At 40.5% G+C, this 71,877-nt stretch overlaps 7 protein-coding genes across 7 annotated transcripts; 3 read left to right on the top strand and 4 right to left on the bottom strand.

The window, feature by feature from the left end:
* Positions 1–2,126: 2,126 nt before the first annotated feature.
* Positions 2,127–3,146, bottom strand: LOC115228539 (protein Wnt-1-like). Its single transcript, XM_029799109.1, has one exon. The coding sequence runs from the start codon at positions 3,144–3,146 to the stop codon at positions 2,127–2,129; it is 1,020 nt and encodes a 339-aa protein (XP_029654969.1).
* Positions 3,147–5,740: 2,594 nt separating this feature from the next.
* On the top strand, positions 5,741–11,921 carry LOC115228538. Its single transcript, XM_029799108.1, has 3 exons — positions 5,741–6,025; positions 6,462–6,554; positions 11,670–11,921. The coding sequence occupies exons 1-3, from the start codon at positions 5,741–5,743 to the stop codon at positions 11,919–11,921; spliced, it is 630 nt and encodes a 209-aa protein (XP_029654968.1).
* A 16,517-nt stretch (positions 11,922–28,438) lies between these two features.
* Positions 28,439–29,536, bottom strand: LOC115228537 (thyroid hormone receptor beta-A-like). Its single transcript, XM_029799107.2, has 2 exons — positions 29,474–29,536; positions 28,439–29,136 (listed from the first exon to the last, which is right to left on the bottom strand). The coding sequence occupies exon 2, from the start codon at positions 29,045–29,047 to the stop codon at positions 28,439–28,441; it is 609 nt and encodes a 202-aa protein (XP_029654967.1). The 5' UTR covers positions 29,048–29,136; positions 29,474–29,536.
* Positions 29,537–41,314: 11,778 nt separating this feature from the next.
* LOC115228551 (ATP synthase subunit beta, mitochondrial-like) lies at positions 41,315–42,790 on the top strand. Its single transcript, XM_029799122.1, has one exon. The coding sequence runs from the start codon at positions 41,506–41,508 to the stop codon at positions 42,748–42,750; it is 1,245 nt and encodes a 414-aa protein (XP_029654982.1). The 5' UTR covers positions 41,315–41,505; the 3' UTR covers positions 42,751–42,790.
* A 7,670-nt stretch (positions 42,791–50,460) lies between these two features.
* Positions 50,461–55,420, top strand: LOC118761221 (outer dense fiber protein 3-like). The gene is made up of 3 exons (XM_036498960.1): positions 50,461–50,526; positions 55,161–55,314; positions 55,347–55,420. The coding sequence occupies exons 1-3, from the start codon at positions 50,461–50,463 to the stop codon at positions 55,418–55,420; spliced, it is 294 nt and encodes a 97-aa protein (XP_036354853.1).
* Positions 55,421–62,038: 6,618 nt separating this feature from the next.
* Positions 62,039–63,067, bottom strand: LOC115228535 (uncharacterized protein PB18E9.04c-like). The gene has a single exon (XM_029799104.1). It carries the CDS (start codon positions 63,065–63,067, stop codon positions 62,039–62,041), a length of 1,029 nt encoding a protein of 342 aa, XP_029654964.1.
* A 2,824-nt stretch (positions 63,068–65,891) lies between these two features.
* On the bottom strand, positions 65,892–66,619 carry LOC115228534 (cilia- and flagella-associated protein 77-like). Its single transcript, XM_029799103.2, has 2 exons — positions 66,521–66,619; positions 65,892–66,377 (listed from the first exon to the last, which is right to left on the bottom strand). Exons 1-2 carry the CDS (start codon positions 66,617–66,619, stop codon positions 66,000–66,002), a joined length of 477 nt encoding a protein of 158 aa, XP_029654963.1. The 3' UTR covers positions 65,892–65,999.
* Between the last annotated feature and the right edge of the window lie 5,258 nt (positions 66,620–71,877).

The following is a 71,877-nucleotide window of genomic DNA, read 5'->3' as shown; positions in this document are numbered from 1 at the left end:
AAAAAATCTTTCAATGTCAAAATAGTTCACTTCTTAGAGCGAGTTCTTTAGACTGACGTCCCTCGGAGAGAAGAATGGTTTCCCGACTTTCTGCCTGAGCCAGAAGGAATGCCTGTAATGGAAAAACGTGATTTTAGGCCAATCTGTCTCTCAGGAAAACCACAAAGAGCAACACGAGTTATTTTGTGCAGAATAAAGTGAAAAAACAACGGTTAGGCAATTTTATAAGGTCTAGCCACTTATTCAAATTGGTACAGAACGGATATTCCTTATTCGACAAATTTGAATCAGAGAGACTCGAAAAGGTCGATCCTCTCTTTTCAAAACAGGAAAGAGAACTCGAAATGATCAAAGAAATGAAGAAAAGAGAATGGAATGAGCCAGACTCGAGTGACACTGATTCGGAAGTCGAGATCCTTTACTCAGAGACGCCCAACAAACAACGTTCGGACTCAACAAAAACCAAATCCTCAAAGAAAATTTCCAAACTCGACCTTCCTGGCCATGTGGAGTACAAAAATGTATTCCACACCTATTTAGGGCTAAAAAGAGGAATGTCGAAAGACCTAAAAGTTCTTTGTTCAATCCGAGTCGTTTTGGACTCAGTTCTGCAAAAAACAGATTCGCAAATGAGTCAATCTCCTCAGATTTAGTTCTGCAGGTCCTCACTGTTCAACCAGTTGTGCTCATTGCTGTGGATTCTGGCCAGTATTTTGAATTTCCCCACCCCTCTGCCCTTCAAAATATCCCAGTCGTGGAATTTGAGGTAAGGGGGGTCCCTTAGGTCTAGAAATATCATTCCCGACCGACTGGCCAAAAGGAACTCCCTTCAGGTAGCCCATCTGATCTAATAGTCAGAGAAGCAATTTTTCCAGAGCACTCAGACCACGCTCAAACTCGACGTTGGGTCTCAAAATCTCGGACTTTGCAGACTCTACTGGCAAATCTGAGAGCACAGATGAGAGTCTGGAAGGTTAGAGGAGTGGGGACTACAAAAGAGAGTCAGTCCTCGTTCCAAATCGACATGGACTTTGAGAGACTGAGGGTTCGTCCATTCGAGTATTCAATCGACGAGGACTTGGACGACCGGGAGAACGTCCCTCAGACCCCCAAGAAGTCTGTGATTTACCCAAAGTGAGGACAGCCGACCAAACTGTTTAGGAGGGATTGGCCGGACGGGAGGTGCATGTTGAGTAAGAGAATTCTGATTTCGGTTGATTGGTCGAATAAACGTAGAAAAAAGTCGAGAAAATATTCAAGTCGGACTACCAGGAGTCCAAAATGGTGAGTCAGGACTCGAACAAGTCCAAAATGTAGTATTATTGCTCAGTGGTTGACTAGACGTGAAAAAGTCCGCAAAAAATACCAAAAACTAAATTTAGACCACATGAAGAAATTGACCGAGAAACAAAATGAATTTCAAATCTGTCAAAAGGATAACAACCTCGATTTTGAGTGTGCCTTCGATGACATGAACAAGTCTGGCCACCTCACATTCCGCAGGTCTCGCAAGAGGATTGCCAGTGCCCGTCTGAGTGCAATGTCCAACCTAAAAATGACCAATTTTAATGACTACATTGACTTGTTTCGTAATGAATGCTTTCGCCACGAAGAGCAGTATCAAAGAGTACAACTGAAAAGCCATAAATGTGAAAAATGGTGGGCCTGCAGGTTGCTCTATCGTTAGGTATTTCACATTGGTGGAGAAAGTAGACCGGGACTTGAGGGAGAAGTGGAGGTTCAATGAAGTGTTGGGCAAGTTGATGATTCTGTCGTTGGAGGTTTCATTTATAAGTAACCTAAGAACATTGGAAAGCTTGAGATGAATAAAAGCAGGTTTTTCAAGATTCTGGAAGGACTGAGTGACTATGAAGTGAGAAGTCCGGATATTTTCGCAAGCATTTGTTTTGTTCGTCAACATATTTTTTTTATTGAACAAGGAAAATTTAATGTTGGAATATTTATTATTATTTTGTAGCAATGGCTTGGAGATAATTTTCAAATCAAATAAATAATTTTATTAATATTTGCCTTCTGTTGGTTACATTTAGAATGTCCCAATGTGTGTATATATAATCAAGTAAATTAACATTTAAGAATAAATCAAACGATTAGTCAAATATTATTCACAGACAGTAATAAGCAACCTTAGTAGTTGTGCACGTGTCACATTCCACTCGACAGCACCACACGAATCGGCAATTGCAGTTCTCTGCCTTGGTTATTTCCTGTCTCTCAAATCCTCTTCCACAGCATAATTTGTGGCAGTACGGCAGATCCAGTCGAGATTCGTTTTTTGGGTTGCACTCACGGCCGACGACTCCCTCAATTCCGTAGTCTTCGAATCGCTCGCAGTAGTTGGGGGAACCCTCCACATAGACGAGTGTGTCCTCCCTCATCACGTCCGTGGGGAAATGTGTCCTCAGACCTCCCCCCACCTCCACCACCTGCACTGCCGAGTCGTACAATTCCTGGATTCGATTTCCCACTACTTGAAAGGCGGGCAATTTCTGCCAACACGTTTTGGCTTCACATTTCCCGCCTTTTCCAAGACAGTCACAGTGGACAGTGGTAGTCTCCTTGACGACTTTAATTCCAATGCCACAATTTCTACGTCGAACCAGGTCGTACTCTGATTTTTTCCCGCCCTGTGTAAAAAGGCGGGAAAATTCCTCTCCATATTCGACATTGTCACCACACCCCTTCCACGCCCATTCCCCGTGCATGTACTCAGAGGGGGGCCCAATGGAGCACCCGCAGTCCCTCGGCAGCCTCCCTTCTTTGCAGTCCTCTGCCAGTGTGTAATGCAAGGCAGCGGTCGACAAGGCGTTGAGGAAGGCGGTCTCCTTATTTGCTAAGGAGGAATTACAATGCTCGTTACGGTAGTTGAGGATGTAGGAGAAGAGGGATTGATTGCCTCGAGTTTGCGGGTTGCACTGCCAGCGATCGTTCTTGAATATTCTCTGGCATTCGGTTAGAGCCAGTTTAGAGGCTTTGATTAGTATTTGAATGTGTGAGGGATTTTTTCGGCATATCTCTGATTGGTATTCTTCAAGTCCGAATGTAGGACTGCAGTAACTCTGGATTTGTCGTGCTACAGAAAGGAGATCATTAGTTTGGATAATTTCCCGTGGTATGCGAGACATTTGTAGCCTATAAATGAGAGGAAAGCCTACCAATGTTTGCGAGAAGTAGTAAGGCAGAGTAGGAAGACATAGAGCGGCATTGCACGAGGGGAACGGCACAAGACATTTATATACGATTAATCTCGTATGAATAATAGTCTTTCTTTGATCTGCAGACAGTCAACTTTAACGACTTGATAAGACGTATTTATATTGCTTATAATTCGGCTTATCACACCAATTGATATATCGATATTGCACATTAATGATTCCTTCTCAGTCACTCACAGGTGGTGTAGGTTGAGGGTCGATGGGCTTATGACGGATTAGTGAGTATTATTAAGTGTTTAGTCAGCCTTGTTTGTTTTTGAATAGTGTTGTTTTTAAAGGATATTATAATGTTTTTAAAATTTATTAAATAAATTCCAATTAATTTCTTGTGGTCCTGAATGGAGGACGAGACTGCCCCAATATCACTGACAGACCACCCAGACCCCACAGAGCCCACAAATAATCGACGTATCAAACAAAGTTACATTGCCAGCCACCAAAGACTATGGTCCAGATAGTCTCCTCTCCGTCCTAAAGCCGGTGACACTGTGCATGGCCATAGTCATCTGCGTAGTCAAGACCATCCCCGTCTACTCCAGAACTGAGACACAGCTGTACTACACATTCCATATTTAAGCATCTACACTCCCCTCTCGGAGACAGACTCCTCCGACAACATAATTGTGAGCAATGTATTCCTCAATGCTCTCATATTCATTGCCTTTGTCGTGGCCATGACCGTCCTCCTGGTCTTTCTTTATGTCAAGAAGTACTACAAGGTACTCTCCCCTCCCAATTAGATCATCAATGGCTGGCTTCTCTTCTCCTCCTGTATGATTCTCTTTTTCTTCACATACGACTTTCTATGGTTGGTCACTGCTTATATATAGGAATGTTTGCAAGCATTTTAGAATTCCTGTGGACATAATATCGGCTGTTGTGTTGACGTGGAATATTGGTGTGTTCGGAGTACTCCACGTACACATCAACAACTCCTCCCCCCGAGTAGTCCAGCAAGTATATCTCATCTATTTCTCTGTCCTCTGCGCTCTCATTTTCATTCGGTACCTCCCGGAGTGGTCTACCTGGACTGTCTTGGGGATTCTGGCCATTTGGGGTTGACTGAGTACTCTCATTTAGACCTTGTGGCCGTCCTTTGTCCGCGTGGTCCCCTCAGAGTGCTCGTGGAGACCGCACAAGAACGGAATGAACAAATCATGCCCTCGCTGATTTACTGTATTCACTTTGGAGGGGAGTTTGGTAGCCACGATGGCTTCCCCAGAGGGGGAGGAGGTCAGGGAGGAGGATGAGGGGCCTAAACTGGGACTGGGGGATTTCATTTTTTACTCAATTCTGGTTGGGAGGGCCACCTCGTCGGGAGATGGGATAAGTGTTGTTTTTTGTTTGGTGGCCATTCTTGTGGTATTGCTTGGGTGAGGACTGTAGGGTCTGATTTTTACTCTCGCCTTGCTGGTTGTGGCCAACCGGGCATTGCCTGCTCTCCCCATCTCCATTGCATTCGCGGTTGTCGTGTTTTTCACTGTTCACTACACCACGTCCCCCTTTGTCCACAGATTGGTCCTTAATTCCCTGTTTATTTAATTTTGTTGACTAATTTATGACAGTATTTCTAGTTAGTAGATTGGGAGTTGTTGGAGTCAGGGTTATTCTATTCGCTTTACTGCATACAACATTTATTGGTCTGCTCTGGTCATTCTATTCGCAGTTGAGGGGATTTGAATACTTATGCATATGGAGGCCATTAATATTATTTTGGTAATTTTTTAAAGGTGAGGCCAAATTTAGTAATTCTATCATCAATCAGAGATAAACTAACTTCGAGAACCATCTTAGTTGTCATTAAGATGTCAGGAAATTTATTTAAGGCACTGATAACATCCATTATTCTTGATCATTAACTCTGCCACATTTTTGGTAAGTCTAAAATTCCTTCTTTATTAACCATAAATTTGATGCGACAAATTATTATAAAAGAGTAGGACTGTTGGTGTTTCGTAGCTTCAAATGTGGAGAATGTCACTTTGTCCTAAATTCATTGCCTAAACATGATATTATTTGCACTATGAGATGCCATCAGTCACGAATGCAGTACAACTAGATACAGTGAAACCTCTCGAATCCGCTGCTTCTCGAATCCGCTTGTTTTAATCAAAAATTTGAAATTTCCTATGAATGATTCTTGAATCCGCTTGTTTCTCGAATCCGCTCCTCAAGTATTATGAAAAATAATTTGTTTATCTAATTGTAAGTTAAATTAATTAACATTTTAAAATTCTCATTACACGTTAATTGTATTTTTGTGATGCGTCGCTGTGTTAGACTTTCTATCAACGAAAAATTTCTATACTACGTTATATTTCTGACAACCCATTCGTTTCTGCACCTCAAATTTCCAGGATTTTTCTTCACGGTTAAAAAAGAAAATTTCTCTGAGAACTATAAACGACCTTAAATCAAAATCGGACCTTTTGAATAGGACTGACATCAAAAAATTAAACATAACGAGAATTCCAAAACTCAAATTTAATGAAATTGATGTAGCGATGATAACATGGATTAACTTAATGGAATCTAGTGGAGCAATTCTATCAGATTCGATGTTAATTGCAAAAGCTCTTAAGTTTGGAAAAAATTTTCCAGAATTTAAAGCAAGTCGTGGGTGGCTAGAAAAGTTTAAATTACGAAATGCTATCAAGTTAAGAAAATATCACGGAGACAGTGGATCAGTAAATCATGATGAAAAATCTATTACTGATTTTAATGAAACAATGCGTTTAAAAATTGAACAATATGGATTGGACAATGTTTATAATGCAGATGAAACTGGTGTTTTTTACAAGGCGATTCCTTCCAAAAGTGTGTGCACCAAATCACGGCCTGGAATAAAGTTGTCGAAGGATCGATTTTCGTTATTATTATGCGCAAATTGTTCTGGTTCCGATAAAAGAAGGCCTGTGATGATAGGAAGATTCAAAAGTCCAAGGTGTTTTAAAAATTTCAACATTGGAAAATATGTTACCTACACCCATTTCACAATGGATAAAATGTGAAACAATCACAATCAACAGTGAATCTAAGAACTACGAAAATAATCATGAAGAAATTTCAAATTGACGATCCAATATCTTATAGTGAATTTGTTGATTACGGATATACTGAAAATGAAGAGCTAATCGAATTTTTAGACAAATCTGAACAAGCTGGTACATTACAGTCAAAAAAAAGTTCAATCAGTTAGTGATTTTATTTAATAATTATACTTAGGAAACAATTATTGAAGAGGAATCAAATGAGAAAAAAGTTGATCTCTCAGAAGCCTTCAGAGCTCTAGAGATTATTAAAACTTATGCTTCTCAGGTAAATGCAGATATAGATGATCATGAAAATATTATGCGAATTGGGGAAATGTTAAGAAAATCAATTAAAAAAAATAAAATTTCTGATTTTTTTGAATATAAATAATTTTATGTATTCAGTCATTTGTATATAAAAAGAAATACTTAATCTATATTGTAAGTTCATATTTCAACTATAAAATATTATTTAAATTGCTTCTCGAATCCGCCGATTTTGGGACCGACCAAAAAATCGGCGGATTCGAGAGGTTTTACTGTAGTTTTATTTATTTCGTACTGTTCTGAGCCCGAGAGTTGTGTTTATTTTTGGAATAACCGCAGTCAACTCCGAATAGACACATCGATAAATTTTTGTTGACCAAACCACAATGAGTCAGATTGATTTTATTCTTTTTTTTTATTTACAAAAACAACTAACACCGAAAATCGTTAAGTTCCAGCGGCGAGGACGCAGTGTGCGTTGCCCCGAACAATGGCCAGGCCGATGCGCTGGCGGAGCCAGAGGCCCTCTCTCGAGTCCTTGAGCCTCCTCCCGATGGACTTCCCGACCTCTTTGAGGAACGAGTCAGTCTCCTTTCCTGCAACTCCAGCGGTCTCCAGGGCGATTGCCGTAACGCGGTAGCGGTCTGCGAGCGAAGAATATTTGTGTATTTTGATCTTTTCGGCGTGGTTTGCAGCCGAACAAGGGTTTGCCGCAGAAGAATGGATCCTCGATTTCGAAAAGGTATCCACAACTGTGACATCCCATTTTATTCTTTAAAACCAAATTTTGATTGTGAATTATAGTGCCGTTGGACTATTGTTTGACTAATTGGACATGCATTGCATTTCCCATTATCGACATTTGTATACATTTAAAAGAATTTAATGCAGCAGTATCTTACACCAATCCCAAGCTTATTTGAAAAGTTTGATCTTATAGTTTTCTTTTACTTTGTACTTGCCAGGAAATTGTCTTTTTGATTTTTTAAAGCACAGAGTGTATTTTCATTGGACAACGCTGCGATTATATTTCTTATGAAATTATTTTTGTGGATAATCTTTTATTGTGTGTAGGTTGAATGAATATAAATAAAATCACATTAGATTCTCTATATTTTGATAAATAAATTTAAAACAACTAACGTGTGCATGTTGGAAGGTTGTGTTCAAACCAGGTTTTTTACAAAACAAGAAAAGTAAGAATTTCCTCCTATAAAAAAGATGGTCCGTGGGCGAGGTGCCTCTATCCATCGACAAATCCTGGAAGCCAGTCGACTTTGATAAAATATTGAGCCGACTGCTGTCCTCAGAACAATCCATCTCCTTCGAATACCTCAACAACGGACACCGAATCACTGGCCCTGTGGGGGAATTCATCCAAACTAACAAAATATCAACAGTTCTCATCCACTAGTCACACCAAGGAACAAATACTGTCCATCGAATACGTCAAAACACTCTCCAAACCAGAACTATCAAAACAACTAACAAATAAAGACTGGATATATCGAATAGACAGTCATAACAACACGTACTCAACTAATGTCACCCTCAGTGTCCTCGCCTCCTCCTTCGATGGGAGTGTGGCAGTCCACCAAGGAGGGGTATCCCACCCCATATCTCTCAGACTGTCCACCCAACCCATCAACTGTGGCAGTTGGCTGAGTTGTGGGGACCAAATGGATTGCATTTGTGGACTGTACGACGGAAGGATGGCCATTTGTGAGTTCACCCCTCAGAATGGACAGTTTGTGGTACGACAGTCCATCCAAGCACATGACCAGGCAGTCCTGAGTATAAAAGTGACCTCAGACTCCTCCAAGGTAAGGGAGGACACTCTCAATGCAGTTTGCTAGTCTTGGATTGGACAATCTGCTCAAATTGTGGGACAAGGACGACCCCTCTGAGCCAGTCCTGTCCTGGAAAGTCCACTCTCAGCCACCCACGTGCGTCGATTGGGTGGGTCAGGATTACGTCATCACCTCCTCATTTGACAGAACACTCAAAATGTGGAGTCCCCACACCACGGAGGAAATCCTCAGTTTGGTATTTGTTTATAATGAAGTGGCAGTCGTTAAGCCAGCCTGTGTTGAGGGTGGCCTGGGGGGAGTTGTCGAGGACAGTCCTGTCGGGGTCGGCTGATAGGCACGTGCGGTTGCATGACCCTCGGTCTGGGAATAGGACGGACTGTGCTTTTAGTTCGCACACGAGTTGGGTGGTGGGGGTCAGTTGGAGTGGGTTGTGCGAGTATTCCTTCGTGAGTGGGTCGTATGATGGGTTGGTCAAGATGTGGGATACCAGAATGTAGGGCATTTTATTATTGTAGGCCTGGTTCGCCTGTGTTTGACTTGGGGGGTCATTCTGATAAGGTTTTTGATGTGCAGTGGACGAGGGAGAATTGTGTTGTTAGTTGTGGTGCTGATAAGTTGATTAATTTTTATTCTTTTTAATTTTATTCATTTTTAGTCATTTCCCCACTAGAAGTTTAATTTATTTTTAGTTATCATTTTATTAGAAATAATAAGTAATTCTGATGAAATAAATCAGTAAAGTATATATTTGGAAATAATATTTTTGACATATCCTAATGACCTTAACGTTGCAAAAAACAGTGGTCTTGATAGGCTGTATATACTGGGCAATCCACCTCGTTCTCTTTATAGTGGCCAGACAAGCCCCCAAGTACGCACAGGTAAGACTCCCATCCATAAATGTCAGACAATCTTCTTGGTCATCCTGTGGTCCAGTGGAACTATATTTGCCTGTCTTAACAACATGGCCGTATTCACCACCATCTGGGTACTCCTGTCCCTGACTGCCCTTGTGGCCATCTTGGTCGATTACAGGAAGGAAATTCCCCCCAAATACGTCAAGTACACCCCACATGGTTATTTAACTTAGTGCCATTTCCGTGAGTATAAACGTGTTTTTTCAGATATTCGAGTTGTTGACAATATTCGGATTATTTGTGAGCATCACGTGTTTGCTGTGGACTCTTGTCACCATTATGAGCAAAAGAGGAAAGATTGTGGTAATGCCTAACTCTCTGTTCACGGGGGTCTACTTCAGTCTTCTAATCAAACAGTTCGCAACTGTCATTTTCCCGTACTTTTCCAAATGTTTTAAAGTACATTTTTAATGAGAGTGTTCTAGTCCTCAACTGAACTGCCCACCGTCCAATGTGACCCCACTCTCTGCAGTATTTGTGGAGCCCCCAATGACTTTCCCTTTGACAAAGAAGGCCAAAGTTTGAAAAAAGTCCTCAGTTGTGGACACGAGTATATTTATTTTGTGATTATTCAGATTCCACAACCACTGCATCTTCACTTGGTGTGTCGTGGGTGGCCACCACACGTGTCCTCAGTGCGAGGAGGCTGTGGCTGTCAGTAAAATGTACTCAAAGAGGTCTGTTATGGCATTATATGTTAGATCGAATAGGATTCATTTGGAATATATATCACTTTTGGATCTCATTAAATCAGTTTTGGAGTTATTTCCCATCATCTGGATTGTGTTCTTCTTTGGCATTTCTTTGCTTTATTCCAACTTAGTTTAATTATGGGAATTTTGTTTTGTTAATAAGAGACTTTTACTGGTTACTAAGTCGGCCATTTTAAATCATTTCCTTCCTCTCATCGGGAAGTGTTTTTTCAAATACTCAGTGAGCAGGTTGAGTGTCACTCTCGGAAAGTTCCAGAAAGCACAGGAAACTTGCAGAGATTTCTAGAAAGTGTCGGAAAGTATTAAAAAGTAGGGGATAATTACCCCATTAAAAGCAGTGAGGTTGTGAATGTTTGTGTGGTATGGGCAGTTGATTGCATATAAAATCAGTTGTTCTGGAAACATCAATGCGTGTCTAATCGTGCAACCGTTAGCAATAAAAACATTAATCTACGATTTTAAATGTGTTTATGAACGTCGATAGAGTATCACCACACGTGCAAAAAATCAACAGCCGACGAACCAAGGATGTAAGGATCCCCGAGAACTACGGACAGGGATGTCTCCTTCGTGGTAAACCCACTTTCTACATCCAGACATCGGCAATATCCCCACTAAGGAGAATTTGTGTATCAAAAAATTGGAGTCGTGCTGTTTCCTTTTCGACTTTAATGACAATTTAAGTTTATTGAGGGAAAAGGAAATAAAACGGGCTCTTTTGTGCGAAATTATTGACTTTTGCGCCACAAATTGTCGACACCAGTTCGGGGACAATTTCTTCTCCTCTTCCTACCACATGGTGACTGTCAACATCTTCCGTGAACTACCTCCATGTGACTACCACCGTGGAGTGGACATTGAAGGATTGGAGTCATTCGTGGAAGTCTCCTGGCCCCACCTCGAAGTACTCTTTCCTTACAGGGCAGTTGGTCTACCAATTTCTCCTCAACTTGTTGGACTTGAAGAGCCTGTCACCCAGTGGAGACCGAAAGAGGATCAACAAGCAGTTCGTAAGGAGGGTACCCCTAAGATTGACTGCCTTAGCTTATCTACCTTTTTGACTCACAGGATTTGAGAGAACGGAACTGGCTTGAAAAAATACTGAAAAAAATATATCAGAAACTGCTTTGGGTCAGAATGTTTGTGCACAAACAAATACAAGATGTGCTTTCGGGGTGGGCTGTTCGGGGTCAAATTTAGGTTTATTTACGCGGGAGAAAGATTTAACGGAGTGGGGGAATTGTTGTCCTCATATTTGAGGTTTTACCTCATCAACATGATAGTTTTCTCGAAGGATTCAGTGTGCCATTCAAACAGCAGAATATTGACTTTGTGATCAACTTTATTCTCCCTCTGTACAGAACTCGTTCCATGCCTCTATTTCATCGACAGGTCGGGGCCCAGTGCACGTCTTTAGTTGTCAAATTGCATTCAAACTTTCGTGGGAAGAGACAAAAGATTTGGCCAAAATATTCTAGAATATTTAATCAGATATTTTCCGCGAAATGATTCTCGGAAGGGGGTTTGTGGGGGTTTTTTAGTTTAGTTGTATTTTGTGTGTGAAATGAGGGGGATTCTTTTACATGCAGACCCCCCTCAGCTGGCCGATCAGTCTATAAAAAGGTTTCTCGTTTTTTGGGCTCATTGCTTCGAAAATCAATTTTCTCCAGTTCCGTGATTTGTAATACTTTAGATTGCTGAGACTACTCTTTTGAGTGTCCAAGAGAACTGGATGGTCAAAATTATCTCAGAACACTACTCTGATGCCTACAAGGCATTCATCCCCGCCCTCTACAAGACCTCAATGTCTCACTGGTCGCAGAACATAAAAGTGATTACTCTGGCGACCATCAGGCAGCTCAGTGAAATGAACGGTCCTTTATTTCAGCAGAGTGTTCCCAGGTTGTCTACTGTTTTCAGAGCTTTCAGAGAAGTACAGGAATGATTAATTGGTCGAATATTGACTATATTTTTGAACATTTAATTTTACGATTAAAAATAATTAATTAGCCACCACCCGGATATGCCTTAATTTGTAAGTCGACCATAAATTAATTAAATTATTACACATAATCAACTTGCGGACTGGTATGCCTCAAAACACCCAGCTGAACAAAAACCTTAACACAAAAATTGACAAAAAAGTTTGTGGCCAACTCTTCTACTTAGCGAAGAATGGAAATCACATAATTAAGCGATTTGTATTAAATAATCTTTATGAACATAATAAAAAAATTTTATGACATGGGGACATAAAGTTATAATCCCACACGTGTGATAATTTTCTGAACCATTCTAGTCCAGCACCATTTTTCTGGACAGAGTCCGTAAAGAATCCGGGTCACCACATATTGTACAGGGGTCTTGACTGTCCATGATATTTATCACCATGAAGTATTTGTGCATTGCAAGATTAGCGTGATTAGTGAGTCTTGGGATGTTCCCAAACAATTTCCAATAATCTGCCACAATTGCTGCAGTTGGCGTTTTAGTGTTTATAGAGTGACTGATTATTGCTTTTAAAAGGCCATTAAAGTCCATTTAAAAGGGGCAGCTGCTTGCTGTGAAAGGAGTCTATATTCTTCAGTATATTGACGTCTAGTATTCGAAATAGATAGAAAAAGTACGCAGAAAAACTTTATACATCTGAATACAAAAATTGGTGGGCACCTTATCGTGAAACATTCTCTTCTTTCCAAACCCCGAAAATATAATCCAGATTTTATATGAGCTGTAAATGAATTACCTTGCAAAAAAGCTCCTGGGTCGGACAACCTTTTAAGCAAATGTTATTCCTTTATCTGCAATTACAATCCTTTGTAAGAAAATTTGGAAAACTGACATTTGGCCTTCAGAATGGAAGAAGTCAATATTTGTCTTGTTTCCAAAAAAGTGACAGCAAATTATTTTCAAATTATTGCACAATTGCTCTCATGTTCAGAAAGAATTCTATCTATTTATCAAACTGATTATAGACGTAGTCGTGGTACGAGAGACCACATCTCCATCTCCGATTGATTATGGAAAAATCGTGTAAATTTCAGAAGTGTCTTTATATGTGTTTTATTGACTATCGCAAGACTTTTTTTCCTGTGTCTTTCTCTATGGTTGTGAATTGTGGAGATTGTCCAAATCAGACAGCAGTAAAGTAGATTTACTAGAATTATGATGCTGACGTAAACTCTTGAAACTGAATTGGCACGAAAAAGTATTAAATGACAAAGTAAAAATTAAACAATCATTGTCCCATGTGGTGAAAATGTGGAAACAACAATTATTCCTTGTTTTTTCTTTTTCCAGTAAACGCAGAAAAAACAAGGAAGATCAAAATTAAGCAGGTCATCACGACTCGTTAAAATAGCCGGACATCATTTTTTGAGATTTTCAAGCTGGTTAAAAACTGGGAATCTTCAAATAATTTAATCAATAGAAAGGCTATGGCTTAATTTAACACTTTAACACTTTTTATTGACCAAAGGACCAGGGTAACCTATATTTAATATTGAAAGTTTTAGATTTATTTTACGTTTGACGATATTTGATTGTGTCTTGTTTGTTGAATAGAATAGTAAATTGAAAAATTAATTAATTTGACAAAATAAAGACACTTTCACAATACCTTTAGTTTTTAAAGACAACAGTTAAGTGAAACCTTGTGAGTTTTAAACAGAGCAGCTGTGGGACTGAACCATTTGTTATCCACACATCTGTTTGCCATGTGTGCCGTTTCAAGTAAGCATCGCCTAACAGCTGTATAAGCAATAACTATTTGTTCACCCCACCACGCACTCTCCTCACGATGGTACAACGTCCTTACCAAAGAGAACTCAGTTTGCAGCAATCAGAGGAAGACTGTTTCAGGATCCTGAAGGGTGTGGTCCCCGAGTTGTCACAATCCTTGGAGGTGGATCATCTTGAGATTATCCTGGCCACCATTCGATACATTCAAAGTCTATTAAACTTAGTCTACTCGTCATAATTTCTCTTTTGCTTAATTCAAAATAATAAATATTATTTATTATACATGTCTTAATTGTATATATTACTTATATGTAAAATAATATTAATTGTTGTATTTAAAAATGGTTAGCATATTTTTAAATACATTGTTTATTATGTGTGGTTGATCGTATATTCCATTTGTGAATGACTGACTCAGAAAGTGAAATTATCTCCATTTCCTCCACTACAAATTCCGATACAAATAACCTTTTTCCGTAAAACAGAGATTTAACTAACCAACTAATAGGAGCATCATCTTCGAAGACGAATATGACGTAATATAATATTACATAACAAACCAGTCCGAATCTCCGATCCTTAAAATGGATGCAGAGACCATGACTGAGTCGGGTCGAGGCCAATCGTATTGTATTGGTAATGAGGACAGCAGATTCTGGAAGAGAATTGTGGGACTGTCGAGACTGACCTGCCTGTTGTCACATTTACTGGCATTTGTCGTTGGTTCTCTCAGGTTTGTCCCTTCTGGTATTGTAGCACAATTTGTGTACGAATGCTTGCCGATTGATTGACTTATATTTTCGTAATAAACACGTTATGTTCCCCTGGAATGTAATTGATTAGTCCCAATCAAATTTGTGTGTCATATGTCTGTAGAGTGTCATGTTACATAGCCTCCTTTTCCACCTGGATATAGCCTGTATTCGAGAACTGGTCATTTCATACTCCTCCTGGGGTTAAAATGCGGCCAACAAAACAAAAAACGACTTTTTAGGTATAGAACAGCAGGGTCATATTACTTGGAAATTCGATTTGAGTGAATTAGGTGAATTACTCAAACTGCGGGAGTACACGTGGGTCACATCACTGGTATTTATTACTCTGAAATGGGTCAAATACCCGCATATTAGTCAACCATGTGTTTTCAGGCTGTCATTTGATAGATCATGCCCTGAGGGGTTGTGGAAATTAGTGAATAAATTAGGATGATAAAATGAGTGTTCACAAAACCGCACATAATTAATAAACCTGGAGAAATATTCAGTCAGTTGAGAATATTAAATTTAATTAACTGCCTATTTGTGGATTACTACGAATAAGTACCATTCAGGGTAAATTCGCAGTAATGAGGTCGGTCACTCTATATTATATGATGAGGAATATGATTTAATAAAACTATAATGAAATATCAAATATAATCAGAAATGGGCCAAAGCAATGCGTTTTATGTGTGTTTCATTTTGGTCTGTGTTTTTGGTTTTTCTTCCTGGATTGGGATCAATTCAGTCTGGCAGGAACTGCCTATTTTGACAGCGGAACTCCCGGAAGCCTGGAACTTGCCCTCATACATTTCTGTGGTGACGCAGCTCGGAAACATTTCACTAATCGTGTTCTACCTAATCAGGAAGTACTGCATTCTCACACAGGTTTGTCCTCACTAATATGGCAGAAACAACAAGTGTGGACACTCCTTGTCAGCCAACTTGTGGGGTGCCTAATGGTGGCCTTATTCTGGCGACAAACACACGGGTCTGGTCCTAATGAAATCAGTCTTGTCCTTTATTGCTTTACATTTTTGATTGCATTTTCTGATACGTCGACCAGCATTGTTTATATTCCCTTCGTAGGCTCATTGGCTCCACTTTTGATCTACGCGTACTTCTTTGGTAGGTCCTCACTGACTTACCAGGCATGGGAGTCTCCGGAATTGTCCTCCCCGTCCTCTCCCTCGCACAGGGGATTGGGAATGTCAACTGTGCCCACAACGCTTCAGGCCAACTTGTTCCTCATTTCTCTTTGGAAGTGTATTTTTCAATTATTTGCGTTTTTATTGGACTTTCTATGACCGCCTTCTATTTGATAACCCAGACGAGGCTGAGGATGTCCGTCCGTGCTACTTGGACTGAGCCTTCCTCTGAGCAGACGGGGACGATAAGTGGGAAACGAGCCAAACTAGCCTGTTATGGACTGGCAGCTGTGATTGGGTGTGTGAGAAACGGAGTTCTCCCTTCTATCCAGACATATTCGAGTCTCCCTTATGGGAGGGAGACATATCACCTTGTGGTCAATTTGACTGCCATTTTCAATTCCCTGGCATCCCTCGTGTCCCTCAGAAAAAACTCTCCTTCGCTCACTGTGGCTGTCTCCAATGCCTTGGTGGGTTTGACTACGAGTTGTCTTGTTCTTTATAATACCACGGGGTATTCGAGTCGGTGGTTACTGGGCTGCAAGTCGGGGATGGCTCTGATTGTAACATTTATTGAGTCATTTAGGTGGTATTGTGGATTGTCTTGTCCTTCTGTCTGACGAATGCCAATATTATTCTCACAGCATGGATGAGGACTTACGGGCAGGCCGGTCTCTTTTCTCTTGGCCTGTCCACTCAGTTCGGGTCTATTTTGGGTTCGATTGCAACTTTGCTTATAATTAAATTCCAACTCTTAATTTACCCCGACGAGTGTGCGGCTCAGCCTGCTTGTAACTACTAATTTACTATATTTAATACATCCAATTACTTTTAAATAAAATTGATTATGAATAGTATGGCAAATAAGCCTGGTTTGTTCCCCAACTGGGCTCTCAGATTAAGCAATTTCAGCAGCATTCCTGAAGGCAGAGTGGTGATCAGGTACTCTCGGTCGAGTGGGCAGGGGGGACAAAAAGTGAATAAAAGTAGCAAGTGACTACAACTGTGTAGAAAACTCAAAAGTGGAAATGCGATTCAACGTGGACGCGGCAGACTGGATATGTCCCCAAATCAAGCCAGTCATCCACCAACTAGTATACACATCATATAACTAAGTTTAAATCAAAAATAATAGAAAATGGATATTTGGTCGTGTCCTCCGAACGTGAAAGGTCTCAAGAGGCGAACGAGCGTGACTGCCATGCCAAAATAAGGGAAATTATCACTACCTGCGAGCGTGTCCTCCAAGAAAGGAACAGACCAGAAGACCCCGAGGAACTGGCAAGACTTGAGGCCAAGTACTGGTCGAGTTTGTTGTAGGAGGAAATGGATTGCAAAAGTAAGTGCAGATCGGAGGAGAATGGACTCGTATTATAAAAAACGTAATTTATAAGTTGATGATTAAATAAAATATTAATTTACCTGTGGTTGTATGAATAAAGCCATGTCAAAGTAGAGCGAGAGGCTGTCAATGTGCTTAGATTCCGGAAGAACGGTCGCAGCCTCAATCAACTCATCTCCGACGTTCGACAGTGCCGGACATCCCTCGAGGAGAACTCCCTCATAAACCACGAGTGTGCCTCCATCCGGGATTCCTTCAAAACAGGCAAACTGAGTGAGCGAGCCAAGAATATGAGCAAAGTCGTGTATTTGAACATGCTGGGTCTCCCCACACATTTTGCTCAATTGGAGTGCATTAACCTCATCCTCTCCTCCAAATTCGACTACAAACGACTGGGGTACCTCACCGCTGCCATTCTCTTTGATGAGAGTGTGGACACCCACGTGCTCTTGACCAATGCCATCAAACGTGACCTCGACATCAAGACCAGTTTCCCTGAAGTGATGCTCCTCGCTCTGAATGCCCTGGCCAACATCCACTCAGTCGTGCTAGCCAGGGAGTTCGTGACGGACATTGAGGTGTTGGCCCAGCAATCCCAGAGGGACGTGAGCAGAAGGGCTCTGGTTGTGGCAGGAAAAATGGTTGAATGTATTCCGGAGAGTATTCACTGCTTCTTTCCACTGGCTATTCGGATTGTGGAAACGAGGGAAGGTAGGATTGTGTTCTTAAGGAGTAGGCTCTATCTACCCCGCAATGGCACTCCTTTTCAAAATATGTTCAATTTCTGAGGACTACAGAGAGTACTCCAAGACTGTACAGTCCCTCTGAGTACTCCTAGCACATCCTCTCCAAAATAGTCACCGTCTTTGAGATGTCCTTATCCCCCCGGAATCCGATGGTCTGGCAGGTGGACTTGTTTTTGCTGAATTGTCTAATTCGACTGATCCGACTGATAGGGAGTCCCACCAACCAAATACTGTCCATGCTCACCCACGTATGACTGTCACACATTTGCAGACACTCGCCCTCTCCCGTTCACAGAGCAAGTTCAGTCTCGTCCACGAAATTGTGCTCACATTCATTCATTTTAAAGACGAGGATAACATTAAATTATCCGTCGACTATTTGGCCAATATTCTGACTGTTAACTATGCTAATATAAGGTTGTTGTATTCCTCATTCTCAGACACTCCGCCCTCACTCTCATTCGCCACTTGTCCTCCACTCACAAGAAATTGGTGGGCAGATATGTGGGGAGTATCACCTCCTGTTTATTCGACAATGTCCCCTCTATAGCCAAGTGTGCCACACTCTATCAAACATAGCACTGCTCTCTCCACGCTTTCTGATGTGGTGGATTCCGACAACGTGGAGACCACAATTTCCTCACTCCTCACCTTCCTGGGGGAGAAGTGTCCCACTCAACTCAGACGCTTCTGCTGTCATGTCATCACAGCCAGTGCCAACAAGTATTGTGTGTCCGTCGACTGGTATGTTCATGTCGTTCTCCGTGTAGTCCAGATGGTTGTTACTTTTCTAGTCATCCTAGGCAGGAAAATATGTGGAGGATGACGTGGTCTTTTCTCTGGTGGAGACTGTGAGGACTGCCCCACTTGAGCACAGTCTGGGCATTATTGAACGAATAATTTCTTCCCTCACTGCCAACTGTCCTCAACTCAGTCAGGTGGCTGTTTGGAGTCTGGGCGAGTTTGGACATTTAATGAAGAAAGACAAGCACGAAATAATCGACTTGTGGTGGGGGAGTGTGACCAGCCAGGAGTCACTCAGTATGCAATTGTGGCACTCGCCAAGTTGGGGTCGAGAATGTCCTCCACAAAAGAGAGGATAATCCCCATCATTGACAAGTACACTAATTCCTCAGACACGGACATTCAGCAGAGAGCTTACGAGTGCAGTCATATCCTCAATAACAGTTCATTATTCTCCTTTGATGGATCTGATATATCCCCTCATGGAATCTCTATCACAACGAACGAAGTAAACCCTGATATGCCTCGTGACAAGCTCTCTGACAAAGCTGACATTTTTTCGTTTGATACAACAATGTCTAAGGACACGGAAAGGGCTGTGAATGATATATCCCATCGCATGCCAGACAACATCATTCCTGACAGATCTGTGTCCAATGATATATCCGATGATATCTTCTCCTCATCTCCACTGCCTAAGGATTCCTCTATTGCCAACGATGTCCCAATTAAACCTTCGTCGTTGTGTGAGTTGAGGAGTGACCGGCCGTCTCTGGAGGGTAGTAGTGAAGTATGATGTGTGTAGTGTTCAATAGTGAGAGCATATCAATTAGTTTTACATTTCCACATACGAATGAATGTGAATGGCCAGTACAGATGAAGGTGAGGAATAAGACTTTGGAGATGATTAACCATTTGGATGTGCAGTTGGCTGTGCTCAGGGTACTCTTTGCTTATCGAATATTCTAGAATATGGTGGTGAGGGTGATTCCTGTTGACAGTGCAGTCGTACTGCCACTGGGGGACTATGTACAGAGGGCTGTTATTACCACCGATTTATCTGTAAGTATGAGTTTCTAGTTTAGCAAAGTTTGGAGTTTATCAAGCTAAAGCTACGAGTGCGGTATAACATTGAAGGAGTGAACCGTGTGGAGGATGTGACCACACCCCCCATCCCACTCTCCATGTGGAAGTGATCTTTTATTTATTAATACAAATGAATATAAAGTGTATAAAATATAGTTGATTAAATAAAAAATTATAATAAAAATAATCAGCGACGAGTGAGCATGCGAAGAATATTTTTCCCATTCTCATGTCTGATTTAATCAACTAATCATACTTATCAAGGAATTCTCGAGAGAAATTAGGCAGCAAATTGTAGGCGTACAGTTGGTCAGGACCACCCACGTGCTTACATGTCCTGGCATACTCCAATAAATCCGAAAGCTCGGAAACTGTCCCCGAGTGTAGGTCAGCTCGGAGAGTGCGACATTCCCTAAAAAGTAGACAAAAATCCGCCCTACACAAATCCACGATTCCCCAAAGTGGCCAACTTGACGGAGAACTCAGGTTCCCTGGAGACAGAAGGACTGGGTGACTTCAAACATGTCCCTCCAAGTTTCCACAATTCACGGAGAGAGGAATCACGTGCTTTGTGCTGGTGGACTCACCCTGGAGGCATACCTGCATGGACAACATCTGCGGAGTGTTGTGTGCAGCCAGCGAGGCATTCACCAACTTTTGAAGCAAAAACTGACGGAAAGTCCCGAAAGTGGCGAGTGACGACTCCTGGGAGTGGACACAACTCCGGGAGAGAGTAGTCACGGAATAATGCGGAAAATGTGACTTTCCGTCGTGTTGGACGACAACAAAGACCTGGACGACTTTGGAGAGAAACATATCCGCGGAAAACAGACTTCCGTGATCCTGAAAAACGAGGACCACGGGACAATTCCCCACGTGACGTTTCCTGACAATATTCTGCAATGAAGGACATAAAGCACATGTTGGTCAGCCTCGAGAAGTGGGGCCACGGAATAAGCCAATTCAAAGTCCTCGAACATGGTGGTCAGGTCATTGAATGGAGGCACTTGGTCACACAACAGTTGGAGGAACTGTTGGAAAGTGGGGGACAGTTCATTGGCCAGGAGTTGTGATTCATATTTCTGTCATTAATCCAGTCAGTACCTGTCCTGGCCGTTGGTAGAGCACTCCAATGAGGAGTTTGGTGGGGAACAGACACCTGTCCATGGCCTCAATGGCTCTGGGCACTCTCTCGTCCTCCAAGAGAATGAGTTTCCTCCACTGTTTCTTCCCTCGTGTCAGAATCTGAGGATGTGAGTGAGAGTGGACACCCTCAGAGCATTTTCTGCTGCGGACTTGTCACTTTTGAGTGGAGGACAGCGGACGTAATAGGAGCAGTTGAGAGTCCTGTCATTATGTAATATATTACCTCAGAATAACGTGACTAGAGTGGACAAACCTGGCCACAGACACCACTAACACTCCACACGCGGGGCTGTGGCTTATAAAGTTGGAGTGTTCCTAGGAAATGAGTGGAGGACTGTCACCTGCATGTACATGTTCCATTTGTAGTACACTGACAGTAGCCGACGTGTGTTTTGGTTGTCGGATGTGCCGGGGGAGGCAGCTTCGTTGGGGGAATGAAAGTCCGAGTCTGGGAGGACCATTTCGGATGAAGGCTGTGAGGGTTAGGAGGGAATGGACTTTGTGGGACACAATTTGGGTGGTTGGGTCGTACATGTCTTGGAATTCCTTTATGAATTTGTTCTGTTTATATTGATGGACAAACTAACCAAATCAGTGTGATAGTCGGGCGTCATTCACTCAATTGAATATAAATTTAAAAATTTATTTATTTTTATACAGCAATTAATATTTTTTAATGTATTAATAATTTGACTGTTTTAGCATTACACTTTTGGCTCAGACAAACTTGGCTCGTTTCCGTTCTGGCCATCACTCCTCATTACACCACTATGCGCATAAAATGGACATCTCGATCTCCCCCTTTTGTTCCATTTGCTGTGCTGACTGGTCTTCTTTCGCTCCGCAGAAAATGTGTCATTCACTCCCCTGAGGTCCTATGGGAGCAACCTGTTGTTTCTGCAAACTGCTGGCCTCATAATCTAATGTGAAATCGGATTACGCAACAGCAAATTTGACGCGTCCTATAGTGAGAGTAAAAGCAAGCGAAATTATCAGAGCGTTGCTTTGTTCAAATATTGTAATTTTCCAAATAAATGATCGACTAGTTAATTGTTTGTTAGGCACTAATAGTCCATTTTGTTCGACTTATCCACGAAAAATAGTCAATATTAGCACATAGAACAAATTAGGCCTCCTTATTATATATAAGAGTGCACTCCACCACCACTCTCCTCATTGATTGACTTGTCAGCAATCAATCAACGTATGTATATTATGATTGTTTTAGAAAGATGGAGTGGTATGGTGGTGAGGGTTATTCGCGGAGGGGGGTCAGTCTACCTGCCCATTCCAGACACTCTCAGGGCCCTGAGGATGAGCAGAATCAACCAAACGTCTTTCATCGAGTCTGTGCAGAACTTTCGCCTAATCAACAAAAAAGGACTCAAAAACATGAAAATCATCAACTCTGAGCAGAAAAGAGGACTCCTATACATAGTCCTCAACCTGTGGCAGTACTCTTGGCCAGTCGTGTCTGTGGTGATCCTCAGTCTGTTTGTGACAACGTGGATGTTCTTCGGACTGGTGTGGTACTCCTCGAGCAAGGCAGACAACACCTGTGTGACCAACATGGACTCATTTTTGGGGGCAATTCTGTTCGCCATTGAGACCCAGCATGCCATTGGCTACGGAAACATGTTCATCACGGACGAGTGCTACTGGACTGCCTTCCTCCTCATGTTCCAGACTTTCTTCGACGTCCTCGTGGAGTCCTTTGCTATCGGAATCCTCCTCACCAAACTGGTCAACCCAACTAATCGGGTCAAAACATGGTTCTTTTCTCGCCAAGCTGTTATCTGCAAGAGGAATGGAGTGGACTGCTTCATTTGCCGAGTAATCAACATCCAGAGGTCCCAGGTCATCAGGACTCGAGTCAGTCTGTACATGGTGACTGCTCGGGTGACCATGGAGGGGGAGATCATCCCCTTTTACCTCCGCAGAATGCACGTGGAGGACTCCTGCAGTGACTGTGGTTCCCTCAAAACGATTGTCCATAAAATAACCAGTGAGAGTCCCCTTTGGGGGTACGACCAGGAGACATTCCGTGCAATGGGGGTGGAGATTCTGGTGTTTGTCACGGGGGCGAATGAGTCCTCTGGACATATCGTCAACTCCAGAGAAAGCTACAAGACAGATGAGGTGCAGTGGGGGTCCTCTTTTCTCAACATTGTTAAGGACAGTCCTTGGAAGATTAACCTCGAGGACTTTAATAAAATTGTCCCCACTAATTCGTAACTTGTTGAATATACTTTTATTAAATATTGGGGTCAAACGACTCAATTCTCAGAATCTTTTAACTTATTTGGAATACTAAGAACATGTGATATGTTTTAATTGTTATTAAGATGTATGAAAGTCTTTTTTAGGATACATGAAACACCGAAATTATTTAATTTCTGGTGGCAGACAGGAATAAAATAAAGTGAGGGAAATTTTTACCGCATTTAATTATCTATATAATTTGGAGATAAGCAATATAAATAAAATAATTTTGAATAAGCAATAAATTATAAATGACACATTTTTGTCGGATTTATGTGTATATATTGCTATCCTTCACTACACTGACATTATTAAATATATTCTCCGCCCTGATTTTCTTTACTCGGCCATTTCCTCGCCTCTTCCGAACTCTCGCAGATCTGATGGCCCTCTGGCAGTCCTTCCTCTCAGTACTGCACTATCTAACCAGCCAGTTCCTCTGCCAACACATCCTGGGCGTCCACTTCACACATTCTGGAGATGTCTTCACCTCAGACTTGACATCCTCGCTGATTGTGGTTAACCACCAGTCCTGCTTTGATTGGATGTTTCTATGGCACTACTACACACCCACTGGACATTTGAAATATAAACACGTCCTCAAACGGGGGGTGGGTTATCTCCCAATCCTCGGTCCCATCGTCCGAATGGTCGGCGGGGTCTTGCTCCGGCGAGATTGGAAGGACGACAAGTTCACCATCGACAGGGTGATGGACTATTACCACCACCTGGCACAATCCCCCTCAGTGAGTCCCCGACTTGACTCGTAGTTCGTCCTCTTCCCCGAGGGCACCACCCCCTCCCACTCCAGTGTGTCCAGAAGTATTGCTTTTGCCCGGGAAAATGACGTCAAACCATTAAAATACGTCATCCAACCTCGAGTGACTGGATTTGTCTATATTTATGATCGACTGAGGACAGGTAGTCTCCTGCCACATTCAGAGTTTGGTTTGGAGAGTGTTTATGACGTGACCATATCCTTCGGGGGGCCTATTCCCTTGAACGAGGACTCCATCATCCGCGGAGTGGTCCCCAATCGAGTGCATTGTCATGTGGAGAGACACGACTGTCGGGCAGTGGAGGAGACTGGTCCTCAGGAATGGCTGATGGAGGCCTGGAGACGCAAGGATGAGAGACTGGACAAGTTCTACTGGGACAACGACAGGAGTGATGCCCGACATATCCCACTCAGCAGTCTCCCTCTTATCCTCCTCCCTATATTCGTGGTGTGTCTCCTCGGAGTGGGCTACTCTCTGGTCTACTCCCCTTTCCTGTCTTGTCCTACTTTCCTTGTCACTCTTTTCTTTATTCACCACTTTGCTTATGTGTTGTTGGAATAGGCACATTTGTGTGCTAATCAAAGCAATATATAAAAGTGAGACTATAGTTGGGTGATCTTCACGTTCCCTTTCCTCCCTGTGTTGCATGTGTTCATCAATTTACAAAAAATAGCAAAACTGTTATTCCGAGATTTATTCAGATTCGCCTTCGCAGTGGATAAAATTTGTGTCTGTGTGAATGTCACGTGCTTTATTGGAGTCGGTAGGACACTTGGGTGAACTCCTTCCAACACTCCATTGTTTAAATTCTCAAATTCTTTGTTTAAACTGGATGACGGGAAAGTAGTTTGTGTGATTTCCTTAATAATTAAATTCATTAATTGATTGATGTGTATAATAATTAACACTCACTCGAAATGTTCTTTTATTAGGCGTACTCATGATTAGACCAGACTGATCACGAGTGGTTAACCTCCCGGAATCTGTTCGGAATAAACTTGCCCTATTTTCCCACATCTTGACTGTTGAGTGCACAAATGACCGCCTTCTGAACACACTACACTCAGTCTGTAAACACGTGTTAAACAGAGGACATGAGAAGGTGGTGTACAGACTGTCCCTACCACTGTACTCCATTCTCAATTCGTCGGCAATCGTGCCTAATTATATCGCTGAATTGAGAAATTAGAACGTCTACTGATCAGCCCAATTAATAGTCGAAATATAAGCGAATACAGTCCAGCACTCAGCAGTCCCCAATACTGAAGAAGACCACATCACCGCGGACGAATACTCACCCTATCAACTCCTTCAACACTGCCACCGTGGGGATGTACCCCGTCTCCATTTTGGAGTAGATCAGTCTCCCTACGACTAACCAGTCAACCCCACCGTCCAAATACACCTCGAAGGCCCCAGTGGAGACCACCAGAGAATAAAACAAGTTCAACACAATAAAACAGACGGTGGCGGACACCATCTACAGTCCTCAGACAAGCCAACCTTGTTTTGAGTGGCGGAATACCACAGGGAAGGCGTGGGCAGTTGGAGGTATTGGAAAATGTTAAATTCGATGGCAATTACCAACGGAACCACAAATTTGAGGACATTAAGAAGAGAGGAGAGAATATTTAAGGGGAATTGTGGGAGGGCCAGTTCGTATGATATTTTTATGGAGGGGTCGATTTGGTGTTGGAGTTGGTGGGCAATGTGTTCGAAGGCCTGGGCGTACCCTCAGGATTGACTAGACAGGTGAGGACAGGATCATACCATATTCGGAATACGAGACTTTTTGAGTCAACCTGCATATAATTGGGCGAATTAATATTTTGTGTGTTAAATATATCAAATAAAATGAAAATAGATATTATAAATAATGATCTTAACATAACACCATTATTCACCTCAGCATGGTTATCCATTTATATAGATTTTATTATTAAAATTGGTTAACTGATTATTATCTATACGTTTTAAATTTAATCAAAATTATCAATAATATAATTTGATAATAAATTGATAATATTGCTATTAAAATGAGAATATATAAAGTTAAAAAATATACTTTGTTTTTATAACTTCTTTTAAAAAAAGACTTTATAATAATATATTTAATGATTATTAAAAAATAATAAATTAACTTTCAAATGCCAAAGAAGGTGATATTGTCAAATGAGGCCTCTCCTCCAATCGGAGCCTACAGGCATAATTAACACAAATAGCCTAGCCAAGCAATACAAGCAGGGGACTATGTGTATCTCTCCGGGCAATTGGGACTTGACTTGACTACTGGTAACCTCGTTGGCGATGATGTGACCTCACAACTCCACCAGATCATGAGGAATATCACCAATATACTCAAAGCAGCAGAACTGGGCCTAGAAAATGGTATGTTAGACTATTACTCCGCCAGTGGTGAAGACCACTATTTTTATCTCAAATTTGGAGGAGGATTACGCACAAGTGAACACAGTCTACTCACAATGTCTTTATTTGCCTGATTCCTAGATTTCTCAGAGGCAGTGCCCGCACGGTCGGCTGTGGGAGTAAGCAGACTCCCGAAGGTCTGATTGTCCACTCATATTGCAGAATGCGAGGGTTGAGGTTGAAGTTATCGCATTCCGTGGTTAATTTACTATTTAATGGCTTTTCTAAGGATTGGTGTTAATATTTGATTTCGATTAGTATTTATAGGAATTGATACGTTCTCACTAAATGTTAGAGTTTATAAAGAGTTGGCTTTACTTGCTTAGTATACAAAGATCAGGTCAGAGCTATTCAGTACAGGATTGCCAGGACTAAGGCAGACGGTCACGCGGGGGCGGACACTCTCAGAGTATCCCCTTAGCCATATTTAAGTGCGACAACACAGACTTGCCTGATTAACTCACTCTTGAAGAACAAGACCAACTTTAGGTTAATATTCATCACTAAAGTAATAAAAATTGTAAATTCACAACAATTACTGCAGGTTTGCTCTCAAAATATAAATTTATAATATGCGAAAAATAGTCCTGTGAGATCCCATTAGAGGTGGGGTAGTCTCTAAGATTAAAGAATGGGAACTGCCAACCTTGACGTGGAGGCGGCTGAGGAAACGATTGGAGGATATTCCGTGAGGGTGGGACTGCAGTCCATTCATGTGCATTTTCCATCGATTCCTGACCAAGGGACAGACAGTGTGGCCTATGACAGACATATGTCCGACCACCATCACATGCCTGAAAAGACCATTATGAATATCCACAACCTGACGTGTGATGCAGTCCACACACTTCAGAGTCATAGTCAGGGATGCCCATTCCTCTCAGATGTACTCCTGTCGACACTCATGATTGTAGGTATTGGTGACTGACATAGAGGTACCCCTTCGCACTGTTCGATGCCTTCGGGACCACTCTCTGAGCTCACAAGCTGAACCACTCCTACAAATATAAGAAGTACGGTCAGCAGGTCAAGACTGACAAAATTGTGACCCTGAAGGAATAGAGTTGTAGACCAAAGTTACCGACATAACCACGAGCATATACTTCCTGTGTCAGATGTGCAAGTGTCTCCAAAGACTTGAGGATTATGTGGTCGACCACGTTAGTGACTTAATCATTCTCATCAGTCCGAATGAAGGGGTGCAGAAGTTGGTTGTGATTGGTCACAAAGGGCAGGAGAACTCGTCCAGTGTGCTCAGAATTGTCCATTATTTCATTTGGTAGGAGTCTGTGCTCTCTCTTTATTGACTGGCAAGTGGTATAAGTCTTTGAGCCTTACTCGGACTTGTATTGTGTTGTTGAAGGATGTGTATTGTGGAGATGAAGGACACGGACTGTACCCTTCGGAAGGCACATGGAGGCCCTCGAATCGGCCATCATGGTGGTCTTCCATTTGACCACCACTCAACGGGGTGTCAGGAAGAAAGTAGAGTTCGGTGCTCTGTTGAGCAATGTCCTGTGTTGATTACTTTGCAGTCCATGGCTTTTCAGTCCAGGACGCTGACTGACATGCTCGGGACAGGGATGCAGACCTCAAAAAACTGTTAATTAATATCCAACTGGTCAAATGTATGGCAGCCCTAAGTCAACTAATTCTGTTTTGCTAATTCTTTTCATTATTCCAATGATGTACAAGTTATTAGTTAATTAAGGGAGTTATTTCAGGTTTTCGTCGGAAGTGTTTTCAGAGGTCAAAGAGTCTGAACTCTCAGAGTTTTCGACGACGTGGATGCACTCGAGGATCACTTCGGGGATTCTCTGAATGTGGTCCACGTTTAGTGTGAGCATCTTATCCTGCAGTTGGGCGGACAGTTCGTGTAGATGACTTAACACAATTAAAATCTGTTCACATCTTCCTGCCCTTTGAAGGCAGGATTCGTACGTTTTGAGCAGTTGGATGTACCTCTGTAGTTCAAAGTCTGCAGTGCACGTGTCCTCCACTTGTACATTCCCTATCATAGAACACAAGCAGGGACCTCGACGGAACATTAAAATGCACAAAGAGAGGGCAGACTCGTAGGAATCCAGTCTAATATTGTTGAAGGACTTGGCCAGGCTGAACAGGTTCTCCAGAAATTGAACGTTCTCAGTTCTTTGCATTCCGTCGGGAAAGACAATCAGTCCGTTAGGGAAGTTGATCGGATTGTCCAAACATGCATATTTCTGGAATACACACAAAAGAGTGGTTTCCGTAAGGGAATTCTTGAGCAGATTTGCCCTATCTTCAGGGGAGAACTGAATGGACGTTACATAACCCATTAACCTTGTTTATCAAAGTCATTTTGGTGATAAATTTGAACAAGTGATTTGTCCCCATGCTGATTGCCTTGACAATTTCTAGCCACTTTTCGTCGTCGTTTTCTGTACAGAACGTGAAGGTCTTGTCGGTGTTGTACAACTTGAATTCGTGGTTACAGATGATTGTGAGACTCCTCGGCACTCCCATCAAAGGCGCAAGATCCTTATCGTAGCACTCCTTTAGCATGGCCATATATTTCTCTTCCTGTTGGCTTTCTTGAATGCCTGTCTCGTTCTGAGTCCGGGACTGTCCGTTTTTCTTGGTGACCCGATTGTTCTCAATCAACTGTCGCTTGGCCAGTCGCTGGTTGTCGGAGAGTACGACTAAGAGTAAGCAAGGACACCTACGCCATCGGTCCATGCCACTGTCGATGCATTTTTTGAATCGGCAGTCCTGACACTGATTGCGAGTGTTCTTTTCGATTTTGCAAGAGTTGTTGTACTTGCACTTATATTCGATCTGCTTTTGGACTGTCCGTCGGAAGAACCCCTGAAAACTGATGTAGAGGGATACCTTGCAGCCCTCGCAAGTCATTTTTTTGTAGTGAAATCCCGTGGAGGCGTCCCCACACACCACACATGGGTGAAAGCCTTTGGAAAGGTAACTCGGGGTGTATGTCTTGCCTAAAGAGTAAACAGGCAATGTGTGACCCGCGTGGCCAGTGGGGTCACCAAGGTCACAGAACCCATCAATGCGCATGGGCTTGTCAAAATTCATGGCAACTGGTGTGCGCATACAAAAAACAGCTATTTATCTCTAATTTTTTGTTAATGTCAGTCCAGCGCCAATATCGATAATCAATTGTGCACTGTCTGGCACACATAAATTAATGCTCTTATTTAAGTGCACATGGCATGTCACGACACGTTTACCCGCCTCAGCACTCCTACCGCATTTGCTCACTATTGACCTAGTCACCTCTAAGGTTAATTATTTGGAATGGCATTTATCGATAAATACCTTTCCTGGTTTGGGAATTTGTTTTGGTTGTTTCTTTTCTTGATTTTGGGAGAGACGAATTGCTGCGGGGGGAACTACCACTTCCGGCTGAACTATTAAGCATTTAAAACAGTAAACGCACTCCATGTATATATACTATTGCATAATTCTCAGACAAAACAGATAATTTGATTGGTGGTTGCTCACACAATTTGATTAATCACCCCCGACAGACTATCGATTCCACCCCGACGTGTTGCCCTTAACAATCTCTTTTCCTGTTGATGGGAATTAAGTGATTTCTCAACTGAACAATTACACAACCTGGATTAACACTATTCTTATGACTGCCATTGAGCTAATTGTGTGGATAATCAGGAATTGGTGTCTGCCTACAGTAACCCGATGAAAGTGGCCCACAAATTAGACAGACTATCCAATTTAAAGCTATTCATTAAAATTAAGTTCACTCCCTCATTGAGAGCACGTGATTAATTTGTTCTGTTTTTACCGTGGTCTTGGTGTTAAAAAAAGTCAATTTTTTCGAGATCGAGTTGCCAGTCGTCCAACATGAAAGTTTTCAAGCACCAATCAATACTTGACTAGTCAATTATTCAAGATCTCCCCTCTGAAGTATTCCTATTTGTTTGTATTGGTGTTGGGGAAATGTCTTATTACAATTCAATTTTGACAGTTATATTAATTATTTGTGTCCATATCAACCACATAGAATGGTTGTGATAAATCTTAAGAAAGGAGACCAAGAACAGTTCAAATTCGAATGCTCAGTTGACGACAGTCTGGATGAGCTGATCCCCCAGTTGGCTGCCATCTACAACGGAAGACTGAAAATACAGCGAATATCAGCTGGTTATACAACCAACATTAAATCCCCGTAGAAATGAAAGAACTGGCCGAACATGGAATTTTCTTGCCTCCGAATATGATCGGACTGACCGATGATCAAATAAGTGAATTAAAACTAATTGACGAATGGGAGGACAAGTGTATCCCCCAAGGAGGCAGTACCTACAAGAAGGACCCCATCGGACGAAGGAATGGCCATGGTTGATAATATTTCTCTACTTTTAGCCCCCAACAGTGAGATGGCCGCCCTTCTGGTCAAAACTGCCGAGGAAGCAAAGCAACTCATTTCAAATGTACTACAATTTTACATTGAGGTAGAAATCGAGTGACCCACTGACTGAGAAAAGAGTCCACGATGCACTTGCACTGCTTCGGGGGGCAGTGATGATAGTCTACCCAATGGACTTGCCCCCACACGACCCGGTGGCCCAGGAATTGGGGAATAGAGAGGACTTGACCGGCACACAGGCCAGCACGGAGGTCATTGACCAAGACCAGGCCAGTCTGTGGTGGGTCTCAAAAGAACTCCAGCGGGGCAAGTTGCTCAAGGATTACATCGGAAGCAACAACAAAACCAAGATTGTTGCCAAAATACAAAAGGTCCGATCATGGGGACACTGTCTAGAAAGGTCAGGGAGCCCCGGGGAGGGAACCAGTTGTGTCAGAGAAGGAACAGAAGGAGATGATGGCCTACTACTACAGAAAGCAACAGGAATTGAAGGTTTGTAGTGAAATCTTTAAGTTCAGAAATTGGAGGAAGCGGATGAGAACGACTACTTGAACTCAAACTGGGCAGATCCTCAGGCGTTGAAGAAGCAATTGCAGGGAATGAGAGGAGTTCGTTGGAAATAATTATTTTTAAATAAATTGTTTTGGTTGATGATTATTCGGAGGAATCGGGGGATCACATAAAACAAACGCCCCCAGGGGCGTTTGTTTAATATGTGTAAAGTTAGGGGCGTTTATTTAATATGTGTGAAGTTAAGCGTACCTTATCTGACCAATATACTTGGAAATGTCAGAATCAAAACTGTTCAAAATACAAGACCACATTGTCAATACGAACAGGTTCTGTTTTGGCTACTTCGAGTATAAGTCTCAAAACATGGTTAGATATTTTGTATAGGTGGAGCAATGAAGAATCAATTGTTATGATTAAAAAATCACTGACTGTATCATCTCCAACACTTATAGAAATTTTTAAAACCATTAGAAAATGTATTAACAGACACTTTGAAAGTAATCCCGTAAAATTGGGTGAAGAAAATGTAGTCTGCCAAATCGATGAAAGTCTCTTTTGTCATAAACAAAAGTACCATCGGGGTAGACTTGCTAATTCTCAAGTGTGGGTATTCGGTATTGTTGATACCTCATTTTCACCGGCAAGAGGTTTTATGCGAGTGGTTCTAAATCGATCAGCGGCCACTTTAAAACCAATTATCTGTGAAGTAATTCTGCCAGGATCAATTATCCTATTGATGAATGGAGGGCCTATTCCAATTTGAATGTTTTTGGGTATGACCACGCTACTGTGAACCACTCAATTAACTTTATTGAACCAACCACCGGTGTTCATACCAACATGTGGAGTCCTATTGGAATAAAAACAAATTGCGTTGTAAGAAAATGAAAGGTGTCAAAAAAGAATTTTTACAAGACTACCTAAACGAATTTATGTGGCGTGACAACGTATTGGTGATCCTTTTGAAAGTTAATGGAGCTTTGAAAATTATTATGTTGTTCAATAAACTTGTTCTAAAGTATAGTATTTATTTATAAATTTGATTTTTAGTTTTACATCATTTTAATGTTTTCGTCGAATGTTTGACATGTGTAAATTTAGGGGCGTTTGTTTAATATGTGTAAATTTAGGGGAGTTTGTTAAATATGTGTAAATTTGGGGGCGTTTGTTTAATATGTGTAAATTTGGGGGCGTTTGTTTAATATGTGTATATTTGGGGGCGTTTTTAATGTGATCCGAATCGGGAAATAACATTGCAACAAATTATATGCACGAATAACAAAAGATTAATTACTTTGATTAAGCGGTTGTTGGATCAAGAAATAATTTGTTGTATAATCAGAAATAAGCCTTGTGTAAATTTTTATCAATAAACTAGCTTGGAGCTCGTTTTGCTTACCGTAACCAAGGTCCTGCTGAGGGTCTGTTTCTATAGAATAATGTAGATATATAAAAGGACCTGGCTTGATGTAACCATACAGTGCTGGTAGAAAAAAACCGGTTTTGCAGTTACTAACTTTTTTGGCAGATAGCATTTATTTTTTTTAATGAATCGAACTCTTTGTAGTTGATTAGATTATATTTTTTTTATTTATAAAAAATTCATTAATCGTTTACAATTCGATGATTTAAATTTTAGCGTGTGAATAAAAAACCGGTTTTCATTATTGAGTGATATTTTAGTTGTTGAATTTTAGTTTTATAAGCAAATGTTAAATAAATAATACAGGAAGATTCTTGCTCTTTATGAGTTTAATTGGACGATAAAAGATATTGCAATCATCTAATCTCCAAAATCGACAATCGGAGATTTTCTTCCGAAAATTCAAAAATATGAACTATTGATGGATTCCTGGTTCGGGCGTCCTAAAAAGCTTCAAAAAACAGACATTGAAAATTTATTGCATCTTGTTGAGTGCGATCCAAAAATCTTCTAACACTTGGGAATGAAATAACCATTTAACTGGTAAGAGTGTCTGTAGAAAGACAATTGGAATTACTTTGCCGTCTGAAAGTATTCAGAGTTAATTGATAGCATCCTAAAGGTCATACAGCTATTTATTATCGAGGATACCACACAACATATTAACTGTTGATTTTGTTAACTCTTTTTGTTAAAACCGGTTTTTATTCACTGCAAAATTTAAATTTTTAAAATTTCGGCGATATTGAAATTTTTTAAAGAAAAAAGATTAAAATATAATCAACTTCAACTCTTATTTCATTTAGAAATTAATGCTATCCGCCAAAAAAGTTAGTAACTTCAAACCGGTTTTTCTACCAGCACTGTATTCTAACGATTAACAGATTATTCATAAATTTCCATAATTTTCATGAATTTATATTTTTTGAATGAAACAATAATTTTGACATATTTATGAATTTTAAAAATTTTATTAGAAATTAAATCACCGACAGTGAAGACTTTTTGTTTAACTATCTTTTAGAAAACATAAAAGTGACAAAACTTTTGAAAACTTCAAAAGATACAGGATACCTGAGAATTTTTTTTCATTGCTCAAAATAACACTAAAAGACTTGCCTGTCATAAAACCGAATTTCCGTTGGAATTTTTATTAGACATGCATATTCGATATATTTTTTTATTCAGCAAACTTAATTTAGTTCAAGCAAAGGTGATATATTAAATCAATATTGACAATTAAGCATACATTGCAATTCCAACAGATGCCGATAGCGGTGGAGACGTCGGGTGCTCCTGGTCCAAAGACGAAAAAATTCCTCCAAAAGCTCGTGGCCAAAATCTCCATGCGTACTCACGATTCTCGGGAAGTGGACTGGCTTTTCCAGCGGTTCTCGATCGGCTTTATCCGGGGGAACAGTTTGATCCGTCAGGCCGCCGGCCCTCCCATCGATTAATCTTTTAACATTTTTACAACGCCAATAAATTTATCGATTCCAACAGACTAAATAAATATTTGTGTCAATCAAAGGTAAATAGGAATCAATTAATTTTCGGATTCAATTCCTAAAAACTCGTTTAGATAAGTTTATATACAATACATTTAACATTTGTGCAGTTATATTGCCGTTCAAAATCTTGACACTGTGAACAAAGCAGTGGTTATTTAATCAAATAGCAATATCTCAAAAATGTTTGTAAGTTTTAAATAATTCGTCTTTCATTATCATTCTAGCTAAATAAAATTTTGCCGATCATCGGATTGTTTGAGTAGCAGTTTTTAAATTAAAAAAGTACAGTTAGATAAAGTTATTTTATGACTAGGAATAAATTTAAAAACAATAATAATCGCGAATTTTGGGTCGTCTAAGAATTTTATGAGCAGTGACACATGCGAACATGACCAAAATCTCGAATATAATTCCAGCACTAACAAAGTTGGAGAAATATTGTGGTTCTACGTGCTTAATCTGTTCATTACATCCCTATTGAATGACCAAAGATACTCCCCACCATCCACACACTTGAGTCAATAGTGCACGAAATGTTTTTATAATCACTACAACAACTGTAAGGCACTTCCTTGCGCAGTATCAGCCAGTCAAACGGTCCCTCGACTCCACAGCACGTGAACTAGTAATCCTACTAATCAAATACGACCAGTATTTGGATAAAGTCAATATTGTTGGGAGACCTGTCGTATTCAGGCATTGATTCCTTTAGATACCCAATCAGGGTTGAGTGGAGCTAGACTACACAAGGAGGGTCAACCTGGAAATGAATGCACGTGTAAAGAATAAGCAAAGCTAGAACCACGGCAAAGATGGTCAATGTGAGTGCAAAGTACTTAAAATAGAAAATTAGAACAAACGAGTTTGATAGCAAATTATTTTTTCTGAGGGCACACAGTCCAGTGAGACCGGCCAGGAAAAAAATGAAGGAGAGGAGTGTGAGTGCAACAGAGAGCAATAACGAATATGGGAATGAATTTAAAATCAAATATTCAAATATTGGCTTGAATTTTTTAAAACTGGAAATGGATAGATACAGGCAAGTAAAGCCACTGGTCTAGGTCGTTAATCAATGAAAAATACTAGCAACAATAAACTTGAAAATAAGATAAAGTATTTAGGACATAATAAATCCATTCTGACATAATAATTTATTTTGTAAAGACTTTATACAAATAATTAAATTTATGATTAATTTTAATAAAATTAATTCAAAAAACGGTAACAAACCAAAATTAATGGAAGATCTCACAAAAAGTCAAAAGAAGGCAGACTCGCTTCTATGATACTTTGAAAATGTCACTCGTAAGAAGATCCTTGCTTTAAATACCAATCTCAGGATATATACAACTTTTCTCATTTCTAATCTTACTTATAACTCTGATTCTCTAAATCGAAGATGACTAATTAAGACCTTAATAAAAGATTCAAGTCAGAAATCTCTTTGGGAAATTTCTTTCAACTGTCAAGATTGACCTCTCTTCGGAGTATTGTGCTGAACATTATGAATAGGTTCTTCTGACTCGGATTAATTTCAGAGCAAGAGCTGAATCATTTAAGCAATACTCGTTCGCTCCAAACATATTGAGTAAAGTATCACCTATAGCTGGAGGAAGTTAACTCTTATCACCTTCTGAAACAAATTCACTCTTAAAAAATTCTTGGAGCGGCCGTTTAGCAGGTGGAATAGAACGATTTTTTTTACTTTTGGATTCTTACATTAGAGTGTACGAAATAGGCTTGGAATTAAAAAGGCTGCCGAACTTGCCTTTATTTACAAGTTTTTAAATAAATCTGATTAAAATCAAAAAATCCTGTTTAAATCAAAAAAATCAGATTTGTTTGATTTTTTTAATAAAAATCATGATTTTTAACAACCCTGATTTTTATTGTTCAGAACTTATTTAGTTGGCCATAATTAACTAAATTTTATTCTAAATATAATTTAAATAAATTAAACCAGTGAGGTGGAAACAAAATGTCCTCACCCAAACACGGATGGGTCACATCAAATAGTCCAAAAGACGTAGACAGACTGAGCGTCCAGATGGACCCCGACAAATACACGGAAAGTGTCCTCAAGGTGACCCCGACTACAACAACCCAGAAATATGACAAAATGTCTGAGGACAAAAAATGTTTTGAGTGTCGAACCAGCATTTCATTTTTCCAAAAACAGTGCGGTCTTTGCCAAAAGCGGTTTTGTTCGAACTGTTCGTCGCAGTGGTGTCCGGCCATGTCGACTGGTTGTCCCGACAGTCCCATCCCCGTAGACTCGAAGGAGGTCACGTGCCTCTACTGCCGACCAAAAACTAACCAGCCGGCCGTATCCATCAGAAGGAATTCCCAGACCGCGAGGGATCCTGTCCTCCCCAAATCGAGTTACTTAGAACTCCTGTCGACCCAAAACATGACTGATGACCCTAACTTCCCTCTAATTTGCGTTTCTCCTCCGTTTTTCCACGATACGGTGGTCCTTGCGGACAAATACGGACAGTTTCTGCAGTCTCTCGACATCCCAGGTTGTCCCGCGTACAATAAACCAGTAAAAATGGAATTACAACACAGCAGTCACCCACGTTCGAATGAGAACGGGTAGTTGTACTGTTTTATATTATTTAGAAACAAATTCAGTCAGTATTTCAGAGAACTGACTTTCTCGTTGTTCAAATTGAGGAAAATTGAACACATTTGGGCATTAAAGACCATCGAAACTGTCAACGAACTGCGAAAACTGATCCCAGTCGACCCTCCGGAGTACAAAGACTATCCCTATCACGTCAAATCAGTGAGTTCTGGCACTGGTGGACAGCAGATGGTGGTCTGCGACGAGCCTGCCATTCAGTTCTTCCAGGGAGTGGGTTTTTCGTATCAATTTGAACACAAAAACGTGATCGAGGACATGGAAAATGTCTCATTGTTGCTTATCTCGGGGTCAGTGGATTTCCGAAACACCGCAGGCTATGTTCCGTTGACGGAATTCCAGTCTGAGGTAGTCCCTCTCATTCAGCAGGCGGAAATATACCAACTCAAAATATTCGCCAAAATCAAACTCATTTGCCCGCACGTGGTCATCACGGAGGGGGCGGCGAGCGGGTTTCTACGACGTCTGCTGCTGTTTCACGGAATCCTGCTCCTGTCTAACGTCAAAATGGTAAATGATTAAAGGAGTGTAGAAAGTGATTGAGAGACTTGCCTTCTTTACGGGAGCGGAGGTGGTGGCTTCGGTCAATGCTTTGGAGGCGGAGGTGTGTTTGGGGAGGTCTCCGTCTTTTTCCGTCCGCCAATTCGTCTCTGTCCGTGGCCACAAACGTAGTTTTGTGTGTTTCTCGGGGTCCACGCGACCCAAATATTACACAGTTATTATCTCAGGGAAAGATAGGAGTGGATTGGCGAGGGTTGGGGGAATGTGTTTACAAAATAGACCATTCGGGCATTCCGTTTGATCCTCGACTTTGTTTTGTCCTGTTTTAGTGAAATGTCCCTTTTTTGGAGCCTGGAATGCATTTTACGTGACTCCGAGGACTTTGTGAGGGTCCGACCGATCAGCTTTGTGTTGGCTCGTCGTTCATTCCGTGTATTCACGGAGGATTCTGTTCATGTCTTTGAGTTGTCCTCCCCCAACGAAACGACCCAATTTCTATTCGAACACATTTCCCAGCAGAAGGACCACCTGACCAGCACATCTGACGAGAAAATTCAACAAAACATTAAGAATAATGTGCTTTCCAGAATTCTCATGCTGATTGTGGGCTTCGTTGGTCACTTTTCCCAACATCCAACGACTCTGCAAATCGACGACGTGGTGTCCTTCCCATTCGCTATCACCCCCAACTCCCTCACTACTTACAGCTATGTGTCCTCACTAGTCGAGACTATCATTCTCCATTCGGGACTGATTTCCTCAGAAAGTGGGCAGTCCAGTGTCCCTCAGGAAGACATCTCATCTTCCTCTGTCCCTCATTGCCGGCCTGTTCCCTCCTCTCCCGACCGACTGGCTCATTTCCGGAGCATCATCCCCTTCTGTGTTGGAGAGGACATGCCGCCTACTTTAGAAGAGACTCTGTTTATAGACCCAGTCAACCAGACCAACCTGTTCTGCACATTCAACGTGCAAAAACTGCCTCTGAGACAGCACATGTTTCCTTGCGTTGATATCAGAGTGGAGGAATTGAACGATGACCAATCTTTGGGGGATTTTATTCGGAGACATGCTTTCAGGTAGTCTTGGATTATATGTTTAGGACGAACTGTCAGTGTGGCTCATCCTTCAACGACCACCTGCTCAGATTGGTCCACGGAAGTAGGCAGGTGGTGATTGCGGTTATTCCCCCCAAACGGTCACTTCCATCCGCCCAGGAAATTATTTGCTGGACTTATTGTGTGTCCTGCAAAACAGTTGGTCGGTGTGTGTATCCTCAGACTTCCTCTGTGGGGTACCTGTGTGGACAGACGGTCTCTTTTGTCCGTTTTATGAGAATTCTATTCACCGCGGACTCGCTGGGGATGGAGGGGTGCGGACATTCCTTGCTCACCCACGGAATTATTTTTTATGCCGTGGCCAAGTCGCTGTTCTCGATTCGGTGAGTTGGATTGTAGTATTCAGTAGAGTTCTTCACATCACGTGTTATGAAGTGCTCATTCCTCGGAAGAATATTCCCACTTTTACTCCTAATTATCCGAAGGATTTGGCTTCTGTTCTTGAGAGGTTTCTATTTGTCCTAAACTCGGCAGAGCCACTGCTTTCTGCGATGCTCTGGTTGATGAAGTGACAGTTCTGGAAGAGAGAATGTCCAGTTCTCAGTTTTTCCTCACGTTTTGGGTCATTTTGAATCCCCATTCTTTAGAAACTGGAAAAGACAGTCCGACAGTCGATGATGGCGATTGACGAGTTGATCAAGAAGGAAATGTGTGGCACTCACATCCTCGAGGACTCCTTGATCCGAGTGAAGGCTTCCGTGTTCAACCTCGTGTCTCACTGGAACAAGTCGATTTGTTTGATGACTGGCAGTGAGGACTGTCCTGTCCACCGAATCGACCACTCGGGGGTGTTTGTGGCCAAAGTGTCCTCCCAAAAGTGGAATGCCTCAGTCATTCAGTTCGAAGGTCTTTCATACCAAGAACAGCTATCCACGTGCTGTCGTGCCAAGTCGACGGATTGTCTCCCGAAAATCGTTTCCCCCTGGTGTTGACATTTGTGTGACTGTAGGGGAGTGAGCAACATTTACTTGGAGTGTGGATTCAACAGTCTCCTCGTAGTCATCGACGTGGAATGTCCGGGAACCATCATCGCCCACGTGTTGAAGTTGTTGAGGGTGATAATGTTCAGTACCCCTCTTTACCGTGATATGGTGGACAGGTGGGGAGCCCGGGACCTCGACAGTTCGGCGGAAACGACGGAAAAGCAATTCACGATAGGTTTTGTTGGGAAATCACGAAATAGAGTTTGGTGACTCGCGAGTGTGGTTTAAATGCGTGGTTCTCCACGGTAAAATGTTTCACTGGTTCCGTGATGCGGTGATCGAGTCTTCACACGACGACTTTATCAGATCATTGCGGGACTGTATTCCCTGGAAGTCGGCTGGGGGAAGTTCCAAGTCATTGTTTTACAAAACTGCTGGTTGTCAGTTTTATTTACGACAAGACGGCCGATTTGTGATGAAAACAGTCAATTCTGTCGAACTCGAATGCCTCGAGAAGTTATGCCCAGAACTGACGGAGCACATCCTCAGGAGACACCAAACACACGTTGTTCTTGTTGTCTACCCAGAAACCCTGTGTCCTGGCAAAAATCGTGGGGTTTTACCACGTGTCCTGTCGTAATCTGAGTAGTGAGGTCACTACGAGCATTGATCTGATTGTGATGGAGAATTTATTCCACGCCTATTCATTCGACAGGTTGGATTTGATTTGTCTACTCAGATCTACGATTTGAAGGGATCCGTCAGAAATCGGCTGGTGGACGAGTCTCTGAGTTCAGTGCTGATGGATCAAAACTTTTTTGAGAGTTGTCGTATGTAAGTGAGTGCAGGGGGAGTCGAGGACACCATTTTTGTGTCGTTCTACACAAAGCAGATGCTGATGACTGCTTTGGAAGACGACACTCAGTTCCTCCTGTCGAATGGGATTGTCGACTATTCCCTTCTCTTGGCAGTCAATAATACTCAGAAATCAGTTTTTGTGGGATTAGTCGGTGATGTGTCCTTGTCATGGTAGATTACCTGCAGACATATACTTTGTTGAAGCGTCTGGAGACGGCCATCAAGTCCTCGGGCATTCTTGGCTCGATTGGTTTGGAGTGGTCTTGATTTTTGAGGCAAGGCCCCCACAATTTTGAATCCTTCGCACTATCGGAGTCGATTTCTGCGGGCTCTCAATTCCTACTTGTGGATGGTCCCCGACCGTTGGCACGGATTGTTTGTCGATTGATTTGCCAGTTTTTTGAATATTTTTTACCATTAATTGCTCATTTAATTAGCACAGATTGTCTGTAATCCAGAAGGTGTTGATTACTGCCATAAATAAGACAATTCTCAGACTGTCAATGTTTGCCTACTTGCTTGGATTCATACTGATTTGCTCGACTGTCAGAGTGTCCAATCGGTCTCTCTATTCCACTAAAGACAGGAAGAGTGGAGTCTCTGCTGACACTACTAAGCCGATTGAAGAATACGTTTGTACACATGCTGGCATCCACAAGCACTCGGATTGTTCTAAATTTGTTATTTGCTCGCAAAAAGGTGCTCGGCCTCGCGTCAGGGAATGTCCTCCTGAATTCCTGTTTGACGTTTATCTTAAAACATGCACATGGAAATGGCTAGCTAAATGTTAATTGTTGTTATTATTGATTTCTGGGATTGTTATTGTTTGTTTGTGAGAGAAAAGGTTCGTCGAGTAATACATTTTGGTTGATCTTTGAGAAATTGCTCTATCGGGGAAACTAAAAATGACTTTAACGAATAAGAAGGCAAAAAGATGTCCAGATTCCTCAACGGAAAATAAACCTGGAAGATAAGAGACGTCAAATGTTGGGTACAAATCCACTGAAGTATGTCCATAAAGATCAATTAATGTCCTTTGGAATGTCTCTTATTAAATAGTTAAGTGGACTTAAACAACAAAGGAAAAACTTAAATTTAAGGCACTCCTAATTAAAATGAGTAAAAGAGAATTAGTTATATTATGATAGAATAATGTTATAATTAATATCGCGTTGCATTCGCTGTGATGTTATCTCGTCTGGTTGCACTGAGCAGTAAATTGTGTCCCAATCTGAGCATTCTAAGCAGTAATCCACAAATATGACAAATTAGAACATTTCACCGCCACTGCCCCTTCCAAGGCACTGGCCAATGGACGTATAACCTCCGTGATTGGTGCAGTGGTCGATGTCCACTTTGACGAGCATCTCCCTCCCATCCTCAACGCCCTCGAAGTGGTGGACCGTAAGCCCCGTCTGGTGCTGGAAGTGGCCCAACATTTGGGGGAAAACACAGTCAGGACAATCGCAATGGACGGGTCGGAAGGACTGGTTCGTGGCCAAAGTGTGATGGACACGGGGTCTTCTATCCGCATTCCTGTGGGGACCGCCACTCTGGGGAGGATTATAAACGTGATTGGAGAACCAATCGACGAACGGGGACCAATCCAGACGGACGTGTACTCCTCCATCTACGCAGACGCCCCACAATTCTCAGAAATGTCTACCGAGCAAATGGTTTTGGAAACAGGCATAAAAGTCGTCGATCTTTTGGCCCCCTACGCTAAAGGGGGGAAAATCGGGCTCTTTGGAGGGGCGGGAGTTGGCAAGACTGTCCTGATCATGGAACTCATCAACAACGTGGCCAAAGCACACGGAGGGTACTCTGTGTTTGCAGGAGTGGGGGAACGTACTCGGGAGGGGAATGACCTCTACAATGAAATGATCGAGTCGGGCATTGTCGATTTGAAGGGAGCCAACTCGAAGGTGTCCCTCGTCTACGGACAAATGAACGAGCCCCCCGGAGCACGTGCCCGGGTTGCTTTGACGGGTCTCACCGTGGCCGAGTATTTCCGTGACCACGACGGGCAAGACGTGCTATTTTTTGTGGACAACATCTTTCGGTTCACTCAGGCGGGGTCAGAGGTGTCTGCCTTGCTTGGGCGGATTCCGTCTGCCGTGGGGTACCAGCCTACATTGGCCACGGATATGGGAACAATGCAGGAGAGGATTACCACCACCAACAAGGGTTCCATCACTTCTGTTCAGGCTATTTATGTGCCTGCGGATGACCTGACTGATCCAGCCCCTGCCACGACGTTTGCTCACTTGGATGCCACTACTGTCCTGTCACGAGCCATCTCAGAGTTGGCCATCTATCCTGCTGTTGACCCTCTGGACTCTCGTTCGAGAATGTTGGATCCCAATATTGTGGGCCCTGAGCACTACACTGTAGCCCAGGCCGTCCAGAAGACGTTGCAAGAGGCCAAGTCGTTGAATGATATTGTTGCCATTTTGGGGATGGAGGAGTTGTCTGAGGAGGACAAACTCACTATTTCGCGAGCTCGTAAAATTCAACGTTTCTTGTCCCAGCCGTTCCAAGTTGCCGAGGTGTTCACGGGGACGCAGGGAAAGCATGTCCAGTTGAGTGAGACCATCAAGGGGTTCTCCATGATTGTCAATGGGGAGATGGACCACATCCCCGAGGTGGCCTTCTACATGGTGGGCAATATTGATGAGGTGTTTGAAAAGGCCTCAAAGTTGGCTGCTCAGTAATTTCTCTAATTTTACTAACCGTACTTGTCTAACCTCGATCCACGGGTTAATATTTCTCTTTAATTCTGTTTGTTTTGTTGCTTTGTTAGCTCTTTATATCAATTTGGTTAGTTCTGACCTCACCCTACGGCGTACTGCGTCTCTGTGAACTACGATGGTCTGTATATATTATTTCTCGTCCTGTGCAGTGTACAGGAATGTTTATCCGGAATGCAACGTCATTGTGATGTCGCCGATTTTTTTTATGTTTGAATATATTGAGGTTGGTCGCAGCGACGGGAAACGACCTGATGAAATGACTGTTTTATTCTGTGCAAATTCGTTTGTTTGGGACGTATTCTTAAGATTTAATTTGTAGTTAAAAGCCACCTTTCAATTTTTGTTCAAAGTGATTGTAATCCTTGACACTTTCTTTGATCCTAAAAAGGTCTATATTCTGAAAAAATGTAGATAAAATCTTATCTCAGGAAAATCGTTACAATCATTATCCTAACTTTCTAAATTAATTTTAAATTCTGGAATGTCATATTTTCGCAGTCTTGCCAACTCCCGCCCCTTTGGAATGAAAAAGTCTACTTTCATAGATTTTCGATTATTTATAGAGTTGGCAACTTCCATCTTAATTTTTTTGTATTAAAAGAATATATCAGGTATTTATGTTGTATTTTCAGTTCAGTTGCAATTGTAACATCGTACCTAGTTTTTGCAAAACTATCTGACATAATAAAATACATATTGTAATTTCAAACTGGGGACTTGATTCCGTCGATAGAACTATTAATCAAAAAATAATAATATTCTTGAAAAGGAACTGCTTATACAAAAAGTTTGGAAACACAAATTTTTGTAAATTTAAAATATATGCACAAAAGTAGTCCTCTTAGTTATTAACAATGCCCAGTAATTAGTATTAAACACCAATTTAACTTATACACGTATCGGGAAAGATGATGCATTTAATTATGAATTTTTGCATATACCACAATATTACTTAAGTAAAGTAACCTCGAAAATATTAATCTCAAACACACTTCTAAGCAATAAAGTATAGTCATGTAATTAACCAATTAAAACTTACAAGGCCACAAAATACATATATTCATAAAACAATCAAAAGTGCGGAATTAAATCTTAATCCATAAAACATGGAAAATACTGTATTACTTACAGAGCAAGAACCAAATTTGTGTGACTATCCAGTCCTCTGAGTAAGACCATATCACTCACATATGTTCATAAATTTGCCGAGTTTATCAAAATGATACTTGTGTATACGCACGTGCCGGACTAGTATAAATAGAGAGTTTCATCGCGCTATTTGGAATGAAAAAGTGTCCAAAGTGCAACGATGAGAAACATGCCAGTATTTGGAAGTTGGATAATTCAAAATTCACCGAATACAAAGGTTTGGCCAGTCCTTACACCCAGACTATCAAGTCAATCCCAAAAATGAAGTGACCATGGCAGTCCTACATGAATTAATGTCCACGGGAACCAATAGTGCATTTTCGTATTCCATGTTATAACATAAAACTAGATTTCATCAAAATGATGCCCCTCCCAATAATAACAGTTTGAATTTTTTTCATTTTTTTCATTTTAGAAACTAAAGAACCGGCAGATTTCAGCATAGACTGGTTATTACGGGATTAGCACTTTTTCTTAGTTTACTAATTCTTTGATATTTTTCGGATAAATAAATCTAACCTTTATTTTCTCTCCCTTAATTGTCTGAAATTATTGCTAAGTACGAAAATACTGGATTATGTGTTAAAAATGATTAATCACACAAAAATAAGAAATTAAAATAAATCCAAAAATCAATTTTAATAATATAAAACCGATTCTTAATAAGACCCAGCCTTGAACTTCTTTCACTGTTGAATGTTAGCTGGACATGTTTGAAATACAGTAAAACCTCTGTTACTCGCCACCTCTATTGCTCGCCACATATTTTTCAAAAAATTAAAAATTTCTAGTAAATTTTGATAAATATTCTATTGCTCGCCACATATTTTTCAAAAAATTAGAAATTTCTAGTAAATTTTGATAAATATTCTATTGCTCGGCATTTTCTAAATCTCGCCACTAATTTTTAAAAATATTTTTTTTGGTTAAACTATTTTTTATATAAAAGTTGATCAGAAACAAGAAATTGATGCATTTACTTCTTTGATCTCTGCAAAGATTCAACAATATAATGCTGAAAAGGTACTTTTGTCGAAGTGGTCGCAGTTTTTTTAGGCCTTTTAAAAAATCTAATAGGCCTTTTTAAAAATCCCAATAAGTAAGGAGGATGCAGTGCATTTTCTGCAAAATGTGGATATCCTTTCAAAATCACGTATATGTCCGAAGGGACATCAGATGGAATTAGTCTTGGGACCGAAGCTCAATTGGAAATGCTCAAGAGTTGGTTGTAGAGTCCAATGTTCTATTAAAAAAGGTATAATTTCTCTCAAATAATTCTAGATACCTGGTTAGAGAATTGTAGATTGCCATTTGAGGATGTCATCGCCTACATATACTTATGGAGTTACGATAGGCATACCTTCAAATGGCTTCATCACGAATACAATTGGGGTGAACATACATATGTCGATTGGGCTATGTTTTTACGTGAAGTCTGTGTGGACGCACTTGTTAAAAGATCTGACGGCAAAATTGGTATTATTAATGTTTATTTCAGGTGGTCCTGGTATGATTGTGGAGGTAGACGAGAGTATGTTTTCCAAACGGAAAAACAACTCTGGAAGAGTGCACACCCAGACAGTAGAACGAATGTGGGGAAGTGCAAAATGCAAGAATAAAGCTCAAAGAGGAGCTGTAAGACATCATCTGGGATCTTATTTCGCAGGTTTTTTTAGTTAGTTATTTTTTCAGAATTTATGTGGCGAAAACAAATACAGAACTATAAGGAATCTTTTGCACAGATTGTAAAAGACATAAATTCCTTCTACAGTCCTGGAATTTGGATGCCGCGTACTAAAAATGACTAAATTGGTAAATAAATTTTTAAATAATTTTAATAACCATTTAAATTATTGATAGAGGGTTATAAATTAAATAATCTATTTTCACTAAAAAAATTAATTAATTTAATTATCTTCTAAAAACTGCGACATTCGACAAAAGTACCAGTTGAAAACATTTATAACGCTGATGAAACTGGGATTTTTTACAAATCTATCCCTCCAAAAAGTGTTTGTCAGAAGGTTCGATATGGACATAAAATCCTTAAAGAACGGTTTAATTTTTATTTATTTTTTAGATTTTCTTTGTTGCTATGCTCAAATATGACTGGGACAAACAAAAAATTCCACTTATGATTGGAAAGTTCCAGAAACCTCGCTGCTTTAAAAATTTTAAAGTCGGAAATTTTGTCAATTACTGTCATTCACCAAAAGCATGGATGACAAGTAAAATTTTTAACGAATGGCTTTTAACATGGGATAGGCTTCTAAAAAACGAAAAATTCTTTTAGTTGTGGATCGATGCCCATCCCATAAACTTTACGCTGATTTAGAGTCAATTGAAGTTCTTTACCTACCTTCGAAGACTACAACAATTTTACAACCAATGGATCAAGGAATCATTAGATCTTTAAAGGACATTTTAATAAATTTAAATTTGAGTTTATGTTAGAAAAAATTGATAATGGAGAAAATCCACTGGAAGCTCATAAAAAATTAACCTTAAAAGACGGTCTTCTTTTTACATATTTTGCCTGGAAAAAAAGTAACGATTAAAACAATTACAAATTGTTTCGGACATTCAAAATGGATCGAATGTGAAAATCAACTCGAAAGACAAACTGTTGAAATTGATAATTATGATCAAATGGTAAATATCTTGAAAATATTGGACCCGGTGGATAAAGATGATTTTATTAATCATGAATTTACCGAAATATATGAAATTGAAGATTACCTTAATATTGCTGGAGATTCTTTCCCACAAAAATAGAAGATGAAGATACCCATAATGACGAATCTCATGTGAATTCAGAAGAGGCTTTGAAAATGTTGAAAAAAATAAAGTCATTCTTTTATCAAAATGAAAATTTTGATATAAATTCGTTGGAACTAATCGACACCGTTATTAGAAATATGGCTGAATTAAAAAAACTATTAAAGATTTTTTAGTTAATTTTTTCCTTTTAATTTCTTTCGATTCTCTTTGTTGCTTTACTCAAATATGACTTGGAAGGCTCACTTATGATCGGAAAGTATCGAAAACCGAGATGTTTTCAAAATTTCAAAGTCAAAAAATTTATTGATTATTTCCATTGCTCGCCAAATTCTATTGCTCGCCATTTTTTCTTTGGTCCCGAAAATGGCGAGCACCAGAGGTTTTACTGTAAACATGTTTGAGGCATTTTAAAGTTGTATGCTTTTATACCTCTATGTGTATAAAAAGGAATTATTTTCTTTTACAAATAAATTTGAATTAGCTAAAAGTAGTTTGAATTAAAGTTTATATTTGAAACCCAATAAAACACAAATATTAGTAACAAATTAATAATTGAATCATGTTCATTGTCCCTTCACCTCACCATCATCTTTATTTCTGTCTGGATATTTATAGATTTAAATCTTGTCTTTCAAATAAGAGGATATATTTGCAACGAGGTTTATTATGTCAGTCCATTTGTGATAGGTACTACACAGCTCTGTCATACATTTGCTTTGGAATATAAAAATAGTCTTTTAGTTGGGTTTGATTTTTCGGGATATTTATTGAGTTCAATTATCTCGTTATTAATAACATGGATAAGAGAGCGAATATGATCAAAAACCACCAAATTCACAATCTTACGACAACACCAACCACTGACACGAACATCAAAAACACACCAGCACTCCACTACAGTCGTATTCTAAATTCATTCTCTATTAAAAACCATCTGAAATAAAAAAACAAATAACAAAATCCTCCTTGAACGCATTAACCGCAAACAACACTCCCCCCAAATAAACTCAGCTAATAAAGATCTCAACCGCAAAGATCGGATCGAACTTGCAAGATTTCGCTGTTGGCATCACCCTTTACTCCTCGACTATCAAAACAAACTGGATAAGGACGTCGATCCGTCCTGTCCAATCTGCCATGACGGACGACACACAGAAACACAAAAACCTCACCGCTATAAGAAGATCATATAAGATTAACTCCCTCCTTAACTTATGGTGTGACCCTAAGAAGTCTATCGGTTTTCTTCGTGTTACATTCCTCTCAATTTCAGGGGGAATGGGGTTAAATAAATGGATAAGAGGATGCTTTGCGGAGAGAATACAAAAACCGTTTTCCAATCCATAGAAAAATTATAACTACAAGGGCAGATTACATCGAGAAATTTGTTGAATAATTTGGAGCGGTGTGTTATTTATTTAAAAATGAAATTCTTTTTAAGTTTAAAAACCTTTTGAATTTTAAACAAATTCATTGGATAATGTTACATTTCCCCCTACAATTATACTTGTGTCAAATCTAATTTATAGGAACCTAAATTGTCATGTCTAGATAAATTGATAAAAGCATTCAAATTATTAATTCAAGAAAATATAAACGGTGCTTTTCTTTTTTAATTTCTTTTATTTTTAATTCTCAATTGCTAATCTTGTCTAAACATTTCAATTTGTTTCCTTGCTCTACCAAAGTCAGATTTTCCTAAAAATTCCATTTTTGGCTCACAATGACAGCGTAAAATATATTTTTCATACCATCAATAATTTGACCTCAATTTGGACACAAAAATACAAAACAGTTCCGAATTTCCAAATCTATGCAGATTTTATCATTTTTCACTTTGGTTTTTTATTTATTATTATTTATTATTATTATTATTTATTTATAACCCCCAAGCTTGCACAACATGGCAAGCCCAGCACAAACAGTCACAACTAAACTAATCATTTGGTTTTTTAAAATGATTTCAAAGTTTTAGAAAAAATTTGCGATAGTCGAAAACCTGACAATAATTGATTAAGCGGTTCTTCAAAATATATAGTTGTTAATTTTTTGTTTTTAATAGAATAAGTGAGGCCTAATCACTAAAAAAAATTCAATTTTCAAATGATTTTCTCTGCTGAATTCCGTTTGGAAAGTTTTGTCTTTTCTTTGGCTACAACATGGTTTTCATAAACACTTCGTTGACTTATACAGGAAAATGACATCTACAATTTATTCAATTTAAAATGAAAAGTCCAAAATTTTTTTTATAATTGTCCTGCGGGGAAGAGGATTCTTTCGGTCATTGGGAAGCTCATTGGGAGGAAGACCAATGACCACTGGGAAACCAGCTGGCTGTACCAGAGGGTATCTATAGCAACATTGCGAGGTAAGTCGCTTGCTATCGGCGGTGCGGCCACTAGCGAATCCTAATTTCCATCTTATTAAAATAATTAATATCTCTTTGCCGCAAAATTTTTTTTAATTGAAAACTGCTGATTATTCTTTATCAAAATTAACTGATTATTTCTTTAAAATAAATATTGAGACTTATCTTATAGACTCAGAAATTTGTTTACCTCTCAACCATACGTTGTTTAATTTTTTTAAGCGCAAAGTTGTTAGTGATTTTCTTCGTATCATGTCTTCTGTATCTCCTAAGAAGTGCCATGTTTCTTTGTATGCCTCCATTTTCTCGTGTCGTTGTTCACATCGCCTCACTATAGTGTATTGTTTTCTCAGTGTTAATTTTAGGAATGATTTTTCAAATGTGTTGGCCCAATTTGTCCATAATACCTTCTAATGGTAGTCTGCTGCCTGAGATCTATGTCATCTGCGAAGATGACTTCTGTAATATGTCTGGGATATTATTCCTGGCATCTCGTAGGGTCGTAAGACCGGGGATAGGGCGTCTCCTTGGTGGGTGCCTTTGTTTGTTCAAATGTGTCTGTGCGTTCTGGTTGTTGTTAAATAGTTCTTTCGAGTTCATCATGAACTGTTAGGTTTTCAGATTTCTTTTTTCGCGCTAGCATCTTTACATATACATACATTTTCGCTTTGTTTTTGTACTTTTCCACTTCATTTGCAAGGTTTTGTAGCTTTTTTCGTAATTTTTCTGACATTTTTTCTTGATTTCTCGCATGATTTTGTTTCTTTGGATTTTGAACTCAGTTGCTTTTACACTTCGTTGTGGGTGTTTATGTAATTGATACCTAGATCCCTTTGTAAATGAGAAAGGTAATCTATATGCGGGTCATTTATTTCTTTGAAGGTTTTGGGAATTGTCATCATCCTATGTTTAGCCACTGATTTTATTTTGTTTGCGGGTTTATTCCATAAACTTCCAGCAGGTAAATTGAGATTGATTGATTCTATGGTTTGTGATATTTTAGCTGAGTAGTTATTTCTGTAGACAGGATTGTTTCTTAAGAGTTCGACAGCAAATCTGGCTTCTCTGTGTCTGTTTTTGATTATGTTAATCCAAAATCTTCTCTTTAGGAGAAGTTTAATTACCAATAGTTTATGGTCACTCGATGTTAGCGTTCCTCCATATGTTCTGGCGTCACAGAGTAAAGCTTTCTGTGATTGTCGGCACAGAATGTAGTCAATTTGGTTATATATTTTTATTGAATGTCCATCTGAGTTTCTGCGCTCTCCAACCCAGGTCGTGATATGTTGGAATGCTGTGTTGCAAATGAATAATTGTTTATTGATCACGAAGTTGGCCATAGTTGCTCCAGACATGTTCCTCCAACCTCTCCCATGGGTACCCATGAAGCTCAGTTCTTTGGTCCTTTTTCCGATCTTCGCATTCCAATCTTCACTTATGTAAAGTAGATATCTCGTGGATATTTCCATAAGGGTCGTAGATAGTGAACTATAAAAGTCATCCAGTTCCGTTGGGTTTTTAAAGGCTTTTGGAGAAGTAGGCGCATATACATTTATAACTGTAATTGTCGATTTAGATCCAGTTTCCAATTGAATACGAGATTCTGTCATTCATTTCCATATTTATAATAATAAAAATGGTAGGTGTGTGTCTGTCTGTCTGTCTGTGTGTCTGTCTGTGTGTCTGTTGTCTGTCTGTGTGTGCACACCAACTTCAAATTGGCAATACGATGTCTCGACTACATGATGAGGTCCTTAAAACCTTCCCCCCAAAAAAAAATTACAAAAAAATTTTTCTGCGTTTGGTCAAAATGAACAACTACGATGTCCTCGACTTACATGATGAGGTCCTTAAAACCTTCCCCCCAAAAAAAAATTAAAAAAAATTTTCTGCATTTTGGTTAAAATGAACAACTACGATGTCCTCGACTTACATGATGAGTCCTTAAAACCTTCCCCCCCCAAAAAAATTAAAAAAAAATTTTCTGCATTTTGTTAAAATGAATAACTACGATGTCCTCGACTTACATGATGAGGTCCTTAAAACCTTCCCCCCCAAAAAAATTAAAAAAAAATTTTCTGCATTTTGGTTAAAATGAACAACTACGATGTCCTCGACTTACATGATGAGGTCCTTAAAACCTTCCCCCCCAAAAAAATTAAAAAAAAATTTTTCTGCATTTTGGTTAAAATGAACAACTACGATGTCCTCGACTTACATGATGAGTCCTTAAAACCTCCGCCAAAAAATCAAAAAATATTTCTGCATTTTGATTAAAATGAACAACGCGAATGTCCTCGACATTCATGATGATGAGGTGCATTTAAAATTCCAGGCAAAAATCTCACGTATTAAGAATATCCTTGATGAAAACGACAGCGAGAATATTAACAATGATTGAACTCCCAATTATTCGCGATAAAGAAATTCAATTCATCCTATGTTTTCTCTTTAAAATTAAATGCATATATCATTAACGACCATGAATCAAAATTAAAGCTATTATCATAGAGTGTGCAATTAAGATTTTGAAAAACCACTTTGATAGTTGAAACCACATTAGCACAATCATTAACACAATTACCACAAATTGACGCACGACCTTGAATAGAGTGTGCAATTAACAGATTTTGAAAAACACTTTGATAGTTGAAACCACATTAGCACAACCATTAACACAATTTACCACCAATTGACAGCGCAATCAGAAGAATTTGCGTAAAAATATTAACTATTTACTTGAGTTTTTCGTAAAGATAGAATTTATTTTCGTATGCCTCTTTCCTAAACTTTTTTATTATTCAAAAATAATTTTTTAATAGATAACCGAAGGAGGAAAAACGAAGCTGAAGAAAAAAACGGTCAGCTTATAAGGTAATTAATTAATCTTTTTTGTGTGTCGCTTTCTTGCCTGCCGCATTTCCGCCTGCCGTATCTCCCCCTGCCCCATTTCCCCAGTAAAAAATAAAAAAGAAAAAAAAAGGAAATTACAAAGGAAAAATGAAAAAATTAATTATAAAAAAAAATAAACCACAAAAAATGAAAAAAAAGTTTGCAATGACAATAAACAAGGCCCAGGGACAGTCATAAAGGTAGTTGGGTTATTTTTAGAGAGTGAGTGCTTTCACATGGACAGGTGTATGTGGATGCTCGAGGTAGGCAGAAGAGAAAATTTATTCAATATGCCAAGGAAGGACGGACGACAAACATCGTTTATCAACAGGCGATAGAATAGGGTTACATTAAACAGGTAGTTTTATACATCTACATAACTTATAGTTGTTTGATGAAACAGGCCCTCCGCGGAGGCTAGGTCGCGGTGAGCGAAGCGAGCTGCCGAGCTAGTTTTATATATTCCCGAAGTCTGATACCCACCGCAAACCCCATTCCATAGTGGTGACAGTCCGAGCAAAGCAAAATAAGCTCATGGTCAGCATTTTGTTCGTTAAGTCCTTTTTTGACTTTGGTCTTTTGCAGGCAGCAGATAGTGATGTTGTATCGTTTCAGATCCTGGCAGAGTGACTTCCTTTTGACCGACGACTTTAGCCCTCGAACGTTGAAGGATGCTAGCGTGAACAGAGAGTTTGAAAAAGGTGAAAAAGACATTAGTGCAATTTGAGATTCGTCACCAACCTCAACCGAAAAAGGTAAACAAATTTCTGCGTCTTTAAAAATCAAACTATACAATATGTTCGTAAAACCAGTCTTATTGTACAACTCCTCCTCTTGGACACTCACAGTGCACGAAATGGAAAATCTGAATTCCTTCCATAGAATGCAGCTGAAATACATCCTAAGAATTTTTTGGCCAAAACGCATATCAAACAAACATCTCTACTCCAATTACAATGTATATCCGTTGGACGGAGAAATAAGAAGTAATAGATGGGGCTTATTCGGTCACATCCTAAGAATAGACAGGAAAACTCCCGCAAATCTCTCAATGGAACTACGCTCCTCATCCGGGAACGACCTTCCGAGGAAGACCACGAATTACTCTAGCAACCCTCCTGCATCAAGACCTAACTTTGATTGGAAAAGGGTTGAAATCAGCAAACGATCTTGAGCACCTAAGGGAACTATCGATGAATAGAGGGACTTGGAAGCGATTAACAAAACGCATCCAGGAGAGGGTGGCACAAGCGAGATAACTTTACTAAATTCTCCCCGACCCAGTAGTTTAGAAATTTCTACTCAAATATGATAAAAAATAAAAAAAACTTTTAATGCAACAATCTCAAAATCCTTGGGCATCTCTGCCTTTTAAGGCATGGGTTAAACTGTATATACTTTTGATTTTTAAACATATGACTTAATATTATCTAATCAATGTGTTAGTAGACATGAGTTTTCTAAAAGTCTAAGTTTAATTGAACAATTTTGACAAGCATTCTAAAAAATGCTTCTGAGTCCAAAACTCAGTATACGCGATTTTAATATTCAGTAAATTCTGTTACTTGTGTCAACGTAATTCTCTTATGAAATAGGAGACTTTTCAAATACAAGAAATATATTCGCTTTTTTAGCCATGTAGAGAATTTTTAAATATCAAACTTTTTATTTTCAGCTATTCAAATACCTGCAATCTTTTCACTATGATACTTGTCAGCAATGATTCTATCAGCAAATCACGTTGTTTTTTTTTGTTCGGTCGCAAAATTGGAGTCTAACAACATTTTTGAAGTAACTGATACACGTTTTTTTCTTTACAAGCTAGCTTCATCTATCGTCTAGAACTCCAAATAAGGAAGATATTTAGCCTATCTAATTCTTCTCCAAACCAGCCAGTTGAAAGTAAATGTTCACATTCGCCATCATGAATGCCAATTTCATCTCCTCTATTCCAAAAAGCTTCGAATTGTGGATGAATAGAAATGATTTGTTGAAAAGCTTAAGAAATTAGCTTCATTAGTATTGATTGACATGTTCGGATATTTTCATAATAAAAGCTTGCTTAATAGATCCAAGCCCAATAAAAATAAATGTGACAAACGTGAGTCACATTGGAGTATACCTTGTTCAATATTAACTGTTCCCAGTTGCTTTTTATTTCAATTTTAACAACACTCACCAGTTAAAAATTAGGATGATAAATTTCGTGTTTGGTTGATTCTTTATTTTTTGTGAAATAACAAAGCTGACTTTCGCGTGGAGTAATTGAAAAATCATGTCAATCAAACACGCACAGCCAAAATATTGCATGTCTCAATTGAAAATATAATTTGATTGTGATGATTCAACGTGGACTACCAAAAACAATCGCGTGATGAATTGACATGACAAGTCTAATTGACGACTGCCTAACAGGTGAGTTCTGCCTGTATTGATTAAAATTGCGAATCATCAGCAAACAATCACACTATTCAAATTGGATTAACACTCAGCGTATTAAGATGACTTTTATTCGTCTCCAAGGAATTTTTCATTTATAAGATTGACTGACGAACTTTGCAACTAACAAACTATGCTGAATGTTGTCATTATTATTGCATGCCTAGGAATCGGCCGTAAAGAATGCAAAGCCAAGGGGGGTCATTAGTGCCTTCTATTCCAACCCGGGACCTAAATACCAACTTCCCGCTCTTTTAGGGGCACAAGGCCACGATATTCGCAGCAGTCACAAGAAAGGTCCCAGCTACAGTTTTGGGATTAGACCTAAACAAACATCTTCTGTCTATAGCCCCGGTCCATGTTACTACCCTAGTCCCACCGTTTCCAACACTGGGAAAGACGGGTCACCAAAATTTACACTTTACCCACGTGCCAAAGACAAACACCTTTTCTATAAATATCCAGGACCAAACGAATACTACCCTACTATCAACAACACGTTATACAACTCGGTCCCCTCCTATTCGTTCGGAGTCAGAACGAGCAATAAAATATCGAGCAGCACTCCCGGTATTTGTCGTTGAGTATTTGAAGCCTCCAACACGTACAAATTGGCTTCGATTTTGGGAAGGAGCTACGAAAGCAAGTACAAGCAGGCTCCCTCATATTCGTTCACTTCACGAAGTAAGTGTGCAGGATTCCACTACGACTACCAGAAGGTGATCAAATTAGTGGACTGTAGACTCCGGGACCGGGATCATATCAAACAACCGAGAGCAACGTCTACAAGCACCGAGCACCCCTCTACAGCCTGACCAGTCGCATTCAAAGACAACTGGCCTCGACGGATAACCCCAGTCCGGCCACTTACTACCCGAATAAGGTACTCGGCTGTGGCCTACTCAGATGAACTCGGTGAAGAGGGCAGCCCCACAAATTAGTTTTGGTATTCGACACTCTCCTTACATCGCCCCTCTTGTAGTAGAAACTAACTATAATTAATATATTTTCACATTAATATAATTTGTTGCCTTGTGGTGCCATGCCGAGACCAGTCAGAAAGACCAGAACGAGTCTTAAGCAGATACCAGAAAAGTACACAACAAAAAGCTGGACTAACCAAGACAAGGAAAACCTGGCAATCGCCCTACACAAGTTAGTCAACCCCCGGAGTTGTAGATTCCACAAATTCGACTACGAATCCCTAGCAAAGATGGTAGGCAAGTCACCCGAAGATGTCAAAAATTTCACCACCTCAATGATAGAACACGACCGGGAGAGGGAGAGGTTCAAGATCGAGGAGAAGGACAGAGCACCCATTGAGACGTGGCTCAATTTTATCCAAAACATCACCAAAAAGCACAACGACTTGTCCTCTTATGTCACTCCGGTGAGGTCCCCTGGTGACTGTAGGTGGTTGGACTGATTTCCGCGGGAAGGGAGGACTCCCCCTACCAACTTGTCTACAAGTATATCCATGCACTCTTCTCTGGTCAGCTTCTCCCCCAACTGCCCCCCAAAGAGGCTGGATTGGTCCTCAGTTTGATTCAAAGTCTCGAAAGTTGTCTGTCCTCGCATGGGACATTGAAGGAGGCATTGGAGGAGAGGTCGAGGACTTTGATCAGTGGAGTGGACGCACTCAATGTCCTCCACAACAATAAATACAATCAGGACGAGTCGGAGAACACTGAGTTCTTGGACCAGATCAAGGGGCTTAACAAATCTAATCCATACATTCGGTCCACTGACATGATCAAGTCGATATTATTCACACTCAACCCGCTCTGTCTCCCCCCTGCCTATTTCACTCCCTCAGACCTCGCACTTTTTATACGCAAATAAATAGTTATGTGATCAATCTATTTTTGAGTAATTTTCTCTATTAATCCAATACATGAACACTTTGAGAAGCTTATATTGGGTTTTCTGAGCTTTATCGTCAAAAGCGCAACCATTAGTGTTGACGCATCAAGCATTAATGCCGAAGGTCTAAAAAATCAGTTTTATTTATTAATTGTTATTTTTTGCTCGGCAAGGGAAACATATTTGACCATTTTTTGATGAAAAGAGTCACAGTGTTCAATCGTTATTTTATTCATTTTTCATTAATGACATTTTTCAACTCTATTTCGCTGATAAATTTCTCAGAAATTACAAGCCGCTTCCATACAGAGAATATACTCTCTATGGGATTCATTAAAGCGAAGTATGGTAATAAATATTCAATATTAAAATTTGGAGTTTCCCCATTTAAAGATAAATGAATATGATTCCATATTTGTTCATATATGTTTCTGCTTTTTACTTGGGTAACCGTCAAATAGGGTGAGTTTCCAGACTTGCTCTCCCTTTTTCGCACGCGTACAAACTGAAAATCCTATTTCATCCAGAAAAATGATGCTCTTATCTTCGATTTCAATCTGTAAGAGTCGAAAATTATCTGCATATTTTTTCCCAAGTTCAATGGTAGTATCATCACTAATATTTTCACAATTTGTTTCAGTGTGTGTCAATAATGGATTTAATAATGGATAATGGACTATCATCGACCAAACCAAGAATGTATTGCTTTTGTAAATCATTCAATTTGGAAGAATAATCTCCACCACGAGATAGGCTTTTAATACCTCCAGATTTTCTCCATCGACAAAGTATTCGGCTTATGGAGGATTGAGGCATATTTAGATAGTCATTTACTTCTTTGTTAGATTTTCCATTAATTGAATGTTCAACAATCAGTTTTTTGGTTAAAAAATATAGTATTTATAGCTCTTACTTTAACACAGAATTTCCCGAAAAACGTTAATTCTTACTTATATGCGAGAACTAGTACTAATGCTTGCGCTTTCGACGCTAAAGCTCAGAAAACTCTATAAATCAGTTTTTACAAAAAAAATAAAAAGCAAAACTATTATAAGCACTGAAGTAAAAAGTGAACGTAAAAAAGCACAATCACCTAATACGACGGACAGTCCCCCTTCCGTGCAGTCGATATGCTCGTCCTCCCCACTCCACAAGCGTAGGGTCCACCAGGGAAGTCAAGACAACCACCACTGACCAGATCTCCTTGGCAATCCACCCACATAAATATTTCGCCATAGAAAGACGTGGTCGCCCTTTCTAAAATAAAGAAAGGAACTACTTCGAGCACAGAAAGAAGCAGATAGTCGCAAATGAGGTTAAACGAAAGACTGCCCACCACAAAGAAGAGTGCATAGCCGGGAGGGGACAAATAGGAGACGACGAGGGACATGGGGACCGCCAAGTCGAGTACCTCGAGCAAACCCGCGACAATAAAATGTGAATGAAGCCGCATTTTATTCCAGCGAACATGTCTGTTTAGATTGTCGGCCAACGTGAAGTGGGATATGTTTTGGAGAGCAGGAAAAACAGAATGTACATGTCGATAGCCACTGAAAGTAAAGTGAGTGAATACTGGGAGAGGAGACACTCACTGAAAGCAAGATCTTCGTTAAGATGGTCCCCGAAGTCGTCGAATGAGCAGATCCTCTCCAGTTTGTGTCGCTCAAACATGTAGGACATGCCCACAAACATGTTGATTCCCACAGTTTGACAAAAGATAAACCATCGGGCGAAGAAACAGCCGAAATAGATTGTGGATACTGCGGAAGACAGGGAGGAAATATCCCCCGTGGTGTAAGCCATTTGGTGGACAATCCCCACAGAGGGGTCCAAAACACGTGAGGAAAGGTCCTCCATTATGGCGTCAGTCACTGGAGGAGGGGAATGGGGACATACCGATGATTCGACTAGTGGTGACCCACACCACACTGTGCTTGGCGTAGGCGAAGGCGGGGAACACGTTGGCCACCAGGGGGTTTATGCTCTTGGACTGTCCCCCGGTTATCACAATCTGGGCATCCACCTCAGGAAAGTTCTTCATCACCTGTCGACACACTGTCACTCCAGGATCGTCGGCAGACTCGAAGCACATGAGTATTTGGAGCTTAGAATGTGAGAGAGCATTCTACGTTGGGGTTGGTGAGCACAAAGTGACTTTTCAAGTTATCCATTAGGCCTATTTCCATACCTTTCAGTGGTTTAATGATGGTTATTCCCAGTCCCACTTTCTGTGCTGAGTTGTTCCGGTAGAATCGAAGGTATCTGTTGAGGTGAGTACTACAAGACAGACCCCCAGACTATTCCCAGCACATAGGACAGTCTTTCTACTATATAGGCCACCAGGGCCGTGAAATATGTCACTGTGCACAACGTAGGTATCCACATTTAATTATGCATAGTTTTTATTTTTTCAATTATTTAAATTCATTTTTAAGTAAGAACAAATATTATAACTAACTAATTCCGGCATCGTAAATGGAAACACGTTTCCACGTACTATGGCCAAGGAAATCCTTTCGAAAAGCCACTTGGACTCGCGTGTCTCCCGGTTATGGGAGATCATGCGGCCAAGCTTTTTTTGAAAGGAAAGAGACTTTTCGCCGATGACGCCGGAAGTCTCGACGGCAATTGGAGTGAAAGATACCGTTCAGAGAGCTCCTTGTACTTTCCAATCTTCATCTTCTCGGTTTTGCGAGAGACTGAGCCAGGCTCGACAGCTGAAGAAGGAAGGTTGAGCTCCGAAAAGTGTCTGAACACTCGCATCCCATAACAGAGACTTGCCGAACTCAAACGGGAAAGTCGATAGGCCGTCGGTCTTTTTCCGTCTCCCCTCGCCAGCCCGACGGGTTCGAGGTTGATGGATCCCAGCGGCCGTGAGCCCCCTCTGATAACGTCGTAAGTGCTGCATGGCGTGGTGCGCGCCCTGCACTGCGACGACAGAAAGGGGAGTAGACCAAAACGGTTTTGACAGCACCACAACGACATTTGTGTATTTCGCAATTTCCAATCCAAGACGCAATGATAAACCAATTGAGGCAATCTTTGTCTAATAGGTTACCGTGGAAGGACAGTAGAGCATCCAGCCAGCCCCACTCCCTGTGCACAGCCTGCGCGGAGACATGCAAGTCTGTGCTGATCGAAATTTTTGCGTAGATGTAGTCAAGAGCTTCACAAGAATGGCATCCCATTGAGCTTGGATACCCGGGTCACTGGGTCTTTGTTGTACAATGAATCCCACAGGTCCAAAGCGGCCACGTGATCACTGACATTTTTCGTTCGGGTAGTTTCTGATAAGACCAATGTCAGTGAACACTGGATGATGCCGTTGACGAAAGGAAGCAGGAAGACGATAGACACGGAGAACGAGTCCAATCCCACCGCGGCTTACAGGCAGGGTGGATTGAATCCACCAAGAGGGTCGACGTACGTGATAGCGACTCTGCTCCGGACTTCAGAATATTTTCAATAACGGAAGGAGATTTGTTCGTGAAACACGGAGAGCTCTTAATGTATATAGTAGCTTCGAGTTGAAAAATAATACGGAGAAGAAAGAACCCGACATGAGCTCGATGAGGAGTCTTTGAATAATGCATGACAGAACAGCTGCCTTGTCAATAAGAGTTTGAGACAAAGCCTAGTTTTTATTATTTTAATTATATTCCTCAATTTCTCTTAACTTAATCCCAACAACCAATGTTAAACCCTCGTGGAATATCATTTTAATTATTACAAAGTCAATATAATGTGTTTGGACCACATAAATGAATGACAGAGGAGGTGTCTCAGACCATCAGAAATTTAAGAAGCACTGGCTCTTGTGGACCTGACGGAATTCCTACTATCCTGATGAAAAACCTAGGACCGGTGGCAATATCAGCTCTCTGTCAAATTTACAACTTTTCTATAAACAACAACGCAATACCCACAATATGGAAAATGGCACACATTCGCCCTATTCTGAAACCAGGGAGACCAAAAGACAACCCGGCGTCCTACAGGCCAATATCTCTCCTCTGCGTCTTTCCAAGTTCTGGAAAAACTTATACTCACCACACCAAACAATATCTCCCCGATTTGGACTTTCAACATGGATTTAAATGTGGTAAATCAACCACCTCGCACCTTGTCACTTTGACGAACTTCATCTCAGATGGACTATCTACCAAACCGTATAACCAAAAAACGGTTATGTGCTCAGTGGATATCCATAAGGCTTTTGACTCGTTCCCAGAAAAATACTGACCAGGAAAATATACCTTAGTGGAATTCACCCAAGACTGAAAATGTGGCTAGCTAACTTCCTCAGCGGCCGAAGAGGCAGAATCCACAAAACAATACAAGATCGATGTCTCGATACTTTCCAAACGGGGTCCCTCAAGGCTCCCCCCTTTCACCAGCCCTGTTCAACTTATTCTTATCGGATCTACCGCTACCAAACGACAAAGACTCAATCATTTTATCATACGCTGACGATATCGTAATTGCTACCCGGAGCTGTGAGGTGAACACGGCGAGTACAAAACTGCAGAACCACCTTAACAATCTCGAAAGTTGGCTCTCGCTAAACCGACTATCAACGAGTCCGGAAAAATCGGTCACCACGCTTATGACCTCAGCAAGGAAGCTTGGGAAAACGGTGGTGAACCTGTACCTAAATAACATGGAAATCCCGTTTCAAAAATCTCAGAAAATCCTCGGGGTGACTTACGACAGTCATATGTGTTTCTCTCAACAAGTCGATAATATTACTACGAGGTGCATGAAGAAACTGAACATCTTGAAAGTGTTTCTTCGTAAATGCAGACAGTGTATCAGCTTCCCCGCACGACAAGCCTTATACCGGCAATTCATCGAACCCTCCCTTAGCTATGCTTGTGAGGCGTGGGGAGGGTTTATCAGTGGAAAGAACCGCGCTAAAATCGAGAAAACTCAAGATCGCTTGCGAAAAGCACTACAGGGACCGAACGAACATCTACTCATCGCCCCAATCTTTAATGAAATCTTGAGAAGAAACCTCGGGGCTACAGGGCCTAAAACACCACCACCGCGCCCTCACAGAAATTGTGCCGGGACAAGGGAGGAGCACCGGGCAAAGTTGAGGACCCTCCTCAGAGAAGCCGGGATCACCTGATTAATTAGTTTTATGTTTTGGACGGTGATCTTGGTTCTAATAATAATAATAATAAATGAATGACAGACTAATAGAAACTGTTAATGACCTCCTACAAATTTACATCATAGGTGAAGGGTGGAGGTGCCTGGGGTACTGCACAAGCGGCGGTAAAACTTACTTTATTTATTCATCAGGACAACAGTAGAAACCGAACAAATTAGCTACGTGATCACGATGCACTGATAAAGAGTAAAAAAAGCGACTGTCTTTATGAAGAGCAGAAAAAACGAAATCTTATCAGATATTAAAACGGACGTAGATGACTATGCAGGGGTTGATCCGATCCAGGTTAAATTTGGGCTCCTGGATTTTCCGAATAAAATAGAATGACATCATTACAATAATGATAATGTGACATAATTTCTTTATTAATCCTAAAGAGATGCCTGTAAGTGAAACAATGTGATAAACAATATACTAAGCCATATTTGCTGGAGAGCAAACAATGAAGACTTTAAAACCTTGTTATGTCTCCATATGTAATCACGGTAAAGGATACTTTCGCACTTTGTGGCTTAATAATAATCAAAAAGGTAGGATGAATAACAAAAACAGAATTTGTTAATAATGTACTAAATATATTACTAATAAAGTTCTTGGTAGTTCTGGCGTCTTATTTTGCGGATGAGAATGAGAGAAACTTGGAGGATCACGATTAGAGCGATAAATCCGGAAAGAACAAAAATGACAATGTTCTTATTTTTCAATTCTTTTTCATGAAGTTTATTCTTTTCAAGAGACAATTTGTCTACAAATTTTTTCGTCGTGGCAGGGAAAGTTGATATTGTCGAAGAAGTTGTAGTGGATTTTGTTGAAGTTTTAGTTGGTCGTTTTTCCGTAGCATAAGTAAAAATTGTACTTTTACTCGTGTTCGAACGAGTTGGTAAAGGCGTAGTTGTGCTGTTTGAAGTACTCAGTGTAGTCGGCAAACGTGTAAATGTGCTGTTTGAAGTACTCAGTGTAGTCGGCAAACGTGTAGTTGTGCTGTTTGAAGTACTCAGTGTAGTCGGCAAACGTGTAGTTGTGGTGTTTGAAATACTCGGTGTAGTCGGCAAACGTGTAGTTGTGCTGTTTGAAGTACTCAGTGTAGTTGGGCTGGTAAACTGAGTACTTGTGTTGGCCAAAGGTGTAGTTGTGGTGTTTGAAGTACTCAGTGTAGTCGGCAAACGTGTAGTTGTGGTGTTTGAAATACTCGATGTAGTCGGCAAACGTGTAGTTGTGGTGTTTGAAATACTCGATGTAGTCGGCAAACGTGTAGTTGTGCTGTTTGAAGTACTCAGTGTAGTCGGCAAACGTGTATTTGTGCTGTTTGAAGTACTCGGTGTAGTTGGTAAACGTGTAAATGTGCTGTTTGAAGTACTCGGTGTAGTTGGCAAACGTGTAAATGTGCTGTTTGAAGTACTCAGTGTAGTCGGCAAACGTGTAAATGTGCTGTTTGAAGTACTCAGTGTAGTTGGCAAAGGTGTAGTTGGGCTGGTAAACGGAGTACTTGTGTTGGCCAAAGGTGTAGTTGTGGTGGGATTATTGTTAACAGTAACAGATGAAGAGGAAGAAAGAGTTGTGTCTTGGGAGATTACGATGGTACGCATCAGCAATAAAGTAAGGAGATTCATTCTAATTGGGTTAGTATAATCGAAAATATTTTATTTTATTGAATAAAATAGGTTATCGTCCCAGATTCAAAATATTTATGAAAATAATCAACAAATTTAAAATGAATTTTGAAATTTTGAAAAGATATAGACAGTTTTATTTTATATAAAAATTCCGATCTGTTTTGAATCTGCTGTCAAACAAGCGGACTAATATTACGTTACAATTACTATACTTACAAGATCTCAACTAAAGTGAGGACCGATCCCGAATTTTGTTCATAAAAAGTCAAAGATAAAAATCAGAAGAGAACGCCGAATATAATCAAAGCGTCAAGAAAAACACGATCAGCGTTGGATTGAACTATACAATATTTATCAAATTCTAAAATGTTTTTTTAGTTTCTTTTCCTTTTTCATAATTATTTTTTGTTACATTAAAGTATGAATAAAGATAGATAAACTTCATCAATCTTATTCAATTATTTTTTTGTAACATATTTTTTTCTTTGTTCTGCACTGAATACATAAACAATTTTTTAATTTTTAACATCATTGTTTTGTCTTGCGATTTCATTTCTAATTTTATCATGGATCCCAAGACTGCCCAGAGCTGATGATAACCCGTCTTCTACAAACGCTTCCTCTCTGATTTTTTTCTTATTCTGAAACAAAATTTTGCTCAGTTATTAATTTCATAAATAGGGAGAATAAATTATCACGTCACTTGAAAGTCACTGTAATTTTTGATTAACGGTAAAAAAATAAAACGATAAAAAAAACTAAAAATTCAACTGAAGATCAGACAAATGCATTCTTTGGACCAGACGAGATTTCAGTTCAGAAAATAGAATTAAAGATGAAGATTTTGATGAATGCTCAAGTCTATGTATAAATTAAATTTATCGGTATATTCAGTGAATTTTATTAGTTTGTCCGCCACAAGTTCTGACAAAGCTATTTAAAGGAATAGGTTTATTCGATGAAATTATGTTAGGTAAATGAATAATTAGAGCTTTAGTCAGTCAAATGGTGATAAATTATTAAATTTACATACGTGAGTTTGTAAGGTGCATTTACTTGCACATCTGCCGAAAATATGGGATAAAACAGTCTCGGAAGTTGAAGACCCACTCTGTTCAGTCGACTGTCTCTAATGAGGTGGTCGAAATACGTGTGGACACGACGATCAAGACGGATACTATAGTCAATAATAATAAACCGGACATTTTTGTCTACGAAAAAGTTCTGAACATCATTACGCTGACATATGGAAGTTGAGAAATTACATAAATACGACCTTTTGGCAATTGAGGTTAATCTATAATGCAAATGTGAATGTCGTACCGTCGGTTCTCACTTGGGATGGAATAATATCCAAATTCTATAAGCACTACCAGAACTCTCTACCAGTTCATGACTCTATGTTCAAACAATCGTAATCAAGAAAACACTGGAGAGCATGCGCCCGAAGTACAAACTCCTTCCTACATCGGATTAGTGCATCCCCGAGTGAGACCATCAGACTCGAGTACAACCACAAAAGTGGCCTGCCCTGTAAAATGTATAAATGTACCCGTCGAAGATATTAGCTCGGGCTCGAAGAGGAGGAGAATTGACTGAAAGCAGAAACAATTAAAAATCAATTTTATCTGGACTTTTAAATTATGTTTTTTTAATTTACAAGCTATTAATATTATAATAAAATAAATGTTGATATATTACAAAATGAGTTACATCTGGCGGATGTATGACAAAATGATACACGACAATTTTCTAACGTAATGATTATAAGTTATCAAAGACTGACCAACGGAAATAACCACGAAAATGTTTTCCTGCCCTCCCACAAGGACAGCCATTTGTTTTCCAACGCCATATTTGTTGACAAGAATTCAGAAAAAACCCGACTAGTGATAAAGGTACAGCCCTTCAGACAACCAGACCTTCGATTCCTCCACCAAAACATTCACATACGAACTCTCAGTGTTAAACGGACTGGTCTTCGTGGGCGTGGGGGAAGTCGTGTCCAAGCAGTACCCCTTCCAGACGAGAAAGTGGGATTCTGACGAAATGACCGACGTGGAGTGCTGGGTATTGTATTCCTCACCAGACAGTCCAAATTTCCTCTTTTTAAAGTCAATCAAGGCTGGTTGTCGCCTCAGTTCGACTTTAATACGCTGGCTGAGGTGGGTGCAGTGTTCTTCCGTCTGAAGGTACCCGCCGGCACTACGTAGAACATGCACCACATAGACTGGTTGTCCCCCGAGAGGAAGACTGCGCCTGTCGTCGACTTTCTTGTGGGGGTTTTTTATGGCTGTGTCGATGAGCGTACTGGGAAAATGCATTTGCTGTTAAAAGTGCGATCGGCCACGGAGTTGTTGTTCTGTCTCACTCTAGTCCTGTCTTCGAAGCAGATTTGGACTTGGATTATTCCCCCTTTACGCGTATTTCACTCATTCGATGATTTGTCTTTATTTTCTACTCTTTATTTGTGCTAGTCGTCTTTGACGGAGATCACTAGGGTGTTCAAACTATGATTTGAGGGACAGAAGTAGGCCATTTCTGCTGTGTTGGTCTTGGAAGGGGACATTTAATTGAGTGACTGGCATCAAATGTTGAGTTTTATACAAATGGCTAGTTTGTGAGCATACTAAGTGAGTGTATTAATGTCTGTAAGCGACGTTAATGAGTTGGGAGTTTGCCAATGCCCATTTGTAGAGGTCCACTGTTTATTATTTTCTCGTTCTGGTATTTCTTGAATGCTCGCTCCCGCGATTCTGTGTTTCGGAAAGTTTCGAGGTGGGGAGTCGCCTTTTCAATGAGAGACTTGGGGAACCTTGTCTCGGAATTGCCTCATTTGCCACAACTCCCTCGGCTCTTCCGGCGGCGCAAAATGGCGAGAAAGACTGGTCTTAGTCATGTATACTTCGTCTTGGCTACGTTTCTAAATTTAAATCGAACGGATTACTTTTTTGAGGAGTCCGTCTTTGTCATGTTTTTTGTTGTACATTTCGTTGATGTAGTCAGTTTGGTATTTGTGTTCGATCACGTAACTTATCGGAGTCGACGGACTAAATGACATCAAAAAAAGGCACCGGGATTTCACTCCGTGCACCATCGACTCAAAGGATTTCGATTTTGTCGTGGATTTTTTGGGGACCTTCTTTCGGATGTCGTGCATCTTGAAGAAACTGTTGACTTCCTTGGCAGTGACAATCCCGGACTGAGTGGCCGCTGTGTTCATTGCTATAAAGTCCCTCTCGCGGGGGGCTGATTTGCTTTTTTGTTTACCAAGTTGAATGTCTGGCCATCCGCGCATAGCTGAGAGTCACTATTCCTACCAAACCATCAGAGACGCCGAATCTTTGCTTGATTGGAGGGATTCCGTACACAAAGTCTTCGGGAATTGCATGACCCCGAACGAATCCGCAGCCCATTTTGTCCTAAGTCGTATTGTGGAGATTATTTCACTTTTCTGAGAACTTCATTGATCAACATTGTGTCCCGCTGGTCTCCCAGTAGTCCAGTCTTGGTGTTACTGTAGGGGTTCTCCTCAAGCAGACGTGCCATGACCACCTTCACTATGGAAATAGTATTTATACATATTATGGTAGTCTTCTGTCAATTATTATTAACTTGTCTTCTGAGACTAATCCCTGGATTAATGTGCACCGAAAATATAGCATATAAAAATTGGTCATTTGTTAAGAATAAATGGGAATCTACCGAGAAATTAGCTCTAAAATTCTGATCTATTTTGGAGACTGACCAGTTTAGTGAAAAAGGTGTGAACAGTGGGGTCATATAAAGAGAATTGTCAGTGTCGGATGGGTGCATCGGAATAAGGAGCAGTGATCAACTAATTAAGATAGGATGGATCGAATATTACGAGGAAGAGATGTTATTAATGAATTATAGCCGCATGTCGATGATCGTGACATTTTTTATTATTAGTACTTATTCCACTCATCAGACAAACACCACGATTGTGTATATACTCGATAATTCTGTGCCCTGTTCATCAATCGACTGCATTCTGGCTAACCATTCTTCTATAAACATTGTGAAACTTCGACTTTCGAACGTCAATCTGAACACCATAACAGTAGCCGCCCACAGATTGGATGGACTCATATACAACGGTCTTTGCATTCCAGTCTTTTACTTCGGGGGGCTGGCCAACATCCCCGTTCTCCAACTGCCACTGAGAACTGGCTGCAACTCCAAATTCATAAGTGATGTTTATGGAGACAAATCCGTCGTGGAATTAATGTATATTGACTAGATTGTGTTGTGTCCCTCGAGATTGCTCATTACTGATTTTAGGGAGAGACGGTCATTAATTCGGAGGTCGCCCATCACGTGCTGCTCGTGCAACGATTGATTGGCCAGCACAACTCCCTCCAAGTGATTCTACTGATCAGTACACAACTTGAACTCGACGGCTTTATGTCTTCTATTCTGGACTATTGTCAAAAAAATCACGTTTTCTTCCACGTCATCCGCCTCCACGACATGGAGGAAATGACGAGAACTGACAAACTCACGTTCGAAATTGTGGTGGATATCATACAGCCAGTAGTCGTGTTGTACGTGGACGACCCCCACATCCCCACAATCCTCTGTCATATTCAGAACAAGTACCACAATCGAGACATCCTGTATGTGACTGCTAAGGGAAATTTGACTTCCTCGGAAAAATACTGCTACCAAAAAGTTGTTTCGGTCGATTATTTCAATTCCACTATCTTCCCAGACACCCTTATGAATCATTTCATTGAAGAGTTTTCCGGGACACCCATCGACGTACACAGAACAGTCGTCAAATACAAGCAACAACACAAACTGGGAGTCTTTCTATATTTGTTCAAATTCGAACGTGTGGAGACTGTTCTTTACAGTCTGATGGACATTTCCGACAGACCGCGAATTGAACGGACGACTACCAGTCTTTCTGATTTGTCTTCTCGTCCTCTGCCTTCCGTGTGGTTGTGCGCCTGGACGAGCCTTTCGTGATGGCCACCTCAGGCATTGAGGTGTGCCAGGCGGGGGTTGTGTGTCTGCAAATACTCCGCGAAGACTCAAAGTGGATCGACAAGTCCTTTGCCGATTTCCGGACCCTCCAAGTGCTCATGGGGGGACTGTACGACGTTTACTGCTGCCATGGTTTTCTGATTCAAATTTTCCTGGAACTGATTCCTGAATATCTCACGTTTAGCCTTTCCATTCCTTTTAGAAACATTGAGATGTACATCCTTAAAGACACAAGTTATGGGGTGCTGTCCAATGGCACTTGGAATGGACTTATTGGTGAGGTGGTCGAGGCACGTGCCGACTTGGCAGTGGCATCTCTGACCATTTCCAGCCAAAGATTGGAGGTGGGTTATGTCCCTACTTTGCAGTACGTGGACTTTGTGTCGATAAGAAAGATGACAGTCAATTCGTTAATATTCGTGTACAAAAAACAAAGACCTTCACTGGATATTATATTTTTGCCCTTCCAAACGGACGTGTGGATGATCATTCTGACTCTCATTTTTATGCTGGTTTTGATCACAGCCACGTGCGAATGGTTGAGTCCTTTTGGTCGGAACACCAGCAGTGCCAAGGAGAAGGTGTATGCCATTGGTTCCTCCCATCTCACTCACTGGCAGGGTCAGGATTCACCACCGTCATTTCTGTCCTGACCATGAATTCCCTGCAAGCCAAAAACCCCAAGTCGGTCTCGGCCAGATTCCTCCAATCGTTTTGGGCATTTGCTGCCTTCATTATCATGGCGTACTACACCGCATTCCTGGCCACCCTGATATCGACGGACGACGGAATGCAGGTCGACTTGGATGACATTTTTGTATTTCACTCAAAATATTATAGAACAATCATTGGACTAAAATCGGGGTACTGAAAGGCTCAGTCCTCGCCTCCAAATTTCAAAATGAGTTTGAGGCCGACAAATTTGTAGAATACACGTCCAATGAACAGGCCTTCCACGACCTCAGAAATGGAGACATCCACTTTTTTCTGAATGAAGAAATTTATACGAAAATCCCCAAATATAACTCAGCATGTGACCTGGTGGTGACGGGACAGTTCGGGAAAAGTCCCTACGGGTTCGGAATACCCAAAGACTCAGTCTACAGGGTAAACCTGTCCACTACATTAATAGGAGGACATGCAGAATAAAATAAACAAACTTGTACAAATCAAGACACTGCCGACTTTGACCGACAAATATTTCATTGACGATATTTGCCACGTAGACATGAACATGATGGCGAACATGATCACTCCGAGTCATCATATCGGCTCCTTCATTGCATTGGGTTTGTTCACTCTGATCTCCTGTGTGCTGTGTGTTTGTGAAATATATATTCACAAGTATTTGATCGCCTTGTTCCGTCGTCTCCAATCAACTAGCATTTGGAAGAGTTCTCGCATGCACTTTAGCAGTCAGGTAGTCGATGGCCTCATTGTTAGAAAATATACAAACTGATAATGTCAGAACCAGAATCCCCGGTCTATTACAAGAATCAGCTGGGACACTTTTTGTGGCCGGGAGGAGCATCCAATTCAAACAAGTCAAGAATATTCCCTTAAGCGATTAACCCGTATCTTTTACACGTGCCATAAAGTGCACACAAAAAGATTGAAAAGTGCAAAAAGTGGGTCAGTATTCATCGATTTGATGATTGATTTGTGAATGAAGGAAAATATATTTAGGAAAGTTAATATTAATGTCAGTAACTACAACTTTGTACTCTGGGACACGCAGTCCAGTATTTGTGCCAGTCTGCGGAGACGTCCTGATAGTCCGAGCTTAAATATTTGGTGAATTCTCTGATGAGAGACCAATACAGAGACTCCACACACTCGCGGCCGGAGAGAGCATTGACGGTCTCACCCACTGCTTTAAATTGACACATTGTGTGGCAAACCAATGTTGTAGAAGGCGATGGGGTATATAAAATTGAACTCAGAGGGCGACAAGTTGAGGTCAATGACACGTCTTATAGGAATGTTTATTTTGCTCACATCCAAGTCGTCCAGAACAGAGTCTAAGATTCTGAGATGTGCTAACCTCTGACGTAAAGTTGTCCTTTTTCGGCAGCACATAAAATAAAGACAATCAAAGATCTGCACTGAATTAGCTGTTTCTGGTCATTCTCTCCCAGTCGTAAAAATGTAGGGATCAAGGTGGTCCGATAGAACTGGTAGATGAATAGGAGGACTGTGCTTCTGTTAGAATCGTTCCCGGATTCCAGAGAAGTATACAAGACCTGTCTAATGAGGGAGTCTTACTGTCAGTAATTTAATTTTTTTATCAAATTCTGACTCGAGGGATGAATAGTCGAGACTTTCCATGGAGTTGGTGGAGTCACTCAGCCTGTCGAGTTGTTCCTGATTTTTCCACGAATTTCCCATCCGCGGACCTCGCTCATTTTGGACGGCTACAACACATAATGATCGAGAAATGAGGTCACACTTGTGGAATCTGATAAACCACAATCAGTGTTCTCCATGTCAACTAATCCTACTTAACTAACTACAGCAGCGTGATATTTCCGGCTCTTTTGCGCATCTCTCTCACTCAATTAGGCACACTGACCTTCCACATTCATTCCCGCTACAAGACAACGTTGTAATCTGCACGATCGGCAATGATTTCGATTGGACTTGTCGACCAGACATTCCTGTTTGTTGTTTCGACACGAATATTTGCACCTCTTCCTGATGGACCGCTTCATGTTAGAAACAATCCGTACCTTGAAGAACCCGGCACATCTACAATACAATTTGTGGCATTACCCATCGCAGGTGAATATTCCGTAGTGTTTTCCCGACGAATTGTCCCCACAAACCACACAAAATACCCCCAGGCGAAGACGGCCTAAACTTAAAACAAGCATCGGACAGAATCTATTGACGACTAGTCTTCCTTCAGGCATAATATCTACATGTTAGACACAGTCGGCATACATTTCGCACTTTGCGTGACTTTGAGAGGAATCGAGCTAAAAATGACTGCTGCCGGCACTCCCGTCAATCAATCACAGTGGACGACAAATTCAATTCATTGTGCTGCACAATCTGATTAAGTGACATGTACTTGTCTTTTAAACTGCACATTTTAAATAGCTGGTCTTCAGGTTAATGTTCACATCAATCTCACTTTGTCACAATTCACTGTCCTCTCGTCCAAACAAATATTTATTCACTGACACAATGTATGTGTGAGTAGATCATTATATTTAAAATACAAAGGGATCCTTATAAAATATTTTTTTACGAATGAGTTTAATTTATGAATTAAATTATGATGTATTAAGGTTGTATTAAATAATTTGGAATTATTAATTGTAATAATATATTTGAAATACAAGTTGTCGTGGTGCAGTCTCAATGTCGCACATGGATGGCGGAAATTCGCATTCGAAAAGACAATTCCTCAAACCCACTGATCAAGAACCTTCCAAACCCGATCCAACCACCAGAAAAAGTTGGAAAAAAGGCAGAAAAACAGAGGAAGACACGTCTTTAGAAAACAGACTAAACAAGTTAGGAGCAAGACTAATAAAGGCTGAACTGACGGGAAATAAAGTATAATCATATTTATAACAAGACAGGAACTAGCTAAGGAAATTGAGTCAGAAATGGCTAGTCTAAGGAAACCCCAAGTGCTACAACACGTGGACAGGGATGGGAGTGTCCAGCACGTGTGTTCAGTCAAGCGGAAGGGCGAAAATGAAAATATGAAGGACCTGCGAGAACTGGTGTACGACGAGAAGCACAGTTCATTCGACTACGGACAGAAGAGAGGAGTGGGCAAA

The sequence above is a fragment of the Octopus sinensis genome, unplaced genomic scaffold, assembly GCF_006345805.1.
Source record: "Octopus sinensis unplaced genomic scaffold, ASM634580v1 Contig10815, whole genome shotgun sequence".
In the NCBI taxonomy this organism is placed as follows: Eukaryota; Metazoa; Mollusca; class Cephalopoda; order Octopoda; family Octopodidae; genus Octopus; species Octopus sinensis.
This window is presented reverse-complemented; position numbering and strand designations above follow the sequence as displayed.

Bases quoted from the DNA above. Each gene is read 5' to 3' on its own strand.
- LOC115228539 (XM_029799109.1), bottom strand. From the start codon at position 3,146: ATGTCTCGCATACCACGGGAAATTATCCAAACTAATGATCTCCTTTCT.
- LOC115228538 (XM_029799108.1), top strand. From the start codon at position 5,741: ATGATAACATGGATTAACTTAATGGAATCTAGTGGAGCAATTCTATCA. The intron at 6,026-6,461 runs GTTTTTTACAAG...AATTATACTTAG, and splicing joins ATAATGCAGATGAAACTGGT to GAAACAATTATTGAAGAGGA. The intron at 6,555-11,669 runs GTAAATGCAGAT...GTAATACTTTAG, and splicing joins TTAAAACTTATGCTTCTCAG to ATTGCTGAGACTACTCTTTT.
- LOC115228537 (XM_029799107.2), bottom strand. From the start codon at position 29,047: ATGACTTGCGAGGGCTGCAAGGTATCCCTCTACATCAGTTTTCAGGGG.
- LOC115228551 (XM_029799122.1), top strand. From the start codon at position 41,506: ATGGACGGGTCGGAAGGACTGGTTCGTGGCCAAAGTGTGATGGACACG.
- LOC118761221 (XM_036498960.1), top strand. From the start codon at position 50,461: ATGGGTACCCATGAAGCTCAGTTCTTTGGTCCTTTTTCCGATCTTCGC. The intron at 50,527-55,160 runs GTAAAGTAGATA...AGTGGACTGTAG, and splicing joins GCATTCCAATCTTCACTTAT to ACTCCGGGACCGGGATCATA. The intron at 55,315-55,346 runs GCCTACTCAGAT...TGAAGAGGGCAG, and splicing joins GAATAAGGTACTCGGCTGTG to CCCCACAAATTAGTTTTGGT.
- LOC115228535 (XM_029799104.1), bottom strand. From the start codon at position 63,067: ATGAATCTCCTTACTTTATTGCTGATGCGTACCATCGTAATCTCCCAA.
- LOC115228534 (XM_029799103.2), bottom strand. From the start codon at position 66,619: ATGGCACGTCTGCTTGAGGAGAACCCCTACAGTAACACCAAGACTGGA. The intron at 66,378-66,520 runs GTGAAATAATCT...TAGGAATAGTGA, and splicing joins TCAATGAAGTTCTCAGAAAA to CTCTCAGCTATGCGCGGATG.